The sequence below is a fragment of the Triticum dicoccoides genome, chromosome 7A (genome assembly GCF_002162155.2).
Source record: "Triticum dicoccoides isolate Atlit2015 ecotype Zavitan chromosome 7A, WEW_v2.0, whole genome shotgun sequence".
NCBI lineage: Eukaryota > Viridiplantae > Streptophyta > Magnoliopsida > Poales > Poaceae > Triticum > Triticum dicoccoides.
Genome location: NC_041392.1, coordinates 503480504 through 503552592, shown reverse-complemented (window position 1 = coordinate 503552592; position 72089 = coordinate 503480504).

Genomic DNA, 72089 nt, shown 5'->3' with positions numbered 1-72089 from the left:
TTAGGAGCAAGTGGGTTATGATGGATGCCAAGCGTGTCCATCCACGGCTGAAGCTGCCGATGGGGATGCCCCGGCCTGATGAGGGGTGGTCCAGCATCGAAGCTTAACGATGAGCGGGCTAAGCTGGTGCTGGAGAAGATGAACGCCGACCTGAGTCCGGGCAATGCGAAGGCGGCGAAACTGATGGGGGCCATGCTCCTGAAGGAATTCTTGGCGCAACGGGTGGCTCCTCTCCAGGTGCGCAGGCGCCCCCTGTGGACGCTTGTGGATGGGGAAGACAAGCTCCGCCTGAGCTCGAAGGCCTTGTCCGACGAGGAGCTGGCCGTGGCCCTCCGTCTCCTGGTCGGAGACGACCAAGAGTATCCGCTGAATCCCCATGCTCCCTTGTTCCTCCGGAAGGACGGGGCGCAGGTCGTGGCCGCCATGCCCACCTTTGACGGGCACGGCCTAGTGCCGCCGGTGCCTCCTGAGGTCCCTGTGGCGACGGCGATGGTGGACGTATCATTTGGTGAATCCTGCAGGGACGGAGAGGAGGAGAGGGGAGGACGAGGAGTGCGACCTAGAGGTAGCCCCCGAGGAGATGGGGGAGACCTCCCCTTTGCGCAAGGCCGACATCCTCCGCCTCCTGCCCGACGATGATGGCGAGGATGATATCCTCCCGGAGAAGGGGGAGCCGCCCATGGTTCCGACGAAGAACAGGTCGGCGCTGATCTCCCTAGATGCTGCTGCTATTCCAGCGCCACCTAGAGCCACGTCCAGCCCATCTGCTGCTCCTTCTTCTGCTCTCGGAGCCCATGCGCCCGCGCCCCAGGCTGTGAGGCTCTCGGGCTTCTAGCTTACCAAGAGGAAGGTGGACTATGCCGCGATGGACCAGTAAGTGTTCGTGCTCCATCTTGTTTTTGATTATGCTGCTGATCTTTGACGTTCGCCATTGGTTGGCTAGGCCGCCGTCTGCGGCAAAGAAGAGGAAGGAGGACACGGTGACACCGCCCGGGGCTGATCCGCCCGTGGCGGCCATAGCTCCGTCCACGGGGAAGGGGAGCGACGGTGCTCACGCCTGTCACACCCTAGCAAGTTCATGCATTAGAGTGTTTGCATCATGTCTATTTTTCCCAGAAAGATGAAATGGGGATAACAGAACCCCCAGCACCCCCCTTAAACCAACTAGGGTTTACTAAAATTGGTTTCAATGAACCCAAAATGCCCTTCACAAAATGTTCATCATTTCTGGTTTGGGCTAAAACCCCTGGCAAAAATGGTGCACTCTTTTCTAGGACATTCTGGATTTTTTGAATTAAATCATAAGTATTTGAATTTGGGCATTTAAATGCTATAAAATATTTTGAATGCCCAAATAATTCTGGATTTAAGTGAGGGCTGTTAGGAATAATCCCAACAGAGCCCACAATTATTTCCAGGATTTTTGTAAGTGACTGACCATTTTTAATAAAGCCCTAAAGTTATAGAAAAATAGAAAAAGAAAACAAAACAGAAAAGAGAGAGAGAGAGAGAAAGGCCAGAGGCCACTTACCTGGCTGGCCCGGCCCATCTGGCCCGTGCCAGTCATCACCTACCTCTGCCAGTAGGCAGAGGAGGGACACCGCAACGCCGCCGAGCTCGCCACGCCACCTCCCTGCCTGCCTGCCGTCGCCCGCGTCAGCGCGACGCCTCGAAACGCCTCCGCGGCGCCGCCCCGACCCCCTGGACACCTCATTCCTCCCTCCTGCTCTCTCCCTCGCTCCCTCGAAGCCATGGCCGACGCTGCCGCAGCCACGCAACCGTAGTTCTCACGTCCACCATCGTCCTCGCGCCGCCCCGCCGTGTCCACGAGCTCCGCCACCGTCCTCTTCGTCGAGCAGCCCAAGCCCCGAGCGCTCGCGCACCCTGCTTCGTCTTCTTTGAGCTCGACTTCACCGAGCACCGCCGCAGATCCCCTTCGCCGGCGCCGCCGCATCAGCTCGTCCCCGACCTTGTCGTCTGCTCCTACGTCACCGCCGTGAGCTGCTGCACCTCCCCATCCTCTCCGTTTGCCTTCTCATGCACTGTAGCAACTGCACGAAGCTCCACCGCACGCGCCGCCGCCGAGCTCGTCGCCGACGATGCTTCGGCCACCCACTGGCCACACCACCGTGTCCAACACACTCACCACACTCGCAGGAGCCCAACGCACCACTCCACGCGCCTCGCCGTGGCCCGTACCTTCGGGTTCATCTTCACCCGACTCCGGCCGCCACCAAACTCGTCGCCGGCGTCGTTCCCGGCCTCCCCGAGCTCCACTTCCACCACCAAATGACGCGGCTCGCTCCCCGCGTCACGTAGCTGCTCTCCGCCGTTGATTTAGTCGCCGGAGCATGAAACCCGCAGCCCTCCGCAGCGTCTGGCCTCGCCGGCGGCTAAACGCCGGCGAGTTTGACCCCTTTTGACCACGTTTGACCCGTGTGGGCCCAGGTTGACTCCCCCTGAGCCTATGACAGGTGGGGCCGGCCTGGTAATTAGGTTAGGATTAGTGCTAACTAATTTTAGTTAGTTTAGGTCACTGACGTGCGGGCCCAGGCCCCACTGACAGTTAGTTAGTACTAACTTAATTCTGTTAGTTAGCTGAGACACTGACAGATGGGGCCCACCAGTCAGGTTTGACCTGGGCTGGCGCCTTTGACTCGCTGACGTCACAGTGAGACAAGTTAATACACTTTAACCTTGCTTCTTAGGTGAAACAAGTTAATACACTTATTAGGCATAAGAACTTAAGCTTTCATTTGAATCTTTGATTCAAATGGACCCATTTCAACTTGTTTCACATTGCATTAAGCAGGACACATCATTTTGCCATGTCATAGCATGCATCATATTGTTGCATATTGCCATGTGTTATTATGTTCTGTGTGTCCTTCGTGGTAGGTTCTGCCTCCGAGGATATCTCCGAGTATCCAACTAAAGGGCAATACCCTACTACTACTCCATCAGGCAAGCAGCCCCATTGATCATATCGATACAATCCCAGGTTCTCGCCTCTGCTCTCATTTACTGCATTAAGACAACAATGTTTCAAACTACTGTGTGCTATGGTAGTTGAACCCTTATGCTCTGCATGACCTGTCATTGCTACAGTAACTAGATGAAACCCACTAGCATGTGTAGGAGTTGATTGAGCCATGTTTGTGTTTCCTACCTTGCTATGCCTGTTATGCTTAGAGTTGTGTCAGGTCTGGTTCATCTGGGTGATGGGCTAGAGTGAAGTGATTATGTCGGTAATATGACAGATGTGTTGAACATGATTTGGTAAAGGTATCGATGAGAGGCCATGTAGGAGTACATGGTGGGTTGTTTCATTGGGGCCGTCCCTAAGAACTGAGATCTGTATGTGTGATTTTAAGAATCAGCTACTACCATGCATTGGGATCCTTAATTGACCATCTCGGCTTCTTAATCACCCAAGTACTCTGTCCAGGAGTTGCAAATAGTTTCTGGTGTTTTTAGGTTATGTGTTGGCGGCCGTGCGTAGCGCTGACCCTAGGGGTGGGCTATGTTGCGGCAGATACACCATGGTCGGGTATGCCGGGCACCCATTTGGCGTCTCGGGACCCTGTTCACATCGTTCGGGGCCGTATGTGGAAACCTCGGCCGGACTCCCTGCGGATGGAACCTGGATAGGCGATAAACCTGGACTAGAGACTTGAGTGTTTAGGTAGGCCGTGGCCGACACCCTCGTTGGGCTTCCGCTTGAAGGTTGCCGAGTACATGTCGTGTAAATGACGGTAAGTGGTGAGAGCGTGTATGAAGAAGTACACCCCTGCAGGGTTAACATCATCTATTCGAATAGCCGCGTCCACGGTAAAGGACTAGTTGGTTGCCTATACAGTTCATAGACAAGTTAATGGTTACTACTAAAAGACTCAAGATAAGTGTGAGTACCGAGGATGGCCCTCTCGTAGGATGACGAGGGAGGATCCCCGGTGGAGTATTGTGTTGGTGATTAGTGGACTCATGTGCGAAAACTATTTTACTCGTGGTGTCTCGTAGGATAGCTTAGCCAAGAGTCAAAGCTGGCTTGCTGCAATAACTCCACCACCTTCTTGAGAATGAGCATGTATAGTAGGTTCTGTTGTAAGACTTGCTAAGTACCTTTGTACTCATGTTTGCTTTAATTACTGTTTTCAGACGACAACACCGCCCCCTATGATGGGTTTTATGTAGATCTCGATGTCGATGAGTGACTTGCCACCCAGGTGGTGATCCTGGCCATGGAGGGCCCTATGTAGATAGACAGGCTTCGAGAAGCCTTCTTTCTTTCTAGTGTCTATACTCAGACTATTGCTTCCACATGTGCTTGTATGACTTGAGTGTCGGGTCATGTGACCCCTACCTGTATGAACATGTTATGTATGGCTCTCTGGAGCCTTTAAGTAAAGTACTTGAGTTGTAGAGTTTTGTTGTGATGCCATGTTGTATTTGCACATATCGAGCATATTGTGTGTATGATTGAAATGCTTGGTATGTGTGGGATCTGACAATCTAGTTGTTTATCATTGACAGCCTCTCTTATGGGGAAATGTAGTCTAGTGCTCCTGGAGCCATAGTAGTCCGCTACAGCCCGGTTCACCGGAGTCCTGCTAGCCCAGCACTACTGCTCAGGACACTTGACTGGCCGGCATGTGTTTCACTTCGTTCCTATGTCTGTCCCTTCGGGGAAATGTCACGCGGTGACTTCCGGAGTCCTGCCTAGCCTGCTATAGCCCGGGTTCCCCGGAGTCCTGTTAGCCCAGTGCTACAGCCCGGATTCACTCGCTGATGACCGACATGCTCGATGTGATTCATGTATGCCTGTCTCCATAGGTCTGTGCCACTTTGGGTTCATGACTAGCCATGTCGGCCTGGGTTCTCTGTCATATGGATGCTAGCGACACTATCATATACGTGAGCCAAAAGGCGCAAATGGTCCCGGGCCATGGTAAGGCGACACCCGTGGGGATACCGTGCGTGAGGCCGCAATGTGATATGAGGTGTTACCGGCTAGATCGATGTGACCTGGAATCGGGGTCCTGACAGCGTGGGCATCAGAGCCGGACTGCCTTTAGGTTTGTTGAGCCAAACTGGTCGATGTCGTGTCTAGAAATGCGTTAGTTATATGTAGGGGAATTGATTGTGGGAGGGAATGTAAGGCTCTTTTACTCCTTTACCTTATGCCCTCTGATCTGAGTCATTCTCTTCTCATTCAACGTGGGTTAAGGACTAGGCTCTCTTCTTTCTATCAGGTTCACGTGTTACTAATCCGTAGTAGCTTATAGGATTGTTGTTACAAGCCTCAGTACAGTTTCTACTACTTTTAGTATGTTGTCAGTTGAATCCGAACCTTGATATGATGTTGTTGAGTGGTATTGCAAACTGTTGTGGATGTCTCAAATCTTTTTCTAAGCATTTACAGCTGTTATGCTGTCCGATTTCCCCTAGAAAATTCTAATGCCTTTGCATTATTCTGTGCTTTCAGATGGCCACCCGTTCGTAGAACCAAGTGGTTCGTCTGACCCGGTGCCTCGATATGCCCGGCCACACGGCCATGTTGGTTCGAGTGATGGTCGAGTCAGGTTATCGGTGGTATCCGGAATATACCGTCAAGGAGCAGTTCAGAGACTTCAACCAGAGCCAGTACCTCTGTACCATCAGGATATATCCCTCTTATCCTGGAGCCACTGAGCCCCTTCACTGTTCCTATGGACTTGGGGTCACTATTGAGATGTCTGTGCAGGATGCAGCCTATTCAATGATGACTATCATTCGAGCTAGGACTGCCTTGCTACAGAACACCAATTTCCATTACATGCCAGCCTCACTTCCTGGAGCAAAGGGGTACTATCAGGCTTTGTACTATGACTCTACGCATGAGGAGTCACTACTCCGCACCACTGCCGAGATGCTCGAGGATAAGGACCGCGAAAATCAGGCCTTGCGTATGGAGCTTTTCCACACTCGTTCTGATCATTGGGCCACTTTGACTCGGTTTGCACCTGCGGTGCAGGCAGGATACATGGACATGGGGGACTTGTACCATGTACGGTCTGGATTGCCGGATTGTATGGAGTGGCGCGATTTAGGAGGCATCACCCCTCCTCGTGGTCCCCGTCTGCCACCGCCTATGGGACAGAGGCCACATCCGAGTCCCTATGGTCCGCAGGCTCCGCAGGACCGTCTGTTCCCAGATGATCATGTTCCACTTCCAGGCTTTGGTGGCGACTTTTATGAGGATTACTACGGAGCCGTCTGAGCTAGTAGTAGTTTCACTAGTACTGTAATAGTTGTATTCTCCACAGTCCTGCGTGACCCGTGGGATACGACTTGGTGTGTATCACGCTCCGGAGTTGTAGAAAAATAATGTATAGGAGCTTGGGATGCCTCTGATGAGATGTAATGTCTTTCACCGTAGTTGTACTCTAGCCTGGGCTTGTACTAAACAATGTACGGTGTGTATGACCAATGATATATATATGGCAGTTTCTATATTACCATGTCGTGCAATGAATGTCTTAGCATTCCATGTTATCCTTTACATTCTGCACTTCCTTGCTAAGTTTGTGCCATCCTTATCTAAACCATTGTCTTGTTTTCTCCTAGGATGGTCAACACCCGCAGCAACCATGCTGCCCCGGAGCAGGGGGAAGCCAGTGCAACTAGGGGTGAATATCTGCCTCACCCGCCTTCTCTGGCCGAAGTTATGCTGGAGGCGGAAATAAACAAGCGTGAGACTAACCGCTTGCTGGAGCAGATTGAGTAGAACACTACACGCCATCAGCGAAATGACTTGGTGTCAACCAATGACTTTATCAAGTTGTACCCACCAAAGTTTAATCATTCCGTCGAGCCCCTCGACGCGAATGACTGGCTCCGCAGCATCACACACAAGCTACGTTCTGCCAACGTAGCCGAAGCTGATAAGGTTACCTATGCTGCCTATCACCTCGAAGGCCCTGCTAGCCTTTGGTGGGAAAACTTTGAGGCTATGCACCCGGTTGGCCAAATCACTACTTGGGCTGAATTCAGTGAGGCTTTCCGTGAGCATCACATCCCGGAAGGTCTCATCTTGCATTGCAAGAGGGAAGAGTTCTGCAATTTCACCCAAGGAAGACTGACTGTGGATGCATATAGTCCTGAATTTGGGAATCTGGCGCGATATGCTCCTGAAGAGGTATCCACCGACGCTAAGAAGCAGGCAAGGTTCCGCAAGGGACTTAGCCCTGAGCTTTGCTACGATCTTCGTCTGCACGAGTGCACCTCCTTTCAGAAGTTGGTCAATAAAGCCATCAGTGCTGAGACAGGCCAGTCTGACTATGACGCTTCACGCAAGCACTCTCGTGATTTTGGCTCTTCATCCAGCTCTGGATCTCAGAAGCGCCGGGTGTGGATTCCAAGCACGACACTGCCACCCAGGTTCGTTTCGAGGCCATCCTTTGAGGTGCCTCGCTCCAACCAGCAGTTTGCACCGTCCAAGACCTATGGTGGCCCCGCTGCTAATGCTGCTCCACGCCCCAATGTTGTGACATGTTTCAAGTGTGGAGAGCCGGGTCACAATAGTCGAGAGTGTCCTCAGAACAACAACCCCAATCAGTCTGGAAAGTCCATTGGCCGTGGTAAGCTAGCGGGAAAGACATTCTACGCCAAGCCAGCCACCACTGCACGTGGCCATGTCAACTATGTCTCAGCTGAGGAGGCTCATGAGGATCCTAACGTCGTCCTTGGTACGCTCCTTGTTAATTTCCATCTGGCATCTGTTCTTTTCGATACTGGAGCATCTCATTCATTCATATCTAAGAGCTATGCTCGATTGCATAACACAACATTCTGTGACATGCCCACTACCATGGAAATTCAAACCCCTGGCTCTAGATGGCAAACTTCTAGAGTAAGCCATGGGAATGAAATTCTTGTTGATAGACTTGTCTTCCTTGCATCCCTAATAGCTCTCAAGTCCTCGGACATAAACATCATCTTGGGTATGGACTGGATGTCAGCTCATTATGCTAAGATTGATTGTGCAACTAGAACCATTCAACTTACTCACCCATCGGGCAAGACAGTCAATGTATTAACTCGAGTGGCCAAACGCCAACTTTACTCCCTAAATGCCAACCCCCTTCCAGACCTTGAAGATATTCCGGTAGTCCGAGACTTTCCGGATGTCTTTCCAGAAGAACTGCCAGGTGTTCCACCTGACAGGGATGTCGAGTTTGTGATAGACCTTGTTCCAGGAACCGTTCCAATTTCTAGGAGACCCTATAAGATGGCACCCTTAGAACTAGCCGAGCTTAAGAACCAACTCGATGAGTCCTTGAAAAAGGGTTTCATCCGTCCTAGTTCCTCTCCTTGGGCTTGCCCCGTTCTCTTCGTCAAGAAGAAGGATGGAACAGATCGGATGGTTGTAGATTACCGACCTGTCAACTTGGTCACTATCAAGAACAAGTATCCGCTTCCCAGGATCAATGATCTGTATGACCATCTCACTGGATCCTCAATCTTTTCCAAGATGGATTTGAGGTTGGGCTACCATCAAATCAAAATCAGAAACGGGGACATCCCCAAAATGGCCTTTGTTACTCGTTATGGCCAATACGAGTACACCGTCATGTCCTTCGGTTTAACCAATGCCCCAGCCACCTTCTCCCGGTTAATAAACTCGGTATTCATGGAGTATTTGGATAAATTCGTCATAGTATACCTCGATGACATACTCATCTACTCCAAGAATGAAGAAGAACATGCCGAACATCTAAGGCTGGTATTGACGAAACTTCGAGAGCATCGCCTTTATGCCAAATTCTCCAAGTGTGAATTTTGGTTGCCAGAAGTGACCTATCTAGGCCATGTAATCTCTGGTAAGGGTATTGCTATCAATCCCGAGTGAGTTCAAGCCGTCCTTGATTGGACTCCAGCTGAGACGGTCAAGCAAGTTTGGAGCTTCCTTGGCTTAGCGAGCTATTGTCGCCGCTTCGTCGAGAATTTCTCCAAGGTTGCTAAACCTCTAACTGAACTCCTCAAGAAAGATAAAAAGTTAGAGTGGACCCCACAGTGCGAGTTTAGCTTTCAGGAACTGAAAAGATGCCTGACATCAGCTCCCGTACTGGTACCACCAGATTTCTCCAAGGACTTTATTATCTATTGCGACGCCTCGCGACAAGGACTAGGTTGCATACTCATGCAAGATCGTCAGGTAATTGCCTATGCTTCACGGCAATTACACCCACATGAGGAAAATTATCCCACACATGATCTAGAGCTTGCAGTTGTAGTCCATGCACTCAAAACCTGGCGACATTACCTTCTCGGTAATCGTTGCGAGATCTTCACCGATCACCAAAGTTTGAAATATATATTCACCCAACCGGATTTGAATCTCAGCCAAAGACGTTGGGTCGAGTTGATCTCAGATTACGACTTAGGAATAACTTACACCCCGGGCAAAGCCAATGTCATGCCTGATGTGCTAAGTCGTAAATCTTATTGTAACAACCTGATGTTACAACAGAGTCAACCACTTCTCCATAAGGAATTTCGTAAGCTTAATCTTCACATTGTTCCTCGAGGATTCCTATCCACCCTGGTGGCGAAACCTACCCTTACGGATCAGATAATCAAGGCATAGAAGGTAGATCCGGGAATCTCCCGTATTAAGAGAAACATTAAGAAAGGAGTCGCGAATTGTTTCTCTGTTGATGATCAAGGTGTCGTATACTTTGGAAACCGCTTAGTGGTTCCCAAGGCACGAAACCTGAGGCGGCTGATCCTTAAGGAAGCTCATGAATCCCCTCTCACCATTCATCCCGGTAGTACTAAGATGTATCAAGACCTATGCCAGAGGTTTTGGTGGACTAGGATGAAGAGAGAAATTGCTCAATATATTGCTAGTTGCGAGTCTGTCGTCGTGTTAAAGCAGAGCATCAACGGCCTGCTGGCACCCTTCAACCTTTGGCTATTCCTGAGTGGAAATGGGATAAAATCAGTATGGATTTCATTACTGGGTTTCCCAGGACCAAGAGAGGGAATAACGCCATCTTCATCATAATCGGTCGTCTTTCCAAGGTGGCCCACTTTCTGCCTGTTCGTGAGAGTATCACCGCTAGCCAGCTAGCTGATTTATACATCTTCCGAATAGTGTCTCTTCATGGTGTCCCATTGGAAATTAACTCAGACCGTGGGAGTCTCTTCACCTCTCGATTTTGGGAAAGTTTCCAAAATGCTATGGGAACTCGTCTCTCTTTTAGCACCGCCTTCCACCCTCAATCAAGTGGTCAAGTAGAGTGAGTCAATCAAATTCTGGAAGATATGCTCCGAGCTTCTGTCATCTCATTCGGAATGGGTTGGGAGAAATGCCTTCCATTCGTGGAGTTTGCTTACAACAATAGTTATCAAGCTAGCTTGGGCAAAGCTCCTTTCAAAGTTCTCTATGGACGAAAATGTCAAACACCTCTTAACTGGTCAAAAACTGGGGAAAGACAACTCTTTGGCCCGGATAAGATTCAGAAAGCAGAAGAGCAGGTTCGCGTTATTCGTGAGAAATTGAAAACAACCCAATCTCGTCAAAAGAGCCAATATGATCGTAAACATAAGCTCATGTCTTACGAAGTCGGCGAGAAGGCTTACCTTTGGGTTACTCTGTTAAAGGGACCCATTGCTTCGGTATCAAAGGCAAATTGGCTCCTCGTTACATTGGACCCTTTCGCATTCTTGCCAAACGAGGAGAAGTTGCCTACCAATTGGAACTACCTCCGCATCTTTCTAGAGTTCACAATGTCTTCCACGTTTCTCAACTCAGGCGTTGCTTCGCGGATCCTATCCGTGGAGTGGACCACGAAACGATTGATCTACAATATAACCTCTCATATAGGGAATATCCCGTTCGTATCCTTGATCAAGCCGAGCGTACCACTCGACGCCATAATATCAAGTTTCTCAAGGTTCAATGGTCACACCATTCCGAAAAGGAAACCACTTGGGAAAGGGAGGATCGTCTTCGACTCGAGTACCCCACCTTCTTCCCAACAGATCCTAGATCTCGGGATGAGATTCTTTTGAGTGGGGGTGAGTTGTTACACCCTAGCAACTTCATGCATTAGAGTGTTTGCATCATGTCTATTTTCCCAGAAAGATGAAATGGGGATAACAGAACCCCCAGCACCCCCCTTAAACCAACTAGGGTTTACTAAAATTGGTTTCAATGAACCCAAAATGCCCTTCACAAAATGTTCATCATTTCTAGTTTGGGCTAAAACCCCTGGCAAAAATGGTGCACTCTTTTCTAGGACATTCTGGATTTTTTGAATTAAATCATAAGTATTTGAATTTGGGCATTTAAATGCTATAAAATATTTTGAATGCCCAAATAATTCTGGATTTAAGTGAGGGCTGTTAGGAATAATCCCAACAGAGCCCACAATTATTTTCAGGATTTTTGTAAGTGCCTAACCATTTTTAATAAAGCCCTAAAGTTATAGAAAAATAGAAAAAGAAAACAAAACAGAAAAGAGAGAGAGAGAAAGGCCAAAGGCCACTTACCTGGCTGGCCCGGCCCATCTGGCTCGTGCCAGTTATCACCTACCTCTGCCAGTAGGCAGAGGAGGGACACCGCAACGCCGTCGAGCTCACCACGCCACCTCCATGCCTGCCTACCGTCACCCGCGCCAGCGTGACGCCTCAAAACGCCTCCGCGGCGCCGCCCCGACCCCCTGGACACCTCATTCCTCCCCCTGCTCTCTCCCTCGCTCCCCCGAAGCCATGGCCGACGCTGCCGCAGCCACGCCACCGTAGTTATCACGTCCACCATCGTCCTCGCGCCGCCCCGCCGTGTCCACGAGCTCTGCCACCGTCCTCTCCGTCGAGCAGCCCAAGCCCCGAGTGCTCGCGCACCCTGCTTCGTCTTCTTCGAGCTCGACTTCACCGAGCACCGCCGTAGATCCCCTTCACCGTCGCCGCCGCATCAGCTCGTCCCCGACCGCGCCGTCTACTCCTATGTCACCGCCGTGAACTACTGCACCTCCCCATCCTCTCGGTTTGCCATCCCGTGCACCGTAGCAACTGCACGAAGCTCCACCGCACGTGCCGCCGACGAGCTCATCACCGACGATGCTCCGGCCACCCACTGGACACACCACTGTGTCCAACACACTCACCGCACTCGCAGGAGCCCAATGCACCACTCCACGCGCCTCGCCGTGCCCCGTAGCTTCGGGTTCATCTTCACCCGACTCCGGCCGCCGCCAAACTCGTCGCCGGCGTCGTTCCCGGCCTCCCCGAGCTCCACTTCCACCACCAAACAACACGGCTCACTCCCCGCGTCACGTAGCTGCTCTCCGCCGTCGATTTAGTCACTAGAGCATGAAACCCGCAGCCCTCCGCCACGTCTGGCCTCGCCGGCGGCTAAACGATGGCGAGTTTGACCCCTTTTGACCACGTTTGACCCGTGTGGGCCCAGGTTGACTCCCCCCTGAGCCTATGAAAGGTGGGGCCGGCCTGCTAATTAGGTTAGGATTAGTGCTAACAAATTTTAGTTAGTTTAGGTCACTGACGTGCGGGCCCAGGCCCCACTGACAGTTAGTTAGTACTAACTTAATTCTGTTAGTTAGCTGAGACACTGACAGATGGGGCCCACCAGTCAGGTTTGACCTGGGCTGGCGCCTTTGACTCGCTGACGTCACAGTGATGCAGTGCTGACGCAGTTATTTAATTTCTGGATTTATTTTCATATAGGAAATTCCAGAAAATAGCCAAAACTTCTAAAAATCATAGAAAATCAACCATAGCTCCAAATCAAACAAATTATATATGAAAAATGATCAAAAAAATTCAATATTTCCATCTGTAATTGTTTCATGCATGACAAAACACTTTAACCTTGCTGTTTAGGTGAAACAAGTTAATACACTTATTAGGCATAAGAACTTAAGCTTTCATTTGAATCTTTGATTCAAATGGACCCATTTCAACTTGTTTCACATTGCATTAGGCAGGACACATCATTTTGCCATGTCATAGCATGCATCATATTGTTGCATATTGCCATGTGTTGATTATGTTCTGTGTGTCCTTCGTGGTAGGTTCTGCCTCCGAGGATATCTCCGAGTATCCAACTGAAGGGCAGTACCCTACTACTACTCCATCAGGCAAGCAGACCCATTGATCATATCGATACAATCCCATGTTCTCGCCTCTGCTCTCATTTAATGCATTAAGACAACAACATTTCAAACTGCTGTGTGCTACGGTAGTTGAACCCTTATCCTCTGCATGACCTGTCATTGCCACAGTAACTAGATGAAACCCACTAGCATGTGTAGGAGTTGATTGAGCCATGTTTGTGTTTCCTACCTTGCTATGCCTGCTATGCTTAGAGTTGTGTCAGGTCTGGTTCATCTGGGCGATGGGCTAGAGTGAAATGATTATGTCGGTAATATGAGAGATGTGTTGAACATGATTTGGTAAAGGTATCGATGATAGGCCATGTTGGAGTACATGGTGGGTTGTTTCATTGAGGCCGTCCCTAAGAACTGAGATCTGTATGTGTGATTTTAAGAATCAGCTACTACCATGCATTGGGATCCTTAATTGACCCTCTCGGCTTCTTAGTCACCCTAGTACTCTGTCTAGGAGTTGCAAATAGTTTCTGGTGTTTGTAGGTTATGTGTTGGCGGCCGTGTGTAGCGCTGACCCTAGGGGTGGGCTATGTTGCGGTAGATACACCGTGGCCGGGTATGCCGGGCGCCCGTTTGGCGTCTCGGGACCCTGTTCACATCGTTCGGGGTCGTATGTGGAAACCTCGGCTGGACTCCCTGCGGATGGAACCTGGATAGGCGATAAACCTGGACTAGAGACTTGAGTGTTTAGGTAGGCCGTGGCCGACACCCTCGTTGGGCTTCTGCTTGAAGGTTGCCGAGTACATGTCGTGTACATGATGGTAAGTGGTGAGAGCGTGTATGAAGAAGTACACCCCTGCAGAGTTAACATCATCTATTCGAATAGCCACGTCGGCGGTAAAGGACTACTTGGTTGCCTATACAGTTCATAGACAAGTTAATGGTTACTACTAAAGACTCAAGATAACTGCGAGTACCGAAGATGGCCCTCTTGTAGGATGACGAGGGAGCATTCCTGGTGGAGTATTGTGTTGGTGATTAGTGGACTCGTGTGCGAAAACTATTTTACTCGTGGTGTCTCGTAGGATAGCTTAGCCAAGAGTCAAAGATGGCTTCCTGCAATAACTCCACCACCTTCTTGAGAATGAGCATGTATAGTAGGTTCTGTTGTAAGACTTGCTGAGTACCTTTGTACTCATGTTTGCTTTAATTACTGTTTTCAGAGGACAACACTGCCCCCTCCGATGGGTTTTATGTAGATCTCGACGTCGATGAGTGACTTGCCACCCAGGTGGTGATCCTGGCCATGGAGGGCCCTATGTAGATAGACAGGCTTCGAGAAGCCTTCTTTCTATCTAGTGTCTATACTCAGACTATTGCTTCCACATGTGCTTGTATGACTTGAGTGTCAGGTCATGTGACCCCTACCTGTATGAACATGTTATGTATGGCTCTCTGGAGCCTTTAAGTAAAGTACTTGAGTTGTAGAGTTTTGTTGTGATGCCATGTTGTATTTGCACATATCGAGCATATTGTGTGTATGATTGAAATGCTTGGTATGTGTGGGATCTGACAATCTAGTTGTTTATCCTTGGCAGCCTCTCTTATGGGGAAATGTAGTCTAGTGCTCCTGGAGCCATAGTAGTCCGCTACAGCCCGGTTCACCAGAGTCCTGCTAGCCCAGCACTACTGCTTAGGACACTTGACTGGTCGGCATGTGTTTCACTTCGTTCCTATGTCTGTCCCTTAAGGGAAATGTCACGCGGTGACTTCCGGAGTCCTGCCTAGCCTGCTACAGCCCGGGTTCCCCGGAGTCCTGGTAGCCCAGTGCTACAGCCCGGATTCACTCGCTGATGACCGACATGCTCGATGTGATTCATGTATGCCTGTCTCCATAGGTCTGTGCCACTTTGGGTTCACGACTAGCCATGTCGGCCCGGGTTCTCTGTCATATGGATGCTAGCGACACTATCATATACGTGAGCCAAAAGGCGCAAACGGTCCCGTGCCATGGTAAAGCGACACCCGTGGGGATACCATGCGTGAGGCCACAATGTGATATGAGGTGTTACCAGGTAGATTGATGTGACCCGGAATCAGGGTCCTGACAGCGCCTCCCCAGCCCGGTCATCTCCATGAGGCCCGGAAGGGTGTCCTCGTGAGGAGTCAGCCCCCGTGACCCTGCTGGCTCTAGAGGCGCTGATGTCCGGCGCGGCTGCTGAGGTCCCCAGAGTTCTGGAGCCTCCGGCCTCTCAGGCCATGGTGACGTTGCCGCCTCTTCCTCCTCCAGTTGCGTCGCTGGTTCCAGGTTCTTCCGCCACCCCTGATGTCTTGGAGCATGCCCTTTCTAAGATGACCCGGTTGCGAGAAGATCTTCAGGGTGTCGAACCCCTCCTATCGGCTGGGCGCCTAGAGCTGGTGTCTGGCTAGCTTCATTCTGACGTGTCCGTTCGGGCGGCGCTCAGCCAGGGCACGGCGACCTCCGAGGGGGAGAAGCGAGCCACTGCTCAAGCAGCAGTTGCTCGTGAGGCGGCGCTAAAAGACGTCGAGGCCGCCCAAGGTCGCTGCCGGGTGCTGGAGGCCGAGCTGAAGACCCTGCGTGAAGAGCGTGCAGAAGATGCTCGTGGTCGTAAGGCGGAGGAAGAGAGGATGAAGGCCCGGGAGGATGCCATCAAGGGTCGCGACGCCGAGCTGGAGCAATTGGCGCAGGCGCAGGCCGCTGAACGCGGCCGACTGGTGGAGCTGGAGCGAAAGGTGCAGGCGGAGAAAGCCGAACTTGACGCCAAGGCGAAGGTTCTGGCCGAGGACCGCGCGTCCTTCACGCTCCTCAAGAAGACGTCTCGCAAGGCTCTGAAGACACTTTATGAGAAGGGCCTGGAGAAGCCGCTGGCCAACGATGAGGACGGCCCCGCCCAGTTGCTTCCCTACTTGGTCGAGGCGCTTGAGGAAGTCGTGAGCGGCATCGGCCCCATGGCAGAGGAAGAGGCTCTGGTCCTTTCTTCAGCCGCGCTGACGCGTGTCTTCAACCACCTCCATCTTCGCGATCCTGCTGCCCGCCTTGACGAGCTGCTGGAGCCTATGGACGACAAGCGCTACGCAGCTGCCGCCGTAGCCGTGAAGGGTCAAGTGGAGTCCCTGATGCAGAAGTTCCGCGCCTTCGGCCAGCGATATAGGTGAAGGCGACGCCACCGAGGAGGGGGCGCCTCTTGCGGGTGCTGACGGTATCCAAGGATGACTGGCTTGCGGCTCCTTTCCTGTTCAAACTCCTGCAGCATGTAGCGTGCCTCGTGGAGGCATTTAAACTTGTGTTTGATACTCGGAGAACAATATGTCTTGTAATATTTGCTTTGAGATTTCGCGATTTCCTTCCCATTTGCTTTACGTTCTACTTCGGCAGAGCCCGATCCCGCGCATACCTCAGCCGCCATTGGGCCGACCGAATCACCAGTACGGACCAATGAGTGAGGGGCCACATGGTCAGTTAGGCTCCTGAGTCGCGATGCTCAGGAGTCCCCCTTGACGTGCAAACATCTTGTGGAAAGGAGATGCAAGGGTAGGCCTAGTGTTCTACATCGGCAGGGCCCGACCCCGCGCATACCTCAGCCGCCATTGGGCCGACCGAATCACCAAGACGGACCAAGGAGTGAGGGGCTACGTGGTTAGCTAGGCTCCTGAGTCGCGATGCTCAGGAGTCCCCCTTGACGTTCAAACAACCTTCGTACCTTAGCTCCGCTTGGGAGGGTGCGCGACGACCAGGTCCGAGGGACCTGGCAGGGTGGCATATGCTTGGGTGTGCCCTCGTGCTAGCCAGGTCCGAGGCCCTCCAGAAGAGAGCCCCCGAGCCGTGCCCGAGGATGGCACCGGGCGCGCCTCCCTATGCGAGGGAGAGAGGCGCCCCGGGCGCGGGCGTAGATCCTGAAGTGGTGCTGCCGGAGGTGCCGCTCCCTTGAGGCCCAGTGTGGAGCAGCTGCTTCTTCTTCTTGGGGTTGGCCTCAGGAGGGTACTGCGATGCGTTGCTGTCGGGGTCTTCGAGTGATGTAGCTTAGAAGGTGTGCTCGAGGGAGCACAACGCGTCTCTTTCTTCGTAGGTGATGGTGATGATTCCGCCACTTCCAGGCATCTTGAGGATGTTGTAGCCATGGTGGGCGACTGCCATGAATTTGCCCAGTGCTGGGTACCCGAGGATGGCATTGTACGGCAGACGGATGTGGGCGACGTCGAAGTCGATGAGCTTGGTGTGGTAGTTGTCGCATTGACCGAAGGTGACAGGGAGATGAACTTGCCCTATCGGGGTGGTAGAGTTGTCGGTCACTCCTGAGAAAGGCTTGGTAGGCTGGAGCTGATCGTATGGCACTTGAAGGCTGTCGAAGGTCTCGACGGACAGGACATTGAGCCCTGCGCCGCCATCCATGAGGGTCTTGGTGACTTGGACATTGTTGATGACGGGTGAACAGAGCATCGGGAGAATGCCGACCGTTGCCGCGCACTTGAGCTGGTCCGCCGAGCTAAAGGTGATGACGTACTTAGACCATCTGAGCGGGCGTGTGGCCTCGAGCCAGGGGAGGACTGCGTTGACCTCACGAGCAAACTACTTGAAGACTCGTTGAGAGGCTGGGGTTTGAGCTCCGCCCAGATGCAGGCGACAGCTCACAGCTCTTGGAAGCCCCCAGCCCCCTCGTCCTATTGATGGTCATCATTCCTTCTTGGCGGAGGCAGCAGAGGGAGACCAGGGTTTCCCTGAGGACGGTCCTCACGAGGCTGGTCCCTCCAGGCACCCTCACGAGGATGGTCTTGCCAACGGTCCTCGCGAGGTTGGTCGCGCCACTCTTGGCGGGGCCCACGGTCGTCCCAGCGTCCTCCACCATGTCCACCTCCTCGGTCGTAGCCCCGGTCATTGTGCTTGGGGCATCGACCGAAGCGTCCATCTCGAATGGCCCTGAGCTGTTGACAGTCATTAGTGTTGTGCGTGCGCACGTTGTGGAAGGCGCAGAAAGTGCGGCTGCCCTTAGACGACTCGGGAAGATCTCGGCCGCCCTTGGTGTCTAGTTCCGCCGTGAGCATGGCCACTCCTTTGCGCTTCACATCCTTGGCCTTCTTCTCCTATGGATCCGCAACAGGGAGCTCGAGGAGGAAGAGACGCCCCTCCTCAGCTCTTGCACACTTGGTCACAATGTTGAACAGCTCCAAGGTCATGCACAACTCTTCATGGATGGTGAGCTCCTCCTTCATCTTGATGTCGCGGACGCTGTCGGAGAATGCTGAGATGATGGCCTCGTCTGTTACCTTAGGAATCTTGATTCACGTGCTATTGAAGCACTGGATGTACTTCTGCAGGGTTTCTCCTGGTCGTTTCTTGATGCGGCGTAGGTCACCCACGACCGGGGGGAGGTCGCGAGTGCCCTGGAAGTTGGTGATGAAGCGGCTGCGCATCTCGTCCCAGGAGGAAATCGACCCTGGGGGCAGGTTCAGGAGCCATGAGCGGGCGTCGTCCTTGAGAGCCATGGGAAACTAGTTCGCCATGACCTTTTCGTCGCCGTTGGCCGCTTCGATGCTCAGCTCGTAGAGCTGCAGAAACTCCGCAGGATCGGGGGTGCCGTCGTAGCAAAGAGGCAGATCTGGCTAGAACTTGCCTGGCCAGACGACACTGCGCAACTCAGGAGTGAAGGCGCGGCAGCCCGCCATGGGCACCGGGGCCCTTCGTGGAGGCAGATCTTGGTCGTGGTGCCCCTGCGCCGCCACGGTACGCGGCGCATGGCCCTGCCACAGCAAGCAATCCTGGTGCAGCGGAGCTGGGAGTGGTGGAGTGTTTCCTTGTGGACGGGGAATCTCTTGGCAGCTTCTTTCTTCGTGCGTGGGCACGTGGCGCAGTGGGTCGCGTTGCCGGGCCGCACACCTTGGAGCGAGGGCGCCGTCCTGTCGTGGGGGAGGCGGAGGTGCTCCGTGAGCCACATCACCCGTAGCTGGGGGGACGAGGCAGCGAGAGGGATGGTGCAGGAGAGCTCCCTCGGCGCTGACGAGCTCGACGATGCGGTCCAGCCAGTCCTCCTAGAGGTCGTCGACTGGACGGTATCGCAGGAGCTCGCGTGCCATGAGTAGCGCGGCATGCGCATCCGTGGGTGCGTGGCGAGCGTGACATGACGAGCCGGTCGGAGTCAACGACGGAGTAGTGGTGTGGTCGTCACGGCGCTCAGAGGGATGCAGTGAAGAGGCTTGCTGCTTGTTTGCCACTGGACCGGTGGCAGCGTTGGCGACGGGTGATGGAGAGCAAAGGGGAGGCCCACCTGAAGAGGCTTTCTGCTCGTTGGCCACTGGACCGGTGGCGGCGTTGGCGACGGGTGACGGAGAGCGAAGGGGAGGCCCACCTACCGAGGCCGTCTGAGCGACACGGACGTCGAGAGCGGCCCAACACTCCGCGCGAGTTCGGCGAGCGTCGGCCATGAGCTTGATGGAGTGACGAAGCGTGGTTCGACGAAGAAGAAAGCTTCGCCGCACCCCTACCTGGCGCGCCAAAAGTCGGATTTCGGGTTCCGGCAAAACCCTTGAGGTTCGAACACCGGGGTGCGCACAAAGATCTCCCCCCTCTCTAGCTCGCACGCTCAACGATCTCACGGCCTAGCTTGATGGACCCAAAGAACATGAGACACAAGATTTATACTGGTTCGGGCCACCGTTGTGGTGTAATACCCTACTCCAGTGTGGTGTGGTGGATTGCCTCTTGGGCTGAGGATGAACAGTTACAATGGAAGAACAGCCTCCTGAGGCGAGGTGTTCTTGTGCTTGGTCAACTTGTGTGGTTCGGGGTCCTCCCTCTAGCTATGGTGGTGGCTAATCCTATTTATAGAGGCCCTGGTCCTCTTCCCAAATATTGAGCGGGAAGGGATCCCACAACGGCCAATTTTGAAGGGGGACAGCTAGCACAAGCTATCCTGACAAAAGTAGTCTTCGCCAGCCAAAGGCTCTGGTGGTGACGCCGTCTTGGGCTCGACGATGACCTCCGTCCTGCCGTCGTGCTGGTCTTGGTCTTGTTGCACCGATATGGAAACCTTTGTCTGATGCCTTGGAACTCCTCGCCCGCGCTTGCGTCCTTAACACCAAAGAGGGAACGAGGACATTGTGCTCATTGGCGCCCGCCTGGCGCCCGCCTGGTCTTGATCGTCATGGCTTACGTCATTGGAACCTCATGAGGTTCGCCTTGCCTTGATCTCTCCGCCCCTCGTGAGCCAGCATGGTGAGGCCACCCCTGAGGAGGTCTGGCGTCATCTGCCTCGTGAGGCTTGGCCCCTCGCGAGGGTCTTGAATGCTTGCTGGTGAAGATGGGCCGTACGGGGCCACTAGAGGAGCCACGCTGCGGGCCACAGGCAGGCAAGTCTAGGGACCCCCGTTTCCAGAACACCGACAGACGCTGACGGTAATGTTACTATCTACAAAGCTCGATTTGTTGCGAAAGGTTTTCGACAAGTTCAAGGAGTTGACTACGATGAAACCTTCTCATCTGTAGCGATGCTTAAGTCTGTCTGAATCATGTTAGCAATTACCACATTTTATGATTATGAAATTTGGCAAATGGATGTCAAAACTGTATTCCTTAATGGATATCTTAAAGAAGAGTTGTATATGATGCAACCAGAAGGTTTTGTCGATCCAAAAGGTGCTAACAAAGTGTGCAAGCTCCAGCGATCCATTTATGGACTGGTGCAAGCCTCTCGGAGTTGGAATATATGCTTTGATAGTGTGATCAAAGCATATGGTTTTACACAAACTTTTGGGGAAGCCTGTATTTACAAGAAAGTGAGTGGGAGCTCTGTAGCATTTCTAATATTATATGTGGATGACGTATTGTTAATTGGAAATAATACAGAATTTCTGGATAGCATAAAAGGATACTTCGATAAGAATTTTTCAATGAAAGACCTTGGTGAAGTTGCTTATATATTGGGCATCGAGATCTATAGAGATAGATCAAGACGCTTAATTGGACTTTCACAAAGCACATGCCTTGATAAAATTTTGAAGAAGTTCAAAATGGATCAGTCAAAGAAAGGGTTCTTGCCTATGTTACAAGGTGTGAAGTTGAGTCAGACTCAATGCCCGACCACTGTAGAAGATAGAGAGAAAATGAAAGTCATTCCCTATGCCTCAGCCATAGGTTCTATCATGTATGCAATGATGTGTACTAGACCTGATGTGTGCCTTGCTATAAGTTTAGCAGGGAGGTACCAAAGTAATCCAGGAGTGGATCACTTGACAGCGGTCAAGAGCATCCTGAAATACCTGAAAAGGACTAAGGATATATTTCTCGTTTATGGGGGTGACAAAGAGCTCGTCGTAAATGGTTACATCGATGCAAGCTTTGACACTGATCCGGATGACTCTAAGTCACAAACGGGTACGTATTTATATTGAATGGTGGAGCTGTCAGTTGGTGCAGTTCCAAGCAGAGTGTCATGGCGGGATCTACGTGTGAAGCGGAGTACATAGCTGCTTCGGAAGCAGCAAATGAAGGAGTCTGGATGAAGGAGTTCATATCTGATCTAGGTGTAATACCTAGTGCATCGGGTCCAATGAAAATATTTTGTGACAATACTGGAGCGATTGCCTTGGCGAAGGAATCCGGATTTCACAAGAGAACCAAACACATCAAGAGACGCTTCAATTCCATCCATGGTCAAGTCGAGGAGGGAGACATAGAGATTTGCAAGATACATACGGATCTGAATGTTGCAGACCCATTGACTAAGCCTCTCTCACGAGCAAAACATGATGATCACCAAGACTCCATGGGTGTTAGAACCATTACTATGTAATCTAGATTATTGACTCTAGTGCAAGTGGGAGACTGAAGGAAATATGCCCTAGAGGCAATAATAAAGTTGTTATTTATATTTCCTTATATCATGATAAATGTTTATTATTCATGCTAGAATTGTATTAACCAGCAACTTAGTACATGTCTGAATACATAGACACATAGAGTGTCCCTAGTATGCCTGTACTTTACTAGCTCGTTAATCAAAGATGGTTAAGTTTCCTAACCATAGACATGTGTTGTCATTTGATGAACGGGATCACATCATTAGAGAATGATGTGATGGACAAGACCCATCCATTAGCTTAGCATAATGATCATTTAGTTTTATTGCTATTGCTTTCATCATGACTTATACATGTTCTCTGACTATGAGATTATGCAACTCCCGAATACCGGAGGAACACCTTGTGTGCTATCAAACGTCACAACGTAACTGGGTGATTATAGAGATGCTCTACAGGTGTCTCCGATGGTGTTTGTTGAGTTGACATAGATCAAGATTAGGATTTGTCACTCCGTATATCAGAGAGGTATATCTGGGCCCTCTCGTAATGCATGTCACTATGAGCCTTGCAAGCAATGTGACTAATGAGTTAGTTGTGGGATGTTGCATTACGGAATGAGTAAAGAGACTTTCCGATTATGAGATTGAACTAGGTATGATAATACCGACGACCTAATCTCGGGCAAGTAACATACCGATGACAAAGGGAACAACGTATGTTGTTATGCAGTTTGACTGATAAAGATCTTCGTAGAATATGTGTTATTGACCAGAGATGTGTTTCGGTCATGTCTACATAGTTCTCGAACCCGTAGGGTCCACACGCTTAACATTCGATGACGATTTGTATTATGAGTTATGTGATTTGATGACCGAAGTTTGTTTGGAGTCCCGGATTAGACCACGGACATGACGAGGAGTCTCGAAATGGTCGAGATGTAAAAGATCGATATATTGGAAGGTTATATTCGGACGCCGAAATGGTTCCGGAGTGATTCGGGTATTTTTCGGAGTACCGGGAGGTTACCGGAACCCCCCCCCACCCCAGGGGAAGTAATGGGCCTTAATGGGCTTTAGTGGAAAGGAGAGAAGGGCCACAAGGGGTGGACCCCCATGGCAAGTCCGAATTGGACTTGGGAGGGGGCGGCGCCCCCCACTTTCCTTCTCCCTCTCTTCCTCCTTCCCTCTCTCCCCCTCTTGGAAAAGGAAGGGAACTCCAACTAGAATTGGGAATCCTAGTTGGACTCCCCTATGCCCCCCCCTTGACCGGCCTCCTCCTCCCCCCTCCTTTATATACATGGGCAGGGGCACCCCAAAGCACAACAGAAAATCTCTTAGCCGTGTGCGGTGCCCCGCTCCATAGTTCAACACCTCGGTCGTATCGTCGTAGTGCTTAGGTGAAGCCCTACGCCGGTAACTTCATCATCACCGTTGTCACGCCATCGTGCTGACAGAACTCTCCCTCGTCCTCAACTGGATCAAGAGCTCGAGGGACTTCATCGTGCTGAACGTGTGCTGAACACAGAGGTGCCGTATGTTTGGTACTTGGATCGGTTGGATCGTGAAGACTTTCGACTACATCAACCGCGTTACTAAACGCTTCCGCTTTTGGTCTACGAGGGTACGTGGACACACTCTCCTCGTCTCGTTTCTATGCATCTCCTAGATAGATCTTGCGTGTTTGTAGGAATTTTTTTGAAATACTGCGTTCCCCAATAGTAGGAACGACCATTTAACCTTATCATACGCCTTCTCAAAGTCCACTTTGAAGACCACTCCATCCAGTTTCTTCAAGTGGATTTCATGTAAGGTTTCATGTAGGACAACCACACCCTCTAGTATGTGCTGAGTCAGTTGTACCACACTGTGTGTAATCCACATCAGACGATTCATATCAACTTCTGTAGAAAAATGAAGCTCACATTAAGCAGAAAAATCGGTCTAAACTGGTCAATACGAACCGCCTCCTCCTTCTTTGGCAACAACGTTATCGTTCCAAAGTTTAGGTGGATAAGTAAAGTTGTCCATTAAACAGATCATGGAATATGGGCATTGTTGGCGTTCTGGGAACATGGGTCCCCAGACTTGCCTGCCTGCGGCCTGCGGCGTGGCTCAAAGGGGGACCCAGCACGGCCCATCTTCATCAACACAGACCCAAGACCCTCGCGAGGGGCCAAGCCTCGCGGGGCGGACGACACGGAGCTTCCTCAGGCACGGCCTCATCAGGCTGGCTAACGAGGAGGCGGAGAGATCAAGGCGGGGTACCTCACGAGGTGCCCGTGACGCAAGCCATGATGACCAAAGGCGCCAGGCGGGCACCAGCCGCGCAGTGTCCTCCTTTCCTCTTTGGTGCAAAGGGAGCAAGCGCAGGCGAGAGCATCAAGCAAAGGCACCCGTTTCGGTGCAAGGAGACCAAGACCAGTCCAACGGCAGGGAGGAAGTCATTGTGGAGCCCAAGCCAGCGTCACCACCAGAGCCTTTGGCAGGCAAGGACCAACTTTAGTCAGGATAAGTGTACCAGATGTTCCCCTTCAAAATGGCCAATTGTTGGCGCCCTTCCCGCTCAATATTTGGGAAGAGGCCCAGGGCCTTTGCCTATAAATAGGACTAGCCACCCACAGGGTAGAGGGGATCGGAATCAAGAAGGGGATCGGAATCAACAAGGGAGAATCTAGAAGCCAAGAGAGAAACTAGCTAGGATCGAAATCGGAGAGAGAATCGAGAAGAGAGAGAGAGAAGGGTGACTGAACTCCTCCTAGCAGTTCATCCCCTCAGCCAAGCACAGACCCTCGCGAGGCTGTTCTTCCTTGTGTTGCTCATCATCATCAGCCCAAGAGGCAATCCACCACACCACACGCTGGAGAAGGGTATTACACCACAACGGTGGCCCGAACCAGTATAAACCCTGTGTCTCTTGTGATGTTCTTTCCATAGCTTAGATCTTAGCGAGGCGGAGGGGTGCAGGTAGGTAGAAGGAGAAATCTCCGTGCGCACCCCAGTGTTCAAACCTCAAGGGTCTGCCGGAACCCGAAATCCGACATTTGGCACGCCAGGTAGGGGTGCGCCGGAATTCGTCTTCCACCACCCCGTTCTCCTCCGACCATCGCGTCCATGTCTGACGCTCGTCGGGCCTGCGCCGAGCACCGGGCCGCTCTCACTTCCCGCGACGCCAGACGGCTCCTGTGGCGGGCGTCCTCGCCGTTCCCCGTCACCTACCGTCAACGCCGCCACTGGCCCGGCGGGGACGAGCAGCAAGCGTCGTCTCAGCATCCATCTGTGCGGCAAGACGGCCGCACCGCTACTCCCTCGCTCACCCCAGCTGGTTCTTCATCCCGCGTGCTCCGCGCACCCATGGAGGCTCGAGCTGCGCCCATCGCGGCAAACAAGCTCCTGCGCTACCGTCCCATCGACGATGTCTACGAAGAATGACTCGACCGCGTCGCCGAGCTCGTCCGCGCCGCAGGGGGCTCTCCTGCACCGTCCGTTCCACTGCACCGCACCCCGCCCCGCGCGGGCGACGAAGCTCCGGGGGCGCCCCAGCCGCCTCCTCCTCAAGAAGATGCGTGGCCCCTGGGCGGAACCCGCTCCGTCAGGTGCCAGCGCGGCAAGAGCAGAGCTGCCAAGAAGTCCCTCGCCCGCAAGAAGCTGCCTGGGCGCTCCCTGCTCCAGCACGTCGCGACCATGCTCCTGCTCCCGCATGTCAAGACCCCACGCTGCTCCCAGCTGCAGCGCGTGGGGACATGCAAGACCAAGCTCTCTGTCACCCAAGGCCTCCCGTGGCCACAGCAGGCTGCCGTGCCTTCACACCGAGCTACGCAGCGTCGCGTGGCCCAGCAAGTTCAAGCCAGACCTGCCTCCTCGTTACGACGGCACGGCCGACCCTGCGGAGTTCCTCCAGCTCTATGAGCTGGGCATCGAAGCTGCCAACGGAGACGAGAAGGTCATGGTGAACTGGTTTCCCATGGCGCTCAAGGACGGGGCCCGCACCTGGCTCCTGAACCTGGCTCCAGGCACGATCTCCTCCTGGGACGAGATGCGCATCCGCTTCATCGCCAACTTCCAAGGTACTCGTGACCGGCCACCCGTCGTGAGTGACATGCGCCGCATCAAGCAACAACCCGGAGAGACCCTGCAGAAGTACATCCAGCGCTTCAACAATGCACACCTCAAGATTCCCAAGGTGACTGAGGAGGCCATCATCTCAGCCTTCTCCGACGGCGTGCGCGATGTCAAGATGAAGGAGGAGTTGGCGATGCATGAAGACCTGTGCACTTCCTTGGAGTTGTTCAACTTGGCAACCAAGTGCGCCAGGGCTGAGGAAGGGAGTCTCTCCCTCCTCGAGCTGCCTGCCGCAGACCCAGAAGAGAAGAAGCCCAAGGCCAAGGATGTGAAGCGCAAGGGGGCTGCCGTGCTCGCAGCAGAACTAGACACCAAGCGGGGCAGAGATCAGCCCGAATCTTCCAAGGGCAGTCGGTACTGTGTGTACCACGACCTCCACACCCACAACACCAACGAATGTCAAGAGCTCCGAGCCGTGCGAGAAGGAAGGATCGGCCGTCGCCCCAACCACGGTGACCGGGGCTACGGTCGAGGAGGAGGAAGGAATGCAGGACGCTGGGAAGACCGCTGCCCGCGCCAAGGGTGGCGCGATCGACCTCGCGAGGATCGCTGGCAAGACCCGCCTCGCGAGGGAGACTGGAGGGATCAGCCTCGCGAGGATCGCCCGCAAGGCAACGCAGGCCTCTCTCCGCTGCCGCCGCAGCCAAGGAGAAACGAGGACCGCCATCAGGACGAGGGGGCTAGGGGCTTCCAGGAGCCGCGCGCAATCGCCTGCATCCTGGGCGGGGCTCAAGCCCTAGCCTCCCCAAGCTCGAAGCCACGCGCCCTCTCAGGTGGTCGGCGTGTGCCATCACGTTCAGCTCAGCAGATTAGCTCAAGTGTGCGGCCACAGCCGGAGTCCTCCCAATGCTTTGTTCCCCAATCATCAGCAACATGGTGGTTGCCAGGACCCTCATCGATGGCGGGGCAGGGCTCAACGTCCTGTCCGTGGAAACATTCAACAATCTCCAAGTGCCCTATAACCAGCTTCATCCAACCAAGCCTTTCTCCGGAGTCACCGACGGCTCCACGGTCCCGATTAGGCAGGTCCGCCTCCCTGTCACCTTCGGGGCACGCGACAACTACCGCACCGAGCTCATCGACTTCGACGTCGCTCACATTCGCCTGCCGTACAACGCCATCCTAGGATACCCAGCGCTGTCCAAGTTCATGGCCGTAACTCACCACGGCTACAACATCCTCAAGATGCCAGGAAGTGGCGGAGTCATCACGGTGCCCTGTGAAGAGAAGGACGCGGTGTGTTCCCTGGAATGAGCCTTTCAGGCCGCATCACTGGAAGACCCGGATCGCGGAAGCAGGAGGCTTCCCGAGACCGCCCCCAAGAAGAAGAAGACATCATCCGGCCCGACCCCTCAGGAGGTAGGCCCCTCAGGGCCCGCGCCTGCCCAGGGGGAACCTCCTTCCATCGCATAGGAAAGCGCACCCGGTGCCCTCCTCAGGCAGGGCTCGGGGGTCTCCCCTGGAGGGCCACCGACCTGGCTAAGGTCACGAGGGAGGCGCTTGGGCACCACATGGAGGCGTGTTTCGAAGCACGTTTCCCTTAAGAAGGAGTAAGGCAAGGAGAGCCAGACCCTGAGGAGTTCGTCAGCAAGGCCATTCAGGAGCTACAGGAGTCAAGAGTCATGAAAGGCGGCCGCCGCCTACCAGCTGTGGCTCCCCATCCAGGCGAGGATGGTGGGCTGTGCGTCTGCATCGACATACCAGGGCTCAATCGAGTCGCCTCTCTGGAGCGCCTCTGGCCCTCGCGAGTGGGGCGCTGCGAAGGTCCACCCCACAGCTATGTTCGCATGCCTTACGGCTTGCCGAACGTGGCTGCCACATACCAGTGCCTCATGAGGGGTATCATGGAGGCTCAAGAGGCCAGGCGTTCTGCAGCCCTGGCGGAGATGGAGATGGTCCGCGAGGAGCCACCAGCGCCTCCGGAGCCTCCAGAGGCCCCTGGGCCTGGGGGCTCGTGAGGATCGGCTTCCGCAGCCCACCGAGTCTGCTACACCAACACTCCTTCGTCCTCAACATCATCAGGTGACATCTTTAAAGTTTCGTTTCCAGCTGGGAGCGCCCCCCTGGGCTGCATTATTCCCAGGCCGCGTGGGTCCGTCCCTGCGGCATGTATCTCTTTTATTTCATGTTGTTAGCTTACTTTGTTGGGGGCACCCCACGGGCTGCATCATCCCCAAGTCGCTCGGGCCTGACCCAGTGATGTCCTCCTTCCCAGCATCTATTTCAATGAATCCACTCCTTCGCGGCTAATGTGTTTGACCTAGTTGCCCGCTCAACTGACGCCAACTGACGGAACTGCTCCCAAACGGCACGACGCTTGCGCATGGGTCCATCCCTGCAACACCGACAAACCTGAATGGCTGAGCTCTGGCCGCGGCAGCCCCGCATGGCGCCACCTCGTCAAGCCTTCAGTGCCTCATCGCCCCTCGGAAGCAACCAACGGCTGACTGTCAATTGTCATGGCAACCCCTCGTTCTTTCTATGATGGGTCTACAGGATCTCCTAAAGGAGCCGCGTCAGGCGAGGCCCTTGCGGTGTCTTCTTCACTCTCATCTGCGCGAACCGCTTGCACGTTCAAGGGGGGGTGCCTGAGCATCGCGACTTAGGGCTCCTACTGGCTCTCCAGCCCTCACCCTCTGGCCTTGTCCACGGCATCGCGACCTGGCATACCAGCGACGGCTGAGACTCGCTTGAGGGTCGGGACCCGAGGACGTAGAGCAGAAAGGGGAGCAAAGGCGAGAGGGGAGGGACACGCGAGGACCTCGCCGAGCAACCTCACGCCTGCTGATGCACGGACCCGGCGACACACCAGAGATCGGTCCCTGATTCTCGAGATAAGTCACCACTCGGAAGCACCAGCTACCATGGCACCATCCCCGCACCTAATGCAATCCCGTGTTAGTGATGCCGCTCTCCTTTCTCACCGAACGACAGCTGCTTGAGCGCCAAAGGGGACCTCCTGAGCATCGCGACTCAGGGGCTCTTACCGGACCCCCGGTCGCTCACCTCCTGGCCTTGACCACGGCATCGTGACCTGGCATACCAGCGACGGCTGAAGCCGCCTTGGGACTGGGACCTGTCAGTGCAGAGCACCAAGCCCTCGTGAGGTTTGAAAGGGAGAACTGAGCTAAGACGGAATGAGCAACTCGCACAATTCTACGACAAGGGTTATATTAACAAACAGGATCACAGGCACCTTACAAGCCCTCACGGGACGCGTCTTTGATTCCTTGCAGGGAACAGATCCTAAAAGGACGCTAACTACACGCGCCCCTGCAAAAGACACCATCGTCAACAGCGGGCCATCAAGCACCGGCACCAACCCCATCCAGATCAGAGTCGGTGATGGCCTGACGAGCCCGCCCTGCTCCAGGAGCAGCACCGGCTCGGGGGCTTGTAGCTGTCGTCGCTCGTCTCCAGAGTCGCGAAGAGCTCGTTGGAGTCGCTGGAACCTCCGACGCCTCCGCCGCTTGAGCAGCCACCAAGGGAGCGGTCGGCGGGCCCAGTCCTCGCCGTAGCAGGGTCCCGACCACCTCTCCCGGGGCAGCACTCCAGCCGGTGTCCGTTCGCATTGAAGACCTTGAAGAACATCACCGAAGCATCGTCGTACTCCAAGTGGATCGCGAAGGCGCCTCTTGTCCTGCAAACCCGGGCGATTTCGCTCCAGCCTCGAGTCATGAAGACCTCGCCCGGGGCAACGACCGCGACCTCTGCCTTGGTCGCGAGGGTGCTGCAGCCGGCGTGCTGCAGCCAAAGCTCCAGGAGTTCTCCCTGCGGGATGATGGAGGCGAAGAAGGAAGGAGAGGCCCAAGAAAGGCGATCTGAGCAGCAACCGGAGAAAGCAAAAAAAGCAAAGCCTAGGCAGATGCCGCTCCCTTATCAACTAGCGCGGTTGTTGAGGCGCCCACATCCAGTCAACCGCCACGCGGCGCCCAAGGCCGCAGGCTGTTAGGGCCTGCGTCGCTTCGCTCTTGCCCTTTCGCCTCCCTGCACGCCAAGTACGGGCACGCCTTGGGCCCGGGGGCTACTGTTGGCGTTCTAGGAACGGGGGTCCCCAGACTTGCCTGCCTGCAGCCTGCGGCGTGGCTCAAAGGGGGCCCCAACACGGCCCATCTTCATCAACACAGACCCAAGACCCTCACGAGGGGCCAAGCCTCGCGGGGCGGACGACACGGAGCTTCCTCAGGCACGGCCTCATCAGGCTGGCTCGCGAGGAGGCGGAGAGATCAAGGCGGGGTACCTCACGAGGTGCCCGTGACGCAAGCCATGACGACCAAAGGCGCCAGGCGGGCGCCAGCCGCGCAGTGTCCTCCTTTCCTCTTTGGTGCAAAGGGAGCAAGCGCAGGCGAGAGCATCAAGCAAAGGCACCCATTTTGGTGCAACGAGACCAAGACCAGTCCAACGGCAGGGAGGAAGTCATTGTGGAGCCCAAGCCAGCGTCACCACCAGAGCCTTTGGCAGGCAAGGACCAACTTTAGTCAGGATTAGTGTACCAGATGTTCCCTTTCAAAGTGGCCAATTGTTGGCGCCCTTCCCGCTCAATATTTGGGAAGAGGCCCAGGGCCTTTGCCTATAAATAGGACTAGCCACCCACAGGGTAGAGGGGATCGGAATCAAGAAGGGGATCGGAATCAAGAAGGGAGAATCTAGAAGCCAAGAGAGAAACTAGCTAGGATCGAAATCGGAGAGAGAATCGAGAAGAGAGAGAGAGAGAGAAGGGTGACTGAACTCCTCCTAGCAGTTCATCCCCTCAGCCAAGAACAGACCCTCGCGAGGCTGTTCTTCCTTGTATTGCTCATCATCATCATCCCAAGAGGCAATCCACCACACCACACACTGGAGTAGGGTATTACACCACAACGGTGGCCCGAACCAGTATAAACCCTGTGTCTCTTGTGTTGTTCTTTCCATAGCTTAGATCTTAGCGAGGCAGAGGGGTGCAGGTAGGTAGAAGGCGAAATCTCTGTGCGCACCCCAGTGTTCGAACCTCAAGGGTCTGCCGGAACCCGAAATTCGACAGGCATAAGGTCTCCCTTTATAATATTCCATCATCTCTTATAAAACTCCATTGGGAAACCATTCGGTCCCGGTGGCCTCTTATTCTTCATTTATGTTATCGCCTGAAACACCTCTTTCTCTGTGAAGAGCATGGACAGAATCTCATTCTCGTCAGTCTCAAGTTGAGGTAGATCCCCAACCACATGTTCATCGATCGACAAAAAATTCTCCTCCGGCACTTCAAAAAGGTTTTTATAGATGTTAGATATATACAATTTTAGGTTCTCGTGTCCTACAATTTTACCCTCATCATGTTCCAACTGAATAATTTTCTTCTTTCTGTCTTTTTCAGTCGCAATCATATGGAAAAACTATGTGTTGTTATCACCCTCGACTACCTGCCGCACTTTACCTCTAAGTGTCCATTTCATCTCTTCTTCTTGAGAAGGATTCGTAGCTTCTCCTCGGCTTCTGTCTTAGAAGCCCAACCATTCGCATCTATTAAGTTAGATTCGGCCTTCAAATCTAACTCATTTATAAGTTGGAGAAGCCTTTATTTTTTCATTTTATAATTCCCATTTCCATTTTTTGCCCAACCCCTAAAAACTGATGTAAATGTCTAATCTTGTATTGCCATGTTTATATGTTCGAATCTCCTCTGGTCTCCTTAACCCATTATCGGACTAAAGGGTCTATGAAGCTCTCTCTCTCTCTCTCACCATGATAGTTAAAAAGAGAAGATATTCTTGTTGCCTACACTACTAGGGAAAACCCTATACACATAATCTTAGCAGTAGCGCGGCTCAAAAAGGAGAGTTGCTGCTAATTAGCAGTAGCGCGGGTGTGTAAAACCCGCTACTGACAAGTGCTTAGCAGTAGCGCGCTCGGCGTAACCTGCGCTGCTACAAATATGGACCGACAGTGCCCACCCAACTCCATTTAGCAGCAGTGCGGTGCCGCGAGCCGCGCTACTACTATAGCTGTAGCAGTAGCGCAGTTTTTCTGAGGTCGCTGCTGCTAATTTTCAAATCGGGCACACTTTTGGTCCCGGTTAGCAGTAGCGCTTGTACCGAAAGCGCGCTGCTACTACGATCTTAGCAGCAGCGCATTTTACGCCCCGCGCTACTGCTAATCCGCACCCACCACATTTCCCCACCCGCCCTCCCCCTCCCCCTCCCCTCCCTTTCCCCTACCTCTCCCACTCTCACTCTTCTTCTTCCTCAATACTTCTCCCCCATTACTCTTCCTCTTCTGCCTACCTTTCTCTCTCTTCATTACTCCTACCTAACTACACCACCTCCATTAATGCATCTCCTTTCTCTTTTTCCTTCCCCCTCCACTAGTTGAAGTTGTCTCCTCCCAAATTAGGTAGCTAGGTAGATGTAGTATTTAGTTAAGTGACCAATTTTCCCCCAAACTAGATCTATCTTTGTCAAGAAGAGCTTTGTGCACTTTTGATCTCCCTACATCATCATCTCCACCGTGTGCTCGATCTCGAGATATAGGTGATTAAAATTTCATGCTTTTGCAAAATGGAAATATGTTTATGTGTGTGTGATATGTTTATGGAAATCGTGTGTGTGGCATGAGTTGATGCCAAATTGTGGTTTTGAGTTGCCTATGTTTTGCCGAAATGTCAATTTATTTCCATTTCGGCGAATTCCGGGCAAACTCTAGATCTATATATGTCCTATTTTTAAGGAAGGTCATGCCAAATTTTTGTATGACTTTGATGCATGCACGCATTTTTATAATCAATTTGTTTATTATAACCATGCAGAGTTGACGATGGTCAGTGGAACGATGGTGGACAAGTGGTTGCGGTCGGCGGTGCAGGACATGAAAGAAAATAACTGGACAGAGGTTTTATGTCCGTGTCGAAAATGCAAAGAAATAGTTTGGCTCGACCCCCATGACGATGGTCATGTCGAAGCGCACCTGCTCATGACTGGTTTCATGGATGGCTATACTCGGTGGATAATTGAAGATGAGGATGACAATGTAGAGGATGCCGACGGGGCAGGCAATGATGACACGGGGCAAGACAAAGAGATGATCGATAATGGCGGTGGGGAAGAGGCCGGACATGGCAGCGGAGAAGGGGCCGGACATGACATGGCGGCGGAGAAGGGGCCGGACATGGCGGCGGAGAGAACGACATGGACTCCACGCAGCAAAGTTCGTCGATACTAAGTTCAATTGTGAGGGACCCTCATATTCAAACATCGCTTCGCAAGGAGATGAGTACTGAGAGAGCTGCTTCTAGAGAGGAGGCTAAGCTGGAGCAACTGGTGGTAGACTCAAACACTCCATTGTATGATGGTTGCAATCCTGAGGTGACCCTCTTGAGTTTCACGCTCCAACTCCTAAAGACGAAGGCTAAAAACAAATGGACCGACACTAGCCTCGATGAGCATCTCAACTTACCTAAAGGATGTTCTTCCCGCGGGTAATCTATGTCCTACTAGTGTTGATGAGGCCAAGAAGATCGTGTGCCCTCTTGATCTGCCACACGTTAGATACCATGCATGCATCAACGATTGCATAATTTATTGGAAGGAACACGCGGAAAAAACAAGTTGTTGTTGGAAATATGCCCTAGAGGCAATAATAAATTGGTTATTATTATATTTCATTGTTCATGATAACCATTTATTATCCATGCTAGAATTGTATTGATAGGAAACTCAGATACATGTGTGGATACATAGACAACACCATGTCCCTAGTAAGCCTCTAGTTGACTAGCTCGTTGATCAATAGATGGTTATGGTTTCCTGACCATGGACATTGGATGTCGTTGATAACGGGATCACATCATTAGGAGAATGATGTGATGGACAAGACCCAATCCTAAGCCTAGCACAAGATCGTGTAGTTCGTTTGCTAAAGCTTTTCTAATGTCAAGTATCATTTCCTTAGACCATGAGATTGTGCAACTCCCGGATACCGTAGGAGTGCTTTGGGTGTGCCAAACTTCACAATGTAACTGGGTGGCTATAAATGTACACTACAGGTATCTCCGAAAGTGTCTGTTGGGTTAGCATGAATCGAGACTGGGATTTGTCACTCCGTGTAAACGGAGAGGTATCTCTAGGCCCACTCAGTAGGACATCATCATAATGTGCACAAATGTGACCAAGGAGTTGATCACGGGATGATGTGTTACGGAACGAGTAAAGAGACTTGCTGGTAACGAGATTGTACAAGGTATCGGGATACTGACGATCGAATCTCGGGCAAGTACAATACCGCTGAACAAAGGGAATTGAATACGGGATTGATTGAATCCTCGACATCGTGGTTCATCCGATGAGATCATCATGGAACATGTGGGAGCCAACATGGGTATCCAGATCCCGCTATTGGTTATTGGCCGAAGAGTTGTCTCAATCATGTCTGCATGGTTCCCAAACCCGTAGGGTCTACACACTTAAGGTTCGATGACGCTAGGGTTATTAGGAAGACTTGTATGTGATTACCGAATGTTGTTCGGAGTCCCGGATGATCCCGGACGTCACGAGGAATTCCAAAATGGTCCGGAGGTAAAGATTTATATATGGAAAGTTGTTGTTCGGGTTCCGAGAAAAGTTCGGTTTTTTCCGGTATTGTACTGGGAAGCTTCCAGAAGGTTCCGGAGGATTCCGGAGGGGTCCGGAGGTCCGGAAAATGTTCCACCATGTCCAATACAAGAGCATGGGCTTTAGGGGGGCGCCCTAACCTTAATGGGCCAAGGGCACCAGCCCCCCCCCCAAGGCCCATGCGCATGGGAGAGGGGAAACCCTAAAGGGGAGGGCCTCCACTTGACTTGGGAGGCACTCCTCCCCCCCTTGGCCGCCACCCCCAACCCTAGATGGGATCTAAGGGGGGCCGGCCCCCTCTCTCCCCACCTATAAATAGTGGAGGGGTGGGAGGGCAGCCACACCCTTGAACCTGGCGCAGCCCCTCCCCTCCAATACCTCTCCTCTCCGCGTGAGCTTGGCGAAGCCCTGCCGGAGAACTGCCACTCCATCACCACCACGCCGTCATGCTGCTGTTGGACTCTCTTCCTCAACCTCTCCCTCCTCCTTGCTGGATCAAGGCATGGGAGACGTCTCCATTTCGTACGTGTGTTGAACGCGGAGGTGCCGTCCGTTCGGCGCTAGGATCATCGGTGATTTGGATCACGACGAGTACGACTCCATCAACCCCGTTCACTTGAACGCTTCCGCTCGTTGCTAGATTACTCCATAGATTGATCTTGGTGATGCATAGAAAATTTTAAATTTCTGCTACGATCCCCAACAGTGGTATCAGAGCTTGGTCTATGCGTAGTTTCTACGCACGAGTAGAACACAAAGCAGTTGTGGGCATCGATATTGTCAATTTACTTGCCGTTACTAGTCTTATCTTGATTCGGCGGCATCATGGGATGAAGCGTCCCGGACCGACCTTACACGTACTCTTACGTGAGACTGGTTCCACCGACTGACATGCACTAGTTGCATAGGTGGCTAGCGGGTGTTTGTCTCTCCCACTTTAGTCGGATCAGATTTGATGAAAAGGGTCCTTATGAAGGGTAAATAGAAATTGGCATATCACGTTGTGGTTTTGGCGTAGGTAAGAAACGTTCTTGCTAGAAACCTATAGCAGCCACGTAAAAACTTGCAACAACAATTAGAGGACGTCTAACTTGTTTTTGCAGCATATGCCTTGTGATGTGATATGGCCAAAAGGATGTGATGAATGATATATGTGATGTATGAGATTGATCATGTTCTTGTAATAGGAATCACGACTTGCATGTCGATGAGTATGACAACCGGCAGGAGCCATAGGAGTTTTCTTAATTTATTTATGACCTGCGTGTCAACTTAAACGTCATGTAATTACTTTACTTTATTGCTAAAGCGTTAGCCATAGTAGTAGAAGTAATAGATGATGAGACAACTTCAAGAAGACACGATGATGGAGATCATGATGATGGAGATCATGGTGTCATGCCGGTGACAATGATGATCATGGAGCCCCGAAGATGGAGATCAAAAGGAGCAAAATGATATTGGCCATATCATGTCACTATTTGATTGCATGTGATGTTTATCATGTTTTACATCTTATTTGCTTAGAACAACGGTAGCTTAAATAAGATGATCCCTCACTAAAATTTCAAGAAAAGTGTTCCCCCTAACTGTGCACCGTTGCGAAGGTTCATTGTTTCGAAGCACCACATGATGATCGGGTGTGATAGATTCTAACGTTCGAATACAACAGGTGTTGACGAGCCTAGCATGTACAGACATGGCCTCGGGACACATGCGAAACGCTTAGGTTGACTTGACGAGCCTAGCATGTACAGACATGGCCTCGGAACACGGAAGGCCGAAAGGTCGAACATGAGTCGTATAGAAGATACGATCAACATGAGATGTTCATCGTTGATGACTAGTCCATCTCACGTGATGATCGGACACGGCCTAGTCGATTCGGATCATGTTTCACTTAGATGACTAGAGGGATGTCTATCTGAGTGGGAGTTCATTAAATTAATTTGATTAGATGAACTCAATTATCATGAACATAGTCTAAATTGTCTTCGCAAATATGTTGTAGATAAATAGCTCACGTTGTAGCTCCCTGTTTCAATATGTTCCTAGAGAAAGATTAAGTTGAAAGATATTGTAAGCAATGATGCGGACTAGGTCCATAGTCCGAGGAGTGTCCTCACTGCTGCACAGAAGGCTTACGTCTTTGATGCACCGCTCGATGTGCAAACCCCTACAACATCGTCTGTGGATGTTGTGAACACCTGACAGACACATCCTGATGACTACTTGATAGTTTAGTGCACCATACTTTACGGCTCAGAATCGGGATTCCAATGACGTTTTGAACGCCATAGAACATATGAGATGTTCCAAGAGCTGAAATTGGGATTTCAGGCTCATGCCCGTGTTGAGAGGTGTGAGACCTCTGACAAGTTCTTTTGCCAACAAGATGGTGGAGAATAGCTCAGCTAGTGAGCATGTGCTCAGAATGTCTGGGTGCTACAATCACTTAAATCAAGTGGGAGTTAAACTTCCAGATAAGATAGTGATTGATAGAGTTCTCTAGCCACTATCACTAAGCTACTAGATCTTCATGATAAACTATGACATGCAAGGGATGGAGTTGATCCCGGAGCTATTTGCGGTGCTTAAGACCGCAAAAGGTAGAAATCAAGAAGGAGCATCAAGTGGTGATGGTTTAACAAGACCACTGGTTTCAAGAAGGGCAAGGGCTAGAAGGGAAACTTCATGGATGGAAAATCAGTTGCCGCTCCAGTGAAGGAACCCAAGGTTGAACCCAAACCCGAGACTAAGTGCTTCTATTGTAAGGGGAACGGTCACTAGTAGCGGAATTACCCCAAATGCATGGTAGATAAGAAGGCTGGCAACTTCAAAGTATATACGAGTTATTAATGTGTACCTCACTAGTACTCCTGGTAGCACCTGGGTACCGGTTCAGTTACTGTTATTGGTGACTTGAAGCAAAAGCTACGGACTAAACGGAAACTGGCTAAGGGCGAGGTGACGATGTGTGTTGGAAGTGTTTCCAAAGTTGATGAGATCACCATCGCACGCTCCATCTGCCTTCGCGATTAGTATTGAACCTAGATAAATGTTATCAGGTGTCTACGTTGAGCATGAATATGATTAGATCATGTTCATTGCAATACGGTCATTCATTTAAGTTAGAGAATAATGGTTATTCTGTTTACATGAATGATACCTTTCATAGTCATGCACCCTATGTGAATGGTTCAGTGAATCTCGGTCATAGTAATACACATGTTCACGCCAAAAGATGTAGATAGTACCACTTTCTTGTGGCACTGCCGCTTAGGTCATATTGGCGTAAGATGCATGAAGAAACTCCAGGTCGATGGATGTTTGGAGTCACTTGATTTTGAATCGCTTGACACATGCGAGCCATGCCTCATGGGCAGGATGACTAAGACCCCGTTTTCAGGTACAATGAAATGGGCAAGTGACTTGTTGGAAATCATACATACTGATGTGTGTGATCCAATGAGAATTGAAGCGTGCAGTGGATATCGCTATTTTCTCATCTTCACTGACGATTTGAGTAGATATAGGTATATTTACTTAATGAAGCACAAGTCTGAAACATTTGAAAAGTTCAAGCGATTTCAGAGTGAAGTTAAGAACCATTATAACAAGAAGATCAAATTCCTACGACCTGATCGATGAGAATTTCTGAATTATGAGTTTGGCAATCACTTAAGACATTGTGGAATCGTTTCACAGTTGAAGCCACCTGGAACACCACATGGTAATGGTGTGTTCGGACGTCGTAATCGAACCTTATGAGATATGGTGTGATCTATGATGTCTCTTACCGATCTACCGTTTTCATTTTGAGGTTATGCGTTAAAGACAGCTACATTCACTTTAGATAGGACACCATCTAAGTCCGTTGAGACGACATCGTGTGAACATTGGTTTGGCAAGAAACCAAAGTTGTCGTTTCATAATGTTTGGGGCTGCGATGCTTAAGGCTTTAGCCGGAGAAGTTCGAACCCAAAGCGGACAAACACATCTTCATAGAATACCCAAAGGTGACAGTTTGGTACACCTTCTATCTCAGATCCGAGGGCAAATTGTTTGTCGCTAAGAACGGGTCCTTTCTCGAGAAGGAGTTTCTCACAAAAGAATTGAGTGGGAGGAAGATAGAACTTGATGAGGTTGTCGAACCTTTACTTCAACCAGAGAGTGATGCAACACAGAAATATGTTTTCTGTGGCACCTACGTCTGTTGAATAGAAAGTTAATGATAGTGATCATAAAGCTTCGGATCAAGTTGCTATCGAACCTTGTAGGTCGACAAACATATGTACTACTCCTAAGTGGTACGGTAATCATGTCTTAGATATCATGTTGTTAGACAACAATAAACCTACGAGCTATGAAGAAGCGATGGTGGGCCTGTATTCCGACAAATGGTTAGAAGCCATGAAATCCGAGATAGGATCCATCTATCAGAACAAAGTATGGACTTTGGTGGACTTGCCCGATGGTCAGCGAGCCATTGAGATAAATGGATCTTTAAGAAGAAGACGGACGTGGGCGGTAATGTTACCGTCTATGAAGCTCGACTTGTGGGAAAGAGTCTTTCACAAGTTCAAGGAGTTGACTACGATGAGAATTTCTCACCCATAGCGATGCTTAAGTCTGTCGGAATCATGTTAGCATTAGCTATATTTTTCGATTATGAAACCTTACAGATGGATGTAAAAACAAGTTTTCTTACCAGTTTTCGTAAGAAAAGTTGTATGTGATACAATAAAAGGTTTTGTCGATCCTAAGGATGCTAAAAGGTATCCTAGCTCCAGCAATCCTTCTATGGACTAGAGCAAGCATCTCGAAGTCAGAATACATGCTTTGATAGAGTGATCAAAGCTTTTAGGTTTATACAATGTTTGATAAAAACTTGTATTTACAAGAATGTGAGTGGGAGCACTACAACATTTCTGATAAGTATATGTGGATGACATATTGTTGATCCGAAATAATGTAGAATTTCTAGAAAGCATAAACGGTTGTTTGAAGAGTGTTTTTCAAAGGAAGACCTGGATAAAGCTGCTTACATATTGGGCATCAAGATCTATAGAGATAGATCAAGACGCCTGATGGTACTTTCAAAGAACGCACACCTTGACATGTTTTTGAAGGAGTTCAAAATAGATCAGTCAAAGAAGGGGTTCTTACCTGAGTTGTAAGGTGTGAAGTTGAGTAAGACTCAAAGCTTGACCACGGCAGAAGAAAGAGGAAGGACGAAGGTCGTCCCCTATGCTTTTGTCATAGGCTCTATACGGTATGCCATGCTGAAGTACCGCACCTGATGTGTGCCTTGCCACATGTCTGGCAAGAGGGTACAAAGGTGATCTAGGAGTAGATCACCAGATAGCGGTCAAAATTATCCTTAGAGGAATAAGGAAATGTTTCTCGGTTATGGAGGTGATAAAGAGTTTGACGTAAAGAGTTACGTCGATGCAAGCTTAACACCTATCCGGATAGCTCTGAGTAGAGATACTGGATATGTATAATGGAGCAACAATTTGGAATAAGCTCCAAGTGGAATGTGGTAGCAGCATCTACGATATAAAGTTTTGCGAAATACATAGGGATCTGAATATGGCAAGACCCATTGACTACAATCTCTCTCACAAGCATAACATGATCAAACCCAGAACTCTTTGAGTGTTTATCACATAGTGATGTGAACTAGATCATTGAGTCTAGTAGACTCTTGGATGTTGGTCACATGGTGATGTGACCTGTGAGTGTTAATCACATGGCGATGTGAACTAGATTATTGACTCTAGTGCAAGTGGGAGACTGTTGGAAATATGCCCTAGAGGCAATAATAAATTGGTTATTATTATATTTCATTGTTCATGATAACCGTTTATCCATGATAGAATTGTATTGATAGGAAACTCAGATACATGTGTGGATACATAGACAACACCATGTCCCTAGTAAGCCTCTGGTTGACTAGCTCGTTGATCAATAGATGGTTACGGTTTCCTGACCATGGACATTGGATGTCGTTGATAACGGGATCACATCATTAGGAGAATGATGTGATGGACAAGACCCAATCCTAAGCCTAGCACAAGATCGTGTAGTTTGTTTGCTAAAGCTTTTCTAATGTCAAGTATCATTTCCTTAGACCATGAGATTGTGCAACTCCCGGATATCGTAGGAGTGCTTTGGGTGTGCCAAACGTCACAACGTAACTGGGTGGCTATAAAGGTACACTACAGGTATCTCCGAAAGTGTCTGTTGGGTTGGCACGAATCGAGACTGGGATTTGTCACTCCGTGTAAACGGAGAGGTATCTTTGGGCCCACTCAGTAGGACATCATCATAATGTGCACAATGTGACCAAGGAGTTGATCACGGGATGATGTGTTACGGAACGAGTAAAGAGACTTGCCGGTAACGAGATTGAACAAGGTATCGAGATACCGACGATCGAATCTCGGGCAAGTACAATACCGCTGGACAAAGGGAATTGAATACGGGATCGATTGAATCCTCGACATCGTGGTTCATCCGATGAGATCATCGTGGAACATGTGGGAGCCAACATGGGTATCTAGATCCCGCTGTTGGTTATTGGCCGGAGAGTTGTCTCGGTCATGTCTGCATGGTTCCCGAACCCGTAGGGTCTACACACTTAAGGTTCGATGACGCTAGGGTTATTAGGAAGACTTGTATGTGATTACCAAATGTTGTTCGGAGTCCCAGATGAGATCCCGGACGTCACGAGGAGTTCCGGAATGGTCCGGAGGTAAAGATTTATATATGGAAAGTTGTTGTTCGGGTTCCGGGAAAAGTTTGGTTTTTTCCGGTATTGTACCGGGAAGCTTCCGGAAGGTTCCGGAGGATTCCGGAGGGGTCCGGAGGTCCGGAAAATGTTCCACCACGTCCAATACAGCAGCATGGGCTGTAGGGGGGCGCCCTAACCTTAATGGGCCAAGGACACCAGCCCCCACAAGGCCCATGCGCATGGGAGAGGGGAAACCCTAAAGGGGAGGGCCTCCACTTGACTTGGGAGGCACTCCTCCCCCCCTTGGCCGCCGCCCCAACCCTAGATGGGATCTAAGGGGGGACGGCCCCCTCTCTCCCCACCTATAAATAGTGGAGGGGTGGGAGGGCGGCCACACCCTTGAACCTGGCGCAGCCCCTCCCCTCCAATACCTCTCCTCCTCCGCGTGAGCTTGGCGAAGCCCTGCCGGAGAACTGCCACTCCATCACCACCACGCCGTCGTGCTGCTGTTGGACTCTCTTCCTCAACCTCTCCCTCCTCCTTGCTGGATCAAGGCATGGGAGACGTCTCCGTTCTGTACGGGTGTTGAACGCGGAGGTGCTGTCCGTTCGGCGCTAGGATCATCGGTGATTTGGATCACGACGAGTACGACTCCATCAACCCCGTTCACTTGAACGCTTCCGCTTAGCGATCTACAAGGGTATGTAGATGCACTCTCCTTCCCCTCGTTGCTAGATTACTCCATAGATTGATCTTGGTGATGCATAGAAAATTTTAAATTTCTGCTATGATCCCCAACAGTTGTCTGGTGTGCAATGCTTCTCGATACAAGAAGACCGGGAAGAAATGTCCCCAGGAAGTGGTATGGTACTTACCGATCACTCCCCGTCTCCAGAGGTATTTTGTAGATCCCAAGGAAGCAAAGCTAATGCGCTGGCACGCCGAGAGGAAGAAGCCCGACGATGGAGATGATCTGAAGCTGAGACACATCAAGGATGGAAGCCAGTGGAGAGCGTTGAACAGCTTCTATCGGTATTTTGAATGTGATGCAAGGAACATCGTGCTCGGCGCATGTACCGATGGCATGAACCCGTTTGGAAACCAGAACACCAACCATAGCACATGACCCGTGTTTGTATGGATGTACAACCTCCCCCTGGTTGTGCATGAAATCGAAGTACATTCACATGAGCATGCTTATTCAAGGGCCGAAACAACCAGGGAATAATATTAATTTGTATCTGGGGCTACTTCAAGAGGAGTTAGACACATTATGGAAAACACCGGCCAAGACATGGGACGCCAGCAAAGGCGAGTATTTCAACATGAGAGCCGCACTGATCACGACAGTGCAGGACTATCTCAGTTACGGGTATGTGGCAGGCCAGGTGTGCCATGGATATTGCGGATGCACACGGTGCATGGATGATACGACGTCTCAGCAGCTAATGTCAAGGAAAGATGGCGGGTCTGGGAAAATCGTGTACATAGGGCATCGAAGATGGCTCAAACAGGACGACCCATGGAGAAACCGTGGAGATCTATTCAATGGTCATGTTGAGCAGCGGGGACCTCCACGTAAGCGGAGCGGTGCCGAAATCGATGAGCTGTTGAAAAACTGGAAGGAGTGCCCCGCGCTGGGAAAGACGATGAGAAAGGCGCCGGAGCCGCTGCTGAAGGTATGGAAGCCGAGGTCTGTGTTCTGCGACTTGGAGTACTGGCACAAACTCGATACACCTCATTGCCTTGATCAAATGCATATCTGTAAGAATGTCCTTGAGAGCTTGCTCGCAACACTGATGAACATGCCGGATAAGACCAAGGATGGGCCGAAGGCAAGAAAAGACTTGCAAGATTTGAAAATCAAGGAAGATCTGCACATGCCGCTCGGTAAAATGTCAGACGAGACAGAGACGGAGACAGAGGCACGGGAGAAGAAGGGCAAGAAAATAAAGAAAGAGGATTATTGCCCCCCTTCTTGCTTCACCTTAAGTCAGGTTGAGATCGATCAATTCTTTAAGTGCCTTACCGGAGTCAAAGTTAGTTCCGGTTACTGTGGCAAGATAAACAGATATCTAGACACGGACAAGAAAAGGTTCAGCGGGATGAAGTCCCATGACTGTCATGTGATGATGACGCGGATACTACCTGTTGCCCTTAGAGGGATAATGGACAAGCACGTCCCTGACACGCTTATTGGTCTCTGTAACTTTTTCGATGTCATCTCTCGAAAGTCGATCAGTGTGAAGCAGCTCCGAAGGCTACAGGAAGAGATTGTTGTGATACTGAATGAGCTTGAGATGTACTTCCCACCCACATTCTTTGACGTGATGGTGCATCTGTGTGTCCATATTGTGGATGACATAATAGACCTGGGGCCGTCATTCCTGCACAACATGATGTCGTTTGAGAGGATGAATGGGATCATCGAAGGATTCGTTCGTAACATGTCCCATCCGGATGGAAGCATCATCTAGGGCTATGTGACACAAGAGTGCATCTCTTTCTGTGAGAATTTTCTATATGGCGCAGACCAGACGCCTGGTGTTAGTGTTGGTTTGCCCATTAACAAGCACGATGGGAGGCTCGAAGGAGAAGGTCACTGCAACGGTCGCAGGGAACTGCATGTGGCATACTCAGATCGACGCAGCGACTTTGACAGAGCAAACTTGGTAGTGCTACAACACCTAGATGAGGTAGATCCTTTCGTGGCACTGCACAAAGAAATTATCGCAAAGAAGTATCGTGACCGGGGGGTATGTAGGACGGACGTCGAAGTTACTAGAGAGCACAACTCAACTTGCCTGCATTGGTTCAAAGAGCATATTATTGCTAATCCCCTGGAGGAGGGCTCTAAGGATGGATTGCTCATATACGCCTTAGCACATGGCCCCTCGCCCAACCTCGTAACCTATCAGGCATATGATATCAACGGATACACGTTCTACACGGAGGCCAAAGATATGGACAGTGATGATCAGAACTCAGGGGTGATGATGGAATGCATGACCTGCAGCGACAACGGCACAACTGAATGATTTTATGGAAGGGTCGAGGAGATCTGGGAGCTTGACTACTCTAGACTGCACAACACGACGATGTTCCGTGTCAGATGGGCTACAACTAGTGAAGGTAGTAGCAGCGCGTTTTATCTAAACCGCTATAGCTAGTGAAGGTAGTAGCAGCGCGTTTTGTCTAAACGCGCTACTGCTACGTCCACTTAACCCAAAATTCTCACTCTCCCTGCTTCATCCTGCCTCTTTTCCCCCCAAATCCCCACTCTCTCTTCCCCCGTCGCACCGCCGCGCCCCGGCGCTCTCCCCCGACCCGGCCCTCGCCCCCGACCCCGGCGCTCGCCCCCGACCTGTCGGCCCTCACCTCCCTCCTCTACTTCCTCCCCTCCCAACCTCGGCCATCGTCGGGCCTGCCTCCTCTCCCCTGCACCCTCTGTAAACCCCCCTCTCTCTCTGCTAGCTAGGGTTCTTCGGTTAATTTACTTAGGTTTTAGTTAGGGCAGTAGGTTAATTAGGTTATCTATTTAGTTATGAATTTAGCTAGGTTTTAAAATAGGACAGAAATTTAGGGTTAAGCAATTGTAGTTAAAAGAAAAGGCAGCATTTAAGCAATTGTCCAAATCAACATCCCTTGTTAAATCAAATTTAGGTAGGGTAAATTTATATGCAAATTTGAACTGGACATGTGATATGTGGATATGTCATGTTTTGGACATGTCATGTTTGGAATTTGAACATGTCATTTGGACATGTGATGTTTTAGTTTAATTTTGGTAAATGATCCGAGTGGCCTATGTTACGCCGGAATGTTGATTCATTTCTGTTCCGGTGAATTTCAAGCGCTCGATATGTCCATTTTTTTTAGCAAAGGTCATGCCGAAATTTGTTGTGAATAAAGGCATGATTTGTGCTACATAGTTGGCATATCGAGTGCTGGCACATAGATTTCTTTTTAATGTCATTTCTCATTTATTCATACTTCTAGAAATAAACGAGGACACTTAATCATAGGAAACATGTTGAACAACGAAGAAACTGGGCCTTCTGACCAAGATGCAGACGAGATGGATTATGAGGGTGAACAAGAGTACCTCGACTGTTTGACTGCTAAGCAAGGTTTGCAGGTCGGCCTCGATGATGGTACTGACGCCGACATCGACACCGATGGCGCCGGCACCGATGGTGGCGCCGAGACCGGCGGGAAAGGTACCGGCGCCGATGCCGCTACCGAAAATAGGAAGCATAAGAAGCAGAGGATACGAAAACCTAACAAACTAGGGATTGGACGACTTGTGATCACAAAGATGGCACCTGGCAAGTTTGAGCCATTAGAGCTGGAAGAACCTCGCAACTGCTATGGGAACCAATTAGGATGCATCCTACGAGAATGTGCGAGCAACAACGACGATGACTTAAGGAGTAAAGAACATTTGACGCAGTTGCTCCTAATGAAGTTGCACAAGAGATTCAAGTTCCCCGGCCGGGATGATAACATAGAACAACCGTGGGATGATCCGAAGATGAAAAAGATTAACAATCACGCCATGGGAATGTTTAGCAATGATTTGGCCTCCTGGAAAGGGAGGGTGAAACGAGCTATTGAGGCTGATGAACCCCTGTCCAAGATTCTGGAGGAAAATCCGACACTTACGGAAGAGGAGTTCGAAAAGTTCAAGGACACTTGCGCTACCGAGCAGCCAAGGCTAAGGCTGCGAAATTCAAGAGCCTTCAGCAAAGGAACATGGGGAAGCATCGCCTCGGAAGCCGTGGCTACCTCGGTAAAAGGCCCATATGGGATAAGGAGGACGTGGAACATGAAGCCGCGGGTCTCCCAGACCCCTTCGCGAAGTTCACCAACCCCTTGGAGCGTGACTTCATCAGGGTCCGCTACAAGTGGGACAAGGAGAAAAAGGTTTTTTACACGGACCAAATCACGAGGAAATTGATTAGACTACTAGAGAAGCATCACCAGCTTGCAGACGAAAGCCCTACTTCTCCGACGAGGCCCAAGTGGGACACCCCTCTCAACCGGGCCTTGAACGAACTTAAGGGACTCCCTTTGGGCCAGCGGCCGCAATATGGTCGTGTGCACGGCGCTGGAGACGGTGCTGGAGACGGCCGCAATATGAGTGTCAGGCGCAAGTGAATGGGTTCTCGGGCGCCAGCCATAAAGGCTTCAAAAGCAGACAAGAAGGAGAAGCTAGTTACTTGAGGTTCACGCTAGCGCGAGAGAGGACTCGTAACCGCCACCTCATGTACTGCATAGTTCCGCTCTCACTCATAGTGATAGCTCTTCTCGCGTATACCTTTGTTTAGATGGATGACGTTGTAGTTGCAAGTATTCGAGACTTGCATGTATCACTATTTTCGAGATGATGACAAGATACCACTTTGTGTTGGATGATGATTATGATGAGACTATTTGTATGTATATGCTATGATTACATTTGTGGTCTCGCATGCATTTGTATGTGTATCATGATGACATTTGTATGTGCTAAAGATTCTTCTATAAAGCCTGTTCAAATACAAAACAAATATGCCGAAAAAAACAAAAAACTACTAAAATTAGCAGTAGCGAGTGGAGAAAAGTTAGCAGCAGCGCGGTAGTAGCAGTAGGGCGCACAGGAGAAGCGCGATGTAGCTATTAGCAGTAGCGAGCTTCCATTAAGCCTACTGCTGCTACACTTGTGTAGCAGTAGCGCTGGTGAGCACGCACTACTGCTACGTGTTAGCTGTAGCGCCTTATTAGTAGCGCCGGTCCCCGCGCTACTGATACACCTAAAACCCGCGCTGCTGCTAGCCTTTTCCCTAGTAGTGCTACATGGCTTGCATCCCCTGAGTCAACTAGTAATTAAAGGAGTACGGTCCGAAATTCCCATTTGTAACGCTTGTACTGTTACCAGAGGAAACTTATGTTCCCACTCTACACTGATAAGAACTCGATCCAACTTCTCGTAAGTTGGATTCTACAAATTGTTCGCCTAGGTGTATTGCCTTCCGGTGAGATCAATCTTCCTCAGGTCAAGATTTTCTATTATAGTGTTAAACATGAATGACCATCTTCTGTCGAAGTTGTCGTTATTTTTCTCCCCCTCTCCTCCTGGTCATGTTAAAATCGCCTCCTACCAATATAGGTAATCTCTCAACCCAGCAAACCCACACACGGTCTGCCAGAAAATTCGGTTCAAACTCCGGTTGTGTCGACCCATATGTGGCAACTAATGACCATCTGAAACCATCTACTTTCGAGTGCACCCGAAATTTAACGGCAAAGGCCCCAGGTATGACATTTATCACTTTTAGGGTTTCACACTTGACCCCAAGTAAGATCCCGTTGGATCTTCCCCTTGCTAGGAGACAATGCCAGTCGAAATCTACACCGCTAGACACAGTACTTAGAAACTACGAAGTAAAGTTGTCCCTACCAGTTTCAAGTAAGGTAATAAAGGACTTAGAATTTCCTCCATATGATTGTAGAATTAAATGAATTGTAGTGAATAGTTTTTTTTGCTATAAAAAAGTGAATAGTGTTTTTTAGAAAGCATTGTAAAAAATAATGAAAATACTAACGCCCACACGTGTGGCAATTTTGCAACTCGCCCACACACGTGGATCAGCGTCCAGTCAAGTTTGCACGAATCTTAACACATTGAGGCAGAATTTGCATGCCACGTAGGACGGGGTTGGTGTGTGGGCGTTAGAGAGTTCGCCCACACGCCCCGCAGCATGCGGTTTGCCAGCTGCGTTGTGTGGGCAAACTAGTTTCTGCCCACACAGCCACCACCTAGTCTAAGCGCGTATGTGTGAACTGCTTTTCGCCCACACGACACTTGTGCGTTGTTGTATGGCAACTGCAGTTACGCGTACATGGAAACTAGGTAAACAGACATGGCAACTATGATTTGTTGCTAGACGGCAACTGCAGTTGCACGTACGTGGCAACCAAATAAACACACATGGCAATTGTGATTAACCATACATGACAACTATGGTTGGACCGCACGTGACAACTAGATAAATGCACATGGGAACTACTGTTTGATCATATGTGGCAAGTAGTTAATCACACACGGCAACTACGGTTTGATAACACGCGGCAACTACCACAAATTAGACATGGCAACTGTAGTTAACCAAAACAGATAGAAGTTGTCATGCTTTTACAACTACATTTGCCATCCCGGATAATTGTATCTGTCATCCTGGATGGCAACTAAATCGTCATCCCGCGGGTACCTAACATAGCTGTGCCAGGGCGTGTGGGAATTTTTGCTTCATGCCACACGCGCGGGGTGAAGATGATTGGACGTGTGGCATGAAGTAGGTGCGCCCACACGTGTGGGCAATTCTAATGTTCGCCCACATGTGTGGGCAATTCTAATGTTCGCCCACACACAATCCGTTTGGGCTGCCTCCTGCTCACACCACACACGGTGTGTGGGCGGATGTCTAGCATGTCACACGTGTGATGGATATCGGCATCCAAGAATAACTGGGACCCAAATGAGCCAACTTCATAAAACCAAGCATCAGAGAAACAGCGGTGAGCAGAGTAGGAGCGGAGCCGAACACCGTGACAGGAGAGTACTCGGTTCCGCATCCTGAAAGGTGTGGGGGAGAGACAGCGAGCAGGACGAACTGGGAAAATTGAAGCCATGGCCGTGATGAACAAGCTAAGCTTGAGATGCAAGCACCCAAATCCGAAGCTTGTACTGACTCGGAGTGCAGTCCGATTTCTTCACGGATCACAGCAGAACACGGCTTCGATCCCATTGCAGATCACTTCACTAGTTAAAAGGCCTTGCCCTGTATCTTCTCCGGTGCCCTTCCAATCTTTCCCATCCTCTTCTCTCCTCCACCGCATCCTATCGCATCTTCCGGCTCTTACCCTAGTGACTGGCGTCCCATGTTCCAAATGGAGATTGCACACCGGGAACCCTTCAACATCATGTCCGGCCGGAAGCACCCGCTGGAGATCCTCCGCCAACGGTTCCAGTCAGAGCTCGCCGCGGTCCGCCGTCTCCTCGACGAGGCAGCCGCCGTGCTTCCCGCCTCGTCCCCGTAGGCCCCCCGCCGTGCACATCAAGGACAGTTGTCCAGCCGAGGAGCCACCGGCCAAGAAGAGGAAGGCGTCCCATGTCATTCCTGTGAAGAAGATGACGTCCAAGGAGCGGAGCCAACTCTACGCGGACCTCACGAAGCTAGTGAAGCTATCTGAATCTCATGTGCTCCCTGCTCACATCCTGGAGCTATTGAAGAAGCAGATCTGTAGTGGCATCTGCGACGACTACATCGAGATCGAGATGCACGCCATCCAAGATGCGGCCCTTGTTGAGATATAGAAGCAGCTGGACAAATTCATTCGAGAGTGGGCGAATCTGTCGACGCATCAACACAAAAAGAAGACGATGGACCAAGAGGAGGACGAAGACGTTGACATCATCAGCGGGGAGTAAATTGCACAAAACCACCACTTTGAGGGCTAGGTTTTCAGAAAACACTAGGTTACAGTTTCTTGACAAATTGCACCATGTCTCTCGTAAATATTTTGCGAAAACCACCGATCGGCAGATAAGCCTCGTTTGAGCACGCTTATGACAGGTGGGGCCCTTTTTTGTCTACATGGCGTAACATTTTGTCCCAGATCGATTCTAATTTGAATTTACAAACTAGTCCATACATTTTACACAGACCCCCTGAATCAAAAAGACAAAATGCAATTAGCCCCCACTCCCTTTGATCCCTTCTCTCCCTTCGATCCCCATCTCTCCCTTCGGTGCTAGATCCTCCGCTCGATGCCGATGCATAGGAGGCCGGGCAGCCACTCCCTCACCTGAGATGCCACAGGCTCCTCTCTCCTTCTCCGTCCTTGGTGGCTGCGGAGCATAGACTCCTCTCTCCTCCCTTCATGGAGCACGGCGGCGCCGAGCGAGCAAAGTGGCGATGGCGCCGACGGAGCAGAGCGGCGGTCGTGTAGCGGGTCGGCCATTACGCTGTCGTCGTACTTACTCGAGAAGCACGGCTGCACTGGCGGAGGAAGGTGAGGACGGCCTGGCGGCTGGTCGCCCGCTGGCTCTAGCATGCTCTCTCCGCACCATGATGCCATGCCGCTTTTACTCTTGGCCACGAGGGAGGACGTGTCCTGCTCGAGCACCACAGCGCAGGACGTGGCCAGACCGACGCGACCTCCTGTCCTTCGTCCCGCTGACCACAGCGGCGAGTGCGACGTGTAGCTCGCGCGGCGTGCACGGCTCACGCTAGAAAGGGGCACCAGCGGGGGGGTCAGGGTGGTCAAGCTTGCCGCTGCGTTCTTCGCGACGTCCGAGGCCCTCGAGGCCAGCGAGCACGCCGGGGCATCCGCCGGAGAAAGATAGAGAGAGAAGGAGAAGGGCATCCACCGGGCAGGCTTGTAGGGCATCCAAGGAGCTGGAAGGAGGACGACGATGGTGTGCGGGAGAGTGCTACCTCTTGAGCTTGCGTTGGTTTTCCCCGAAGAGGAAGGGATGATGCAGCAAAGTAGCGTAAGTATTTCCCTCAGTTTTTGAGAACCAAGGTATCAATCTAGTAGGAGGCCACGCTCAAGTCCCTCGTGCCTGCACAAAACGATAGCTACTCGCAACCAACGCGATTAGGGGTTGTCAATCCCTTCACGGTCACTTACGAGAGTGAGATCTGATAGATATAATATTTTTGATATTTTTGGTATAAAGATGCAAAGTAAAAAGTAAAGGCAAAGTAAAAAAGCAAAGCAAGATTAAAGTGATGGAGATTGATATGATGAGAATATACCCGGGGGCCATAGGTTTCACTAGTGGCTTCTCTCAAGAGCATAAGTATTCTATGGTGGGTGAACAAATTACTGTTGAGCAATTGACAGAATTGAGCATAGTTATGAGAATATCTAGGCATGATCATGTATATAGGCATCACGTCCGTGACAAGTAGACCGAAACGATTCTGCATCTACTACTATTACTCCACTCATCGACCGCTATCCAGCATGCATCTAGAGTATTAAGTTAAAAACAAAGTAACGCCTTAAGCAAGATGACATGATGTAGAGAGATAAATTCATGCAATATGAAATAAACCCCATCTTGTTATCCTCGATGGCAACGATGCAATACGTGCCTTGCTGCCCCTTTTGTCACTGGGAAAGGACACCGCAAGATCGAACCCAAAGCTAAGCACTTCTCCCATGGCAAGAACTACCAATCTAGTTGGCCAAACCAAACGGATAATTCGAAGAGACTTGCAAAGATAACCAATCATACATAAAAGAATTCAGAGAAGATTCAAATATTATTCATAGATAGACTTGATCATAAACCCACAATTCATCGGTCTCAACAAACACACCGCAAAAAGAAGATTACATCGAATAGATCTCCACAAGAGAGGGGGAGAACTTTGTATTGAGATCCAAAAAGAGAGAAGAAGCCATCTAGCTACTAACTATGGACCCGAAGGTCTGAGGTAAAGTACTCACACTTCATCGGAGAGGCTATGATGATGTAGAAGCCCTCTGTGATGACGGCCCTCTCCGGCGGTGCTCCGGAACAGGCCCCAATATGGGATCTCATGGATACAGAAAGTTGCGGCGGTGGAATTAGGTTTTTGGCTCTGTCTCTGGTCGTTTGGGGTACATATGTATATATAGGAGGAAGAAGTACGTCGGTGGAGCATCGAGGGGCCCACGAGGCAGGGGTGCGCTCTAGGGGGGCGCCCCCACCCTCATGACCGCCTCTCTGATGCCTTGGCATAGGGTCCAAGTCTCCTAGATCATGTTCGGTGAGAAAATCACGTTCCCGAAGGTTTCATTCCGTTTGGACTCCGTTTGATATTCTGTTTCTTCGAAACACTGAAATAGGCAAAAAAAACAACAATTCTGGGCTGGGCCTCCGGTTAATAGGTTAGTCCCAAAAATAATATAAAAGTGGAAAATAAAGCCCAATATAGTCCAAAACAGTAGATAATATAGCATGGAGCAATCAAAAATTACAGATACATTGGAGACGTATCAGGCATCCCCAAGCTTAATTCCTGCTCGTCCTCGAGTAGGTAAATGATAAAAAGAGAATTTTTGATGCGGAGTGCTATTTGGCATAATTTCAATGCAAATCTTGTTAATTATGATATGAAAGTTTATGTTGACATAAAAATAATAATACTTCAAGCATACTAACAAAGCAATTATGTCTTCTCAAAATAACATGGCCAAAGAAAGTTATCCCTACAAAATCATATAGTCTGGCTATGCTCTATCTTCACCACACAAAGTATTTAAATCATGCACAACCCCGATGACAAGCCAAGAAATTGTTTCATACTCTAACTTTTTCAAAACTTTTTCAATCTTCACGCAATACATGAGCGTGAGCCATGGATATAGCACTATAGGTGGAATAGAATGGTGGTTGTGGAGAAGACAAAAAGGAGAAGATAGTCTCACATCAACTAGGCATATCAACGGGCTATGGAGATGCCCATCAATAGATATCAATGTGAATGAGTAGGGATTGCCATGCAACAGATGCACTAGAGCTATAAGTATATGAAAGCTCAAAAAGAAACTAAGTGGGTGTGCATCCAACTTGCTTGCTCATGAAGACCTAGGGCAATTTGAGGAAGCCCATCACTGGAATATACAAGCCAAGTTCTATAATGTAAAATTCTCACTAGTATATGAAAGTGATAACATGAGAGACTCTCTACTATGAAGATCATGGTGCTACTTTGAAGCACAAGTGTGGTAAAAGGATAGTAACATTGTCCCTTCTCTCTTTTTCTCTCTTTTTTTATTTGGGCTTTTTCTATTTTTTATGGCCTCTTTTTATTTGGGCTTCTTTGGCCTCTTTTTTTATTTATTTTATTTTTCGTCCAGAGTCTCATCCCGACTTATGGGGGAATCATAGTCTCCATCATTCTTTCCTCACTGGGACAATGCTCTAATAATGATGATCATCACATTTTTATTTTTCTTACAACTCAACAATTACAACTCAATACTTAGAACAAAATGACTCTATATGAATGCCTTCGGCGGTGTACCAGAATATGCAATATGACAATGATGGAGTGTGTCATAATAAACGGAACGGTGGAAAGTTGCATGGCAATATATCTCGAAATGGCTATGGAAATGCCATAATAGGTAGGTATGGTGGCTGTTTTGAGGAAGGTATATGGTATGTGTATGATACTGGCGAAAAGTGCGCGGTATTGGAGAGGCTAGCAAAGGTGGAAGGGTGAGAGTGCGTATAATCCATGGACTCAACATTAGTCATAAAGAACTCATATACTTATTGCAAAAATCTAGAAGTTATCAAGGCAAAGTATTATGCGCATGCTCCTAGGGGGATAGATTGGTATGAAAAGACCATCGCTCGTCCCCGACCGCCACTCATAAGGAAGACAATCAATAAATAAATCATGCTCCGGCTTCATCACATAATGGTTCACCATACGTGCATGCTACGGGAATCACAAACTTTAACACAAGTATTCTTTAAATTCACAACTACTCAACTAGCATGACTTTAATATTATCGCCTCCATATCTCAAAACAATTATCATGCTTCAATCTTTTCTTAGTATTCAACACACTCAAAAGAAAGTTTCACAAATCTTGAATACCAAGCATATTATTGTTAAGCAAATTACCATGCTATTAAGAGACTCTCAAAATAATTTAAGTGAAGCATGAGAGATCAATAGTTTCTTTAAAACAAATCCACCACCGTGCTCTAAAAGATCTAAGTGAAGCACATAGAGCAAAATTATTGTGCTCAAAAGATATAAGTGAAGCACATAGAGCAAAACTACTTAGCTCAAAAGATATAAGTGAAGCACATAGAGCAGAATTATAATGCTCAAAAGATATAAGTGAAGCACATAGAGTATTCTATCAAATTTTAGTTCATTTATGGCTCTCTCAAAAGGTGTGTAGAGCAAGGATGATTGTGGCATACTAAGACACAAAGACACAAATAATACAAGACGCTCCAAGCAAAACACATATCATGTTGGTGAATAAAAATATAGTTCCAAGTAAATTACCGATGGAAGTGGACGAAAAAGGGGATGCCTTCCGGGGCAACCCCAAGCTTTGAATTTTTGGTATCCTTGGATTATCTTGGGGGTGCCATGGGCATCCCCAAGCTTAATCTCTTTCCACTCCTTGTTCCATAATCCATCAAAAGAATTCACCCAAAACTTGAAAACTTCACAACACAAAACTTAAAGTCGAAAACTCGTGAGCTCCGTTAGCGAAAGAAAACAAAAGACCACTTCAAGGTACTGTAATGAACTCATTCTTTATTTATATTGGTGTTAAACCTACTGTATTCCAACTTCTCTATGGATTATAAACTATTTTACTAACCATAGATTCATCAAAATAAGCAATCAACACACGAAAAACAGAATCTGTCAAAAAACAGAACAGTCTGTAGTAATCTGTAGCTAGCGCAAGATCTGGAACCCCAAAAATTTTAAAATAAATTGCTATACGTGAGGAATTTATTTATTAATCATCTGCAAAAAGAATTAACTAAATATCACTCTTTAAATAAAAATTACAGCAGTTCTCGTGAGCGCTAAAGTTTCTGTTTTTTTACAGCAAGTTCAACAAGACTTTCCCCAAGTCTTCCCAACGGTTCTACTTGGAACAAACACTAATTTAAACACAAAAAACATAACCAAAACAGAGGCTAGATAATTATTTATTACTAATCAGGAGCAAAAATCAAGGAATAAAAATAAAATTGGGCTGCCTCCCAACAAGCGCTATCGTTTAACGCCCCTAGCTAGGCATAAAAGCGAGGATAGATCTAGGTATTGTCATCTTTGGTAGGCAATCCATAAGTGGCTCTCATGATAGTTTCATATGGCAATTTTATTTTCTTTCTTGGAAAGTGTTCCATGCCCTTTTTTAATGGAAATTGAAATCTAATATTCCCTTCCTTCATATCAATAATCGCACCAACCGTTCTAAGGAAAGGTCTACCAAGAATAATAGGGCAAGAAGGATTGCAATCTATATCAAGAACAATGAAATCTACGGGCACATAATTTCTATTTGCAACAATAAGAACATCATTAATCCTTCCCATAGGTTTCTTAATAGTGGAATCCGCAAGATGCAAGTTTAGATAGCAATCATCAAAATTACGGAAATCTAGCAAATCACACAAAGTCTTGGGAATAGTAGAGACACTAGCACCCAAATCACACAAAGAATAAAACTCATGATCTTTAATTTTAATTTTTATAGTTGGTTCCCACTCATCATAGAGTTTTCTAGGGATATAAACTTTCAACTCAAGTTTTTCTTCATAAGATTGCATCAAAGCATCAACAATATGCTCGGTGAAGGCTTTATGTTGACTATAAGCATGTGAAGAATTTAGCACGGATTGCAACAAGGAAATACAATCAATTAAAGAGCAAATTTCATAATTAAATTCCTTGAAATCCAATATAGTGGGTTTAGCAACATCTAGATTTTTATTTCTCTCAATCCCACTTTCATCAATTTCATCATAAAGATCTAAATACTCTGAATTTTTAGAACGCCTTCTAGGTAAAGGAAGATCATATTCAGTTTCATCAAGATTCATATTGCAAAACAAAGATTTAATAGGTGACACATCAATAACTTTTAGATCTTCATCTTGATTTTCATAGGAATTGGAAGAACACGCTTTAATAAAGGCATCTTTGGAAGCACGCATCCTAGCGGTTCTTTCCTTGCACTCATCAATGGAAATTCTCATGGCTTTGAGAGACTCATTGATATCATGCTTAGGAGGAATAGATCTAATCTTTAAAGAATCAATCTCAAGAGAAATTCTATCATCGTTCCTAGCCAAATCATCAACTTTAAGCAATTTATCTTCAAGCAAAGCATTAAAATTCTTTTGTGAATTCATAAACTCTTCAACACTATTCTCAAATTCAGAGGGCATCTTATTATAATTTCCATAAGAGTTGTTGTAGGAATTCCCATAATTATTAGAAGGATTACTAGGATATGGCCTAGGATTAAAATTCCCTCTATAAGCGTTGTTACCAAAATTATTCCTACCAACAAAATTCATATCCATAGATTCTTTGTTATTCTCAATCAAAGTAGACAAAGGCATATCATTAGGATCAGAAGAAACACTCTTAGTAGCAAATAATTTCATAAGTTTATCCATCTTTCCACTCAAAACATTGATTTCTTCTATCGCATGTACTTTTTTATTAGAAGATCTTTCAGTATGCCATTGAGAATAATTAACCATAATATTATCTAGGAGTTTAGTAGCATCTCCTAAAGTGATTTCCATAAAAGTGCCTCCCACGGCCGAATCTAAAAGATTTCTAGAAGCCAAATTCAATCCGGCATAAAATTTTTGTATAATCATCCACAAATTCAAACCATGAGTAGGGCAATTACGTATCATTAATTTCATTCTCTCCCAAGCTTGTGCAAAATGTTCATGATCAATTTTCTTAAAGTTCATAATATCGTTTCTAAGAGAGATGATCTTAGCGGGAGGGAAATACTTAGAGATAAAAGCATCTTTGCACTTGTTCCAAGAATCAATACTATTTTTAGGCAAAGACGAAAACCAAGCTTTAGCACGATCTCTAAGCGAAAAAGGAAATAGCTTCAATTTAACGACATCATTATCGACATATTTTTTCTTTTGCATATCACATAAATCAACAAAGCTATTCAGATGAGTAGCGGCATCTTCACTAGGAAGGCCGGAAAATTGATCTTTCATAACAAGATTCAACAAAGCAGTATTAATTTCACAAGATTCAGCATCGGTAAGAGGAGCAATCGGAGTGCTAATAAAATTGTTGTTGGTATTGGTGAAGTCACACAATTTAATATTATCTTGAGCCATTGCGACAAACAAGCAATCTAACACACGAGCAAACAAAAAGGCAAGCAGGCAAAAGAGGCAAATAGAGAGGGAGGATAGAGAGAGAGGGTGAATAAAATGGCAAGGGTGAAGTGGGGGAGAGGAAAACGAGAGGCAAATGGCAAATAATGTAATGCGAGAGATAGGGATTGTGATGCGTACTTGGTATGTTGACTTTTTGCGTAGACTCCCCGGCAACGGCACCAGAAATCCTTCTTGCTACCTCTTGAGCTTGCGTTGGTTTTCCTCGAAGAGGAAGGGATGATGCAGCAAAGTAGCGTAAGTATTTCCCTCAGTTTTTGAGAACCAAGGTATCAATCCAGTAGGAGGCCACGCTCAAGTCCCTCGTACCTGCACAAAACGATAGCTACTCGCAACCAACGTGATTAGGGGTTGTCAATCCCTTCACGGTCACTTACGAGAGTGAGATCTGATAGATATAATATTTTTGGTATTTTTGGTATAAAGATGCAAAGTAAAAAGTAAAGGCAAGGTAAAAAAGCAAAGCAAGATTAAAGTGATGGAGATTGATATGATGAGAATAGACCCGGGGGCCATATGTTTCACTAGTGGCTTCTCTCAAGAGCATAAGTATTCTACAGTGGGTGAACAAATTACTGTTGAGCAATTGACAGAATTGAGCATAGTTATGAGAATATCTAGGCATGGTCATGTATATAGGCATCACGTCCGTGACAAGTAGACCGAAACGATTCTGCATCTACTACTATTACTCCACTCATCAACCGCTATCCAGCATGCATCTAGAGTATTAAGTTAAAAACAGAGTAACGCCTTAAGCAAGATGACATGATGTAGAGAGATAAATTCATGCAATATGAAATAAACCCCATCTTGTTATCCTCGATGGCAACGATGCAATACGTGCCTTGCTGCCCCTTCTGTCACTGGGAAAGGACACCGCAAGATTGAACTCAAAGCTAAGCACTTCTCCCATGGCAAGAACTACCAATCTAGTTGGCCAAACCAAACGGATAATTCGAAGAGACTTGCAAAGATAACCAATCATACATAAAAGAATTCAGAGAAGATTCAAATATTATTCATAGATAGACTTGATCATAAACCATAATTTGTCGGTCTTAACAAACACACCGCAAAAAGAAGATTACATCGAATAGATCTCCACAAGAGAGGGAGAGAACTTTGTATTGATATCCAAAAAGAGAGAAGAAGCCATCTAGCTACTAACTATGGACCCGGAGGTCTGAGGTAAACTACTCACACTTCATCAGAGAGGCTATGATGATGTAGAAGCCCTCCGTGATGACGGTGCTCTCCGGCGGAGCTCCGAAACAGGCCCCAAGATGGGATCTCGTGGATACAAAAAGTTGCGGCGGTGGAATTAGGTTTTTGGCTCCGTCTCTGGTCGTTTGGGGGTACGTATGTATATATAGGAGGAAGAAGTATGTCGGTGGAGCATCGAGGGGCCCACGAGGCAGGGGGCGTGCCCTAGGGGAGGCCCACCCTCGTGACCGCCTCTCTGATGCCTTGGCGTAGGGTCCAAGTCTCCTGGATCACGTTCGGTGAGAAAATCATGTTCCCGATGGTTTCATTCCGTTTGGACTCCGTATGATATTCCGTTTCTTCAAAACACTGAAATAGGCAAAAAAAACAGCAATTCTGGGCTGGGCCTCCGGTTAATAGGTCAATCCCAAAAATAATATAAAAGTGGAAAATAAAGCCCGATATAGTCCAAAACAATAGATAATATAGCATGGAGAAATCAAAAATTATAGATACGTTGGAGACGTATGAGAGAGACAGACCCCGATCTGAATCGGGGAGGGTGTTTTCACTTTTTGACAAAAGTGTTGGGGTGTTTTTGCTTTTTACCCATCTAATGTTGTCTTTGGTAAAACGGTATGCCACATCAGCGAAATAGGGGCCCCATCTGTCATAAACGCACTTAACCGAGCTAGATCCACCGATTAGTGGTTTTGCAAAAAGATTACACAAGAGATGGTGCAATTTGTCAAGAAACTATAACCTAGTGTTTTCTGAAAACCTAGCCCTCAAAGTGGTGGTTTTCTGCAATTTACTCTCGGCGGCGTCTCCCCTTTGCCAGTCAGGCCAACACCCGTGTAGCTCGTCGAAGAGGATGAAGATGCAACCCTCAGCGGCAGTAGCAGTTTGGTTTCTGATTCTTCTCACCAGAGCGTCGACAGTCCAGCTCCGGCAGAGCGCGCCGCCAACACTACGCCTCCAACACGCGACCTGATCGCCCGTGCCAACGAGATTTTGGAAAGGCGGCGAAAGGAGGCGACGTCCCGAGGGAGGGAGAAGGCCCGTCAGGAAGTGCTCGAGACGGAGGGGACGGCAGTGTTCAACGAGACCCTAGATGAGGACATGAAGGCCCTCGGCATTGATCAGTACTGTTGGGAAACGCAGTAATTTCAAAAAAAATCCTATGCACACGCAAGATCATGGCGATTCATAGTAACGAGAGGGGAGAGTGTTGTCCACGTACCCTCGTAGACCGTAAGCGGAAGCGGTATGACAACGCGGTTGATGTAGTCGTACATCTTCACGATCAACCGATCCTAGCACCGAAAGTATGAAACCTTCGAGATCTGCACATGTTCGGCTCGGTGACATCCCACGAACTCATGATCCAGCAGAGTGTCGAGGGAGAGCTTCGTCAGCACGACGGCATGATGACGGTGATGATGATGCTACCGGAACATGGCTTCGCCTAAGCACCGCTACGATATGACCGAGGTGGATTATGGTGGAGGGGGGCATCGCACATGGCTGGAAACAATCAACTTGTGTGTTCTAGGGTGCCCCCTGCCCCCGTATATAAAGGAGCAAGGGGGAGGCCGGCCGGCCTTGGGCGCGCCAAGGAGAGGGAGGAGTCCTCCTCCTAGTAGGAGTAGGACTCCCCCTTTCGTAGTCCAACTAGGCAGAAGGATGGGGGAGGAAAGAGAGGGAGAGAGGGAGGGAAAGAGGGGGCGCCGCACCTCCCTCCTTGTCCAATTCGGACTCCCAAGGGGGGCGTGGCCAGCCTTATGGCCCCTCCTCTCTCTCCCAAGGCCCATGTTGGCCCATTAGTTCCCCCGGGGGTTCCGATAACCCCTCGCCACTCCGACAATTATCCGTGTCCGAATATAGTCATCCAATATATCAATCTTTATGTCTCGACCATTTCGAGACTCCTCGTCATGTCCGTGATCACATCTGAGACACTGAACTACCTTCGGTACATCAAAACACATAAACTCATAATACCGACCGTCACCGAACGTTAAGCGTGCGGACCCTACGGGTTCGAGAACTATGTAGACATGACCGAGACACGTCTCTGGTCAATAACCAATAGCGGAACCTGGATGTTCATATTGGCTCCCACATATTCTACGAAGATCCTTATCGGTCAAGCGGCATAACGATATACGTTGTTCCCTTTGTCATCGGTATGTTACTTGCCCGAGATTCGATCGTCGGTATCTCAATACCTAGTTCAATCTCATTACCGGCAAGTCTCTTTACTCGTTCCACAATGCATCATCCCGTAACTAACTCATTAGTCACTTTGCTTGCAACGCTTATAGTGATGTGCATTACCGAGAGGGCCCAGAGATACCTCTCCGATATTCGGAGTGACAAATCCTAATCTCGATCTATGCCAACTCAACAAACACCATCAGAGACACCTGTAGAGCATCTCTATAGTCACCCATTCACGTTGTGATGTTTGATAGCACACAAAGTGTTCCTCCAGTATTCGGGAGTTGCATGATCTCATAGTCATAGGAACATGTATAAGTTATGGAGAAAGCAACAGCAACAAACTAAACGATCATCGTGCTAAGCTAACGGATGGGTCAAGTCAATCACATCATTCTTTAATGATGTGATCCTGTTAATCAAATGACAACTCATGTCTATGGTCAGGAAACATAACCATCATTGATTCAACGAGCTAGTCAAGTAGAGGCATACTAGTGACACTCTGTTTGTCTATGTATTCACACATGTACTAAGTTTCCGGTTAATACAATTATAGCATGAATAATAAACATTTATCATGATATAAGGAAATATAAATAACAACTTTATTATCGCATCTAGGGAATATTTCCTTTAGTCTCCCACTTGCAGTAGAGTCAATAATCTAGATTACATTGTAATGATTCTAACACCCACGGAGTCTTGGTGCTGATCATGTTTTGCTCGTGAGAGAGGCTTAGTCAACGGGTGTGCAACATTCAGATCCGTATGTATCTTGCAAATCTCTATGTCTTGACTTGATAGTGGATGGAATTGAAGCGTCTCTTGATGTGCTTGGTTCTCTTGTGAAATCTGGATTCCTTTGCCAAGGCAATTGCACCAGTATTGTCACAAAAGATTTTCATTGGACTCGATGTACTAGGTATGACACCTAGATCGGATATGAACTCCTTCATCCAGACTCCTTCATTTGCTGCTTCCGAAGCAGCTATGTAGTCCGCTTCACATGTAGATCCCGCCACAATGCTCTGCTTGGAACTGCACCAACTGACAGCTCCACCATTTCATAAAAACACGTATCTGGTTTTTGACTTAGAGTCATCTGGATCAGTGTCAAAGCTTGCATCGACGTAATCGTTTATGACGAGCTCTTTGTCACCTCCATATATGAGAAACATATCCTTAGTCCTTTTCAGGTATTTCAGGATGTTCTTGACTGCTATCCAGTGATCCATTCCTGGATTACTTTGGTACCTCCCTGCTAAACTGATAGCAAGGCACACATCTGGTCTGATACACAGCATTGCATACATGATAGAGCCTATGGCTGAAGCATAGTGAACACCTTTCATTTTCTCTCTATCTTCTGCAGTGGTCAGGTATTGAGTCTGACTCAACTTCACACCTTGTAACACAGGCAAGAACCCTTTCTTTGCTTGATCCATTTTGAAGTTCTTCAAAACTTTATCAAGGTATGTGATTTGTGAAAGTCCAATTAAGCATCTTGATCTATCTCTATAGATCTTGATGCCTAAAATATAAGCAACTTCACCGAGGTCTTTCATTGAAAAATTCTTATTCAAGTATCCTTTTATGCTATTCAGGAATTCAGTATCATTTCCGATCAACAATATGCCATCTACATATAATATCAGAAATGCTACAGAGCTCCCACTCACTTTCTTGTAAATACAGGCTTCTCCAAAGTCTGTATAAAACCATATGCTTTGATCACACTATCAAAGCGTATATTCCAACTCCGAGAGGCTTGCACCAGTCCATAAATGGGTCGCTGGAGCTTGCACACTTTGTTAGCACCTTTTGGATCGACAAAACCTTCTAGTTGCATCATATACAACTCTTCTTTAAGATATCCATTAAGGAATGAAGTTTTGACATCCATTTGCCAAATTTCATAATCATAAAATGCGGCAATTGCTAACATGATTCGGACGGACTTAAGCATCGCTACGGGTGAGAAGGTCTCATCGTAGTCAACTCCTTGAACTTGTCGAAAACCTTTTGCAACAAGTCGAGCTTTGTAGACAGTAATATTACCATCATCGTCAGTCTTCTTCTTGAAGATCCATTTATTCTCTATGGCCTGTCGATCATCATGCAAGTCAACCAAAGTCCACACTTTGTTCTCATACATGGATCCCATCTCAGATTTCATGGCCTCAAGCCATTTTGCGTAATCTGGGCTCATCATCGCTTCCTCATAATTCATAGGTTTATCATGGTCAAGTAACATGACTTCCAAAACAGGATTACCGTACCACTCTGGTGAGGATCTTACTCTGGTTGACCTATGAGGTTTGGTAGTAACTTGATCAGAAGTTTCATGATCATCATCATTAGCTTCCTCACTTACTGGTGTAGGAATCACTGGAACTGTTTTAAGTGATGAACTACTTTCCATTAAGGGAGAAGGTACAATTACCTCGTCAAGTTCTACTTTTCTCCCACTCACTTCTTTTGAGAGAAACTCCTTCTCTAGAAAGGATCCATTCTTAGCAACGAATATCTTGCCTTCGGATTTGTGATAGAAGATGTACCCAACAGTCTCCTTTGGGTATCCTATGAAGACACATTTCTCCTATTTGGGTTCGAGCTTATCAGGTTGAAGTTTCTTCACATAAGCATCGCAGCCCCAATCTTTAAGAAATGACAACTTGGGTTTCTTGCCAAACCACAGTTCATAAGGTGTCGTCTCAACGGATTTAGATGGTGCCCTATTTAACGTGAATGCAGCCGCCTCTAAAGCATAACCCCAAAACGATAGCGGTAAATCAGTGAGAGACATCATAGATCGCACCATATCTAATAAAGTGCGGTTACGATGTTCGGACACACCATTACGTTGTGGTGTTCCAGGTGGCGTGAGTTGCGAAACTATTCTGCATTGTTTCAAATGAAGTCCAAACTCATAACTCAAATATTCACCTCCACGATCAGATCGCAGAAACTTGATTTTCTTGTTATGATGATTTTCTACTTCACTCTGAAATTCTTTGAACTTTTCAAATGTTTCAGACTTATGTTTCATTAAGTAGATATACCCATATCTGCTCAAATTATCTGTGAAGGTGAGAAAATAACGATATCTGCCGTGAGCTTCAATGTTCATTGGACCACATACATCAGTATGTATGATTTCCAATAACTCTGTTGCTCGCTCCATTGTTCCGGAGAACGGAGTTTTAGTCATCTTGCCCATGAGGCATGGTTCGCAAGTACCAAGTGATTCATAATCAAGTGATTCCAAAAGTCCATCAGAATGGAGTTTCTTCATGCACTTTACACCAATATGACCTAAACGGTAGTGCCACAAATAAGTTGCACTATCATTATCAACTCTGCATCTTTTGGCTTCAATACTATGAACATGTGTATCACTACTATCAAGATTTAGTAAAAATAGACCACTCATGAAGGGTGCATGACCATAAAAGATATTACTCATATAAATAGAACAACCATTATTCTATGATTTAAATGAATAACCGTCTCGCGTCAAACAAGATCCAGATATAATGTTCATGCTCAACGCTGGCACCAATTAACAATTATTTACGTCTAAAACTAACCCCGAAGGTAGATGTAGAGGTAGCGTGCCAACGGCGATCACATCGACTTTGGAACCATTTCCCACGTGCATCGTCACCTCGTCCGTAGCCAATCTTCGCTTAATCCGTAGCCCCTGTTTCGAGTTGCAAATGTTAGCAACTGAACCAGTATCAAATACCCAGGCACTACTGCGAGCATTAGTAAGGTACACATCAATAACATGTATATCAAATATACCTTTCACTTTGCCATCCTTCTTCTCCGCCAAATACTTGGGCAGTTCCGCTTCCAGTGACCAGTTCCTTTGCAGTAGAAGCACTCAGTCTGAGGCTTAGGTCCAGACTTGGGTTTCTTCACTTGAGCAGCAATTGGCTTGTTGTTCTTCTTGAAGTTCCCCTTCTTCCTGAGGGAGTCCTGGATTAGGGGGCCTCCGGACAGCCGGACTATATCCTTTGGCCGGACTGTTGGACTATGAAGATACAAGATTGAAGACTTTGTCTCGTGTCCGGATGGGACTCTACTTGGCGTGGAAGGCAAGCTAGGCAGTACGGATATGGATATCTCCTCCTTTGTAACCGACCTTGTGTAACCCTAACCCTCTCCGGTGTCTATATAAACCGGAGGGTTTTAGTCCGTAGGACATAACAAAAGACATACAATCATACCATAGGCTAGCTTCTAGGGTTTAGCCTCTCCGATCTCGTGGTAGATCAACTCTTGTAATACCTATATCATCAAGAATAAATCAAGCAGGACGTAGGGTTTTACCTCCATCAAGAGGGCCCGAACCTGGGTAAAACATCATGTTCCCTGCCTCCTGTTACCATCCGCCTTAGACGCACAGTTCGGGACCCCCTACCCGAGATCCGCCGGTTTTGACATCGACATTGGTGCTTTCATTGAGAGTTCCTCTGTGTCGTCGCCTTTAGGCTTGATGGCTCCTACAATCATCGATAGCGATGCAGTCCAGGGTGAGACTTTTCTCCCTGGACAGATCTTTGTGTTCGGCAGGTTCGCACTGCGGGCCAACTCGCTTGGCCATCTGGAGCAGATCGAAAGTTACGCCCCTGGCCACCAGGTCAGGTTTGGAAGCTTAAACTACATGGCCGATATCCGTGGAGACTTGATCTTCGACGGATTCAAGCCTCTGCCTTGTGTGCCACGCGGTCACGATGAGTACGATTTAGCTCTACCATGAGACAGTGTTCAAGAGATCGCATCGGCAGCCGCTCCGACCCCCAATTCGGAGCCAGTTGCGCCGTCCATGGACGGGTGGATGGACCCTGCCACGGAGGCCTTACCTTCAGCAGCGATCGAGCCGAACATCGACCTTACCCTGCACGAGAGCCGTGTTGTCAAACTGTCGGATCCTTCTTCGGCCATGGACTCCGAACCGCCTACGCCCGTTCCTAGCGAATCCGATTGGGCGCCGATCATGGAGTTTACCTCCGCGGATATTTTTCAGCACTCGCCCTTCGGCGACATACTGAACTCATTAAGGTCTCTCTCCTTGTCAGGAGGATCCTGGCCGAACTATGTCCGGCAGGACTGGGATATGGATGACGAAGAAATTTGCGGCCCACCCACAACCCACTTAGTAGCCACTGTCAATGACTTAACCGACATGCTCGACTTCGACTCCGAATACATCGATGATATGGATGACGATGCGGGAGACGAAGAGGAACCACTGCCCACAGGGCACCGGACAGCCACCTCATCATATGATATATACATGGTGGACACACCCAAAGAAGGCAATGGCGACGAGACAGCGGAGGATGACCCCTCCAAGAAGCAACCCAAGCGCCGACGTCAGCGACGCCGCTCTAAGTCCCACCAAAGCAAAAGTGGTGATACCGGCACAGGAGATAATAACACTTTGGATAGTGCCGAAGACAACAACAATCCCCTCCATCAAGATTTAGAGCAAGAGGATGGAGGAGCCAGCCCTCCTGAGAGAGCGGCAGATGGAGAGGCCGAGGATGATAATTACATGCCCCCCTCCGAAGACGAGGCAAGCCTCGGCGATGATGAATTCGCCGTGCCAGAAGACCCATTTGAGCTGCATCGCGATATAGCCCAATACAGAGGCGCCGCATACCCCTTATGCTTCACAGATGAAGTCATGGATCATCAAATCCCAGAGGGTTTCAAACCCGTAAATATAGAATCATACGACAGCACAATAGATCCTGCGGTATGGATCGAGGATTTCCTCCTCCACATCCACATGGCCCGCGGTGATGACTTACACACCATCAAATACCTCCCACTAAAGCTCAAAGGACCAGCGCGGCCTTGGCTTAACAGCTTGCCAGCAGAGTCCATTAGCTGTTGGGAAGATCTGGAGGCCGCATTCCTCGACAACTTTCAGGGCACTTATGTGCGACCACCAGATGCCGATGACTTGAGCCACATAATTCAACAGCCAGAAGAATCGGCCAGGCAATTTTGGACTCGGTTCCTAACAAAGAAAAATCAAATTGTCGACTGTCCGGATGCAGAGGCCCTAGCAGCTTTCAAACACAACATCCGCGACGAGTGGCTAGCCCGGCACCTTGGTCAGGAAAAGCCGAAATCTATGGCAGCCCTCACGACACTCATGGCCCGCTTTTGTGCGGGAGAAGACAGCTGGCTAGCTCGTAGTAATAACATATCAAAGAACCACGGTACTTCGGATACCAAGGACGGCAATGGCAGGTCACGTCGAAATAAACATAAGCGCCGCATTAACAGCGACAATACCGAGGATACGACAGTCAATGCCAGATTCAAAGGCTCTAAACCCGGTCAGCGGAAAAAGCCATTTAAAAGAAGCACTCCAGGCCCGTCCAGTTTGGACCGCATACTCGATCGCTCATGTCAAATACACGGCACCCCCGACAAGCCAGCCAACCACACCAATAGGGATTGTTGGGTATTCAAGCAGGCCGGCAAGTTAATTGCCGAAAACAAAGATAAGGGGCCACATAGAGATGACGAGGAAGAGCCCCGGCAACCAAACACCGGAGGATAGAAGAGGTTCCCCCCACAAGTGCGGATGGTGAACATGATATACGCAACCCACATCCCCAAGAGGGAGCGGAAGTGTGCGCTCAGGGACGTATATGCATTGGAGCCAGTGGCCCCAAAGTTCAACCCATGGTCCTCCTGTCCGATCACCTTCGATCGCAAGGACCACCCCACTAGTATCCGTCATGGCGGATTTGCCGCACTAGTCCTAGACCCAATCATCGACAGATTTCACCTCACCCGAGTCCTTATGGACGGAGGCAGTAGCCTGAACCTGCTTTATCAGGACACAATGTGCAAAATGGGTATAGACCCCTCAAGGATCAAACCCACAAAAACGACCTTGAAAGGCGGCATTCCAGGTGTAGACTCCCATTGCACAGGCTCAATTACACTAGAAGTGGTCTTCGGATCCCCGGATAACTTCCAAAGCGAAGAATTAATCTTCGATATAGTCCCGTTCCGCAGTGGCTATCACGCACTGCTCGGGCGAACCGCATTTGCGAGATTCAATGCGGTACCGCATTATGCATACCTCAAGCTCAAGATGCCAGGACCTCGGGGGGTCATCACAGTTAATGGAAACACAGAGCACTCTCTCCGCACAGAGGAGCACACTGCGGTCCTCGCAGCAGAAGCGCAAAGTAGCCTTTCAAGGCAATCCACCAGTTCAGTGTTTCAAGACCCGGACACCTTCAAGCGCGCTCGGAGTAATCAGCAACTAGACCGCCTGGCACGACCGGAGCTTGCGTAGCAATGCGGCACCCACCCCAGTCCCAGCCAAACAGTGAAATTCGTGCCACGTGTACATAATTACGCATTAAAAATACCATGGGCACGGGCGAGGAGGGGGGCACAACTACGGCACGCCCCAATACGCGGCTTAAACCACACTAGGGGCTTCCCGCTTTGTTATTTTTCTCTTTTAGGACTTTAATCTCTGGAAACCCTGTCTAGTAGCATGATTGCCGAACACATGATGCAGCAACCAAGGAGGCAGAAAGCTACATCACACCACGGAACTCCCAGGTGGATTACGATAACGAGTGAAATATTTGCTTAATATTATTCCTCAGCTTGCCCTTGGAAGGGACATAGTCCTACTTTTGCTTATCGCACTATCTGTATCATTCTGCTTTAAACGCACCTTTTTGAATAAACAATGCATAGCATTAAGACTATTATTGCATTCTCTTTATATATATATATATATATATATATATATATATATATATATATATATATATATATATATATATATATATATCTGTGTGTGTGTGTTCATTAATGACGCCTTGCAACCGTACACTTTGGTACGGCCAATACACCAGGGGCTTAAGTACCCCACAATATGGTGTGAGAAGTCCGAACACTTTCACAAGTGCGGCACCCCGAACTTATAGCATTATATGCATCAGCTCCGAATCATGTCTTTGGTCAAATGTTGGGTTTGCCCGGCTCCTATGTTTTGGTACCTTACATTCCGCTCTATCGGCTAAGGTAGCACTAGGAGAACTACTGCGATTGTGCCCCGGTTCTGCTGGGCTAAGCACCTCAATAGAGAAAGCTAAAACTGACTGTCATGATAAGGCGAGAGACTGGTCGCTGTTCGGCGAGCTTTCGAGTCCCTAAAGACTTATGCCGCTTAGAGCGAGGAGCCGGTCCTGTCCACATTAAAGGCGTGTATCGTGCCCCGAATTCGGCCTTCCGAATACCAGGGGCTTCACCGAAATTTAAAATTATAGAATTCTATGGCTAAGTGAGAGTGATAAAGCATTATTAGTCCGGTTGCCTTGTTCGCCGTGCTGAGCACCTCCCTCGAAGGACCCAAAAATAGGAACAAGAGTGCTCAGGTTTATCCCGAACACCCCAGCATTCGCGGCATGGGGGCAGAAGCCGAGGACTAGCCATCTCTCAGATTGGATAAACAGCCAAACAGAAGGTAATATTTTAAATTCAAACAAGCGTTGCATAGCGCATATGACACAAGTTTTCATCATACAGAATCACACAAGCAAGTCTACTCAAATATTACATCCTTCGAACATTCGTCCGCTACAAGACGGGCACCCTTCAGGACACCCTCATAATAAATTTCGGGGGTGCGATGCTCCTTGCCCTGCGGTGGTCCTTCCTTGATCAGCTTCACGGCGTCTAGCTTGGCCCACTGCACCTTCACACGGGCGAAAGCCCGGCGTGCACCTTCGATGCAGACGGACCGCTTGACGACTTCGAGCCGTGGGCAGGCATCTACAAGCCACCTCACCAGGCCGAAGTAGCTATTCGAAGGGCGTCGCCAGGCCACAGCCGGACTATAAAGCCCTTCATGGCCTGTTCGGCCGCCTTGTGTAGCTCGACCAGCTGCTTCAACTGGTCGCTCATAGGCACCGGGTGTTCGGTCCCAGTATACTGAGACCAGAACAGCTTCTCCGTTGAGCTTCCCTCCTCGACCTGGTAAAACTGTGCGGCATCCGACACACTGCGGGGCAAATCTGTGAATGCTCCTGGAGAGCTCCGGATTCGGGTAAGTAATAGGTAATTTACTTTCACATGCTTGCTTTGCATATAGAATGCCTTGCCCGCCGCTATTTTCTTCATCGCGTCAATCTCCTGAAGGGCCTTTTGGGCTTCGGCCTTGGCACTCTTTGCGCTCTCGAGGACCGCGGCAAGCTCAGACTCTCGCGTCTTCGAGTCAAGCTCCAACGCCTCATGCTTCGTCACGAGAGCCTGGAGCTCTTGCTGCACCTCGCCCACCCGAGCCTCTTGCCTTTCCCGCTCGGTGCGCTCCTTGGCCGCTTTATATTCGGCCTTGGACAGCACTTGCTTTAGGGTCGCCACTTCGGTCGTGGCCCCTGGCAAATATACGATGGTCCTGTCATTTTGCAATCGCGTCTTCTTTTATATATACATATCTATAGACAGGGTATTACTTACCCTTGTTCTCCTCAAGCTGCCTCTTGGCAAGGCCGAGCTCTTTCTTGGACTCCTCGAGGTCCTGCTTCAGTGTGGCGACCTCCGCAGTCAGTGCGGCTGAGGCCAGCAGCGAAGCCTGCATACGCATATTGACATACTTATATTAGACTCCTGCGATATTATTTGATCCTCTGTTCGGCTTTTCTTTGTGAACACCGAACAGAGCATCAGGGGCTACTGTCTATGCGGTAATATTTTTCCTATATTTTAAACACTTACCTCAAAGCCTGTTAGAAGGCTGGCACAGGCTTCAGTCAATCCGCTCTTGGTGGACTGAACCTTCTGGACCACCGCACTCATAATAGTACGGTGCTCCTCGTCGATAGAAGCGCTGCGAAGCGCTTCTAATAGATTGTCCGGCGCCTTTGGATGGACAGAGATCACCGGCACAGGCGTCTTGCCCCTCTTGGAAGGAGGCCGCCTGCCCGAGTCCGGAACCACTGGAGGATCCGGCGCGGTGTTCGGCTGAGGGCCGAACTCGGAGCCTTCAGGGGCCTTGTCCCCTCTGTTCCCGGAGTCCAGAAATTCGCCTTGAGGCGCCTCCGGGACTGTCTCCCCTCGACCCGGTGCCTCTTGAGACAATACATCGGCGTCGTCCGCAGGGCAAGGGGAGGTGGCGGTCAGAAGTGGATCGCTATCCATATCCGACGAGCCCAGGGAGCCGTCCGATGCTACATCGATACGGGCTCGTGGCGGCCTGCATAATCATATTCGGCGTTAGGGGAAGCAGTGCGCAAAAGGATACTATGAGTTACTCTGGTATCCGAATACTTATGACCTCCCCAGGGGCTTGGCCCTGGGTAACCACTCGTCTTCGCCTTCGGCAGCGGTGGTGGGACTGTCCAGAAGGAGAGTCCTTCCCTTCTTGGACCCTCTGGCCTCCCTAGTTGGGGCGGCCTTCCTTTTCTTGTCTCCCCCAACTGAAGGGGGAGCATCTTCTTCTTCCTCCTCGTCTTCGGGGGAGGAGTGTGCCGCAGAGTCATCGGATGGTGAGTCCGATGACACCTGGCGTTGGGAACTCTTTCGGGTTCCCTTGGCCTTCTTGGTCTTCTCCGGCACCGTGTAAGGAGCTGGAGTCAGCATCTTCGCCGGGAGAGCGTCTGCTGGGCCTTCGGGCAAAGGAGCCGGAAAGTCGATCTGTCCGACCATCTCCTGCCAGTCCTGTCAAAGGTACAGGAGCTTAGATCCCGCATAGAGTCAAACTATGAAAAACAATTATCCTGTGAGAGGTAAAACAGCTTACCGCGCTGGCTTGGCGCTTCGCGCAGAATCTGCGGTCCTCGGTAGTGGGAGGGGGAACCTCGGCACTCTTGAATAACACCTTCCAGGCATCTTCGTGAGTTGTGTCGAAGAGCCTGTTCAGAGTTCGGTGCTGGGCTGGGTCGAACTCCCACAAGTTGAAAGCCCGTTGTTGGCACGGGAGGATCCGGCGGATGAGCATGACCTGGACTACGTTGACGAGTTTAAGCTTCTTGTTCACCATGTTTTGAATACATGTTTGGAGTCCGGTCAACTCTCTCGAACTACCCCAGGACAGGCCCTTCTCTTGCCAGGAGGTGAGCCGTGTGGGGAAGCCAGATCGGAACTCGGGGGCCGCTGCCCATTTAGGGTCACGCGGCTCGGTGATGTAGAACCACCCTGATTGCCACCCCTTTATGGTTTCCACGAAGGAGCCCTCGAGCCATGTGACGTTGGGCAGTTTGCCCACCATGGCGCCTCCGCACTCCGCCTGGCGGCCGCTCACTACCTTCGGC